Genomic DNA, 72,089 nt, shown 5'->3' with positions numbered 1-72,089 from the left:
GGAAATGGATGATTTGAAAGCTTTTAAAACCAAACAGAAGGCAACTAAAAAGGCGCTGAAATGGGGAAAAAAGTGGAATATGATGACAAAATAGCCAGTAATATAAAGCAGGATACTCGAGATTTATTCTTCAGTTATACAAATGTTAATAAGATGAGAATGGATTTTCGGTAATTGGGAAAAAAAAATTGCTGTCGTGGTAGTAAACACAATGGCAGCTGAACGTTTCATATATCTTCACAGTGGACGAAAGTAGCAGTGTGCCAGAGATCCATGCGTGTCAAGGAGCAGGAGTGAGTGCCATTGCGATTACAAAATTGATGGGAAGCCTTTCACAAAAGAGGAAGGGGATGAATTATATATATATATGTTAGCCAAAATCCCTTGTATTTTCTCTCCATTTAGAAAACAGTCTACACTTTTATTTCTTCTAACAAACTGCATGGCCACGCACCTCCAGACACGGTAAACCACCCGCCATTCGTTTGCCCTCTTTCATTATGCGTATTCACGTGTTCACTATTTTCATCGCAATTCACTAAAGAGAAGGTTATTGAATTGTGTAAGGGAAACAAGTTGGGCAGTTATGGAAACTATGATGATTAAAGAGGAGGAAGTACTAGAGCTTTTAACGAATATAAAAGTCTCGGGGTCCTGCCAGGATATTTCCCAGGATGTAGAGGGAAGTTAGTGTAGAAATAGCAGAGGCTCTGACAGAAAGAACACTTCAAATGTCATTAGAATCGGGGATGATGCCGGAGGATTGGCGCATTGCTCATGTGGTTATATTTTTTGAAAAGGGTTCTAAGAATAAACCTAGCAATTATAGGCCTCACATTTTTACGTCAGTTGTGGGTAAATTAAAGGAAAGTATTCTCAGAGATGGGATTCCTTCCTGCTGTAAGGAATTTCTCAAATTCACACCTCTAAGGCAGAATTTCCTACAAAACTGCGTTCTAAATTCTCATCCTTGCATGCTGAGGCTGTCCCCTCAGGTCTCAGTCTCCCCCGCCATCTCTCTCCCGATTCACCCTGTCGAGAACCTTCAACATTTGATAGTTCTCAATGACGTCATCACTCATTCATCTGAATCCCAGTGAGTACCGGCCCAGGTTCATCAAACACTCCTCAAGCGGTACGCGTTTCAATCCCGGAATCAACTCCCATTGCACCATTTACCATGTCAACACACCCTTTCCTACATAAGGGTCCAAAAACAGCTCATAATGCCGCAGGGTAGGCCTCCGAATAACGCGTTAAAATTAATATATTAGCCCTCTGGAAAGCAACGCGACCGTTGTATTTGCCTTCCTCATCACCGACACCACAAATTAATTAACCTAGAGGAAAACCTGTACACGGACTCTCAAATCCCTTTAGGCCCTAGATAGTTGATTTTTCTCTCCATTTCGAAAATAGTCTGCACTTACATTTATTCGACCGAATTGCAAGTCCATACCCTTCCCGGCACTGTATTCCGTCAGCCATAGATTTGCCCATTTCCGCATTCTGTCTCAGCCCTTTTGTAGCCCCTCTGCTAATTGAACCCGACTCGTAGATGAGCAAAGCTCATTATTATTCTTTGAATTGCATCCCTGCTTTTACATTTTAGTGCTCTCGAAATGACTGTGTGGAGGGGAGCTGTAAATAATGTCTGAACCGCGAGTGTGTAATGGGACAGGGAAGAAGATTCACTCTTTGTCCGTACCAAGGGGAGTGTGATGAGACGCTGTGGAGGGAGATTCACTCTGTGTCTGACCCCGGGAGTGTGTGATGGGACAGTGTGGAGGGAGATTCACCCTGTGTCTGAGGCCGGGAGTGTGTGATGGGATAGTGTGGAGGGAGTTTCGCTCGGTGTCTGACCCCGGGAGTGAGTGATGGGAAGATGTTGATGGAAATTCACTCTTTGTCTGCCGCCGGGATCGTGTGATGGGACGGTGTTGAGGGATATTCACTCTGCGTCTGACCCCGGGAGTTTGTGATGGGACGGTGCGGAGGGAGATTCACTCTGTGTCTGACCCCGGGAGAGTGTGATGGGGCGATGTGGAGGGAGATTCACTCTGCATCTGACCCCGGGAGTGCGTGATGGGACGGTGTGGAGGTAGATTCACTGTGTATTGGAGCCCGCGATTGTGTGATGGGACGGTGTGGAGTGAGATTCACTCTGTGCCCGACCCCGGGAGTGTGTGATGGGACGGTGTGGAGGGAGATTAGCTCTGTGTCTGACCCCAGGATTGAGTGATGGGACTTTGTGACCGGAGATTCACTCTGTGCCTGACCCTGGGAGTGCGTGATGGGACGGTGCGGTGGGAGATTCACTGTGTCTGACCCCGGGAGTGTGTGATGGGATTTTGTGAACGGAGATTCACTCTGTCTGACCCTGGGAGTGCGTGATGGGAAGGTGCGGAGGGAGATTCACTCTGTGTCGGACCCCCCGGAGTCTGTGATGGGATGTTGCGGAGGGAGATTCTCTCTGTGCCTGACCCCCGTGAGGAGTCACGATGTGGAGGGAGCTTCACTGTGTATCTGTCCCCGAAATTATGAAATGTCATCGTGTGGAGTTTACGTATCTTCTGTGTGGCTCACATATTCCTTTTCCTCTATTGAACTTATTTCCAGACGCTTGGAAACAGAGTTAGATTGTCGCTTCGCCCCATCGTCTGTTCCGGAAAATAGAAGCAATGAACAGTGAATCTCTCTCCACACTGTCCATTACATCCGCCAGTAGTCAGACAGAGAAAAGGGAATCGTTCCCAACAGCCTATCACACATTCACGGCTTCGGATGCAAAGCGAAGTTCACTCTGTTCCGTGGTTGTGAAATATCAGTCACTGCGAGGAAGTGTTGTCGAACCAAACGATCGGCCTGTGCACATATAGTAGTATATCCTTTGGAAGGGGGTTGCGTGGTGTAACACCAGACGTCACCTCTCCCACTTCCTTCTCAGAATTCCATATAAACAGAGTGAGGGAGACGTGTAGAGGAGGGAGGGTGTGTAGAAGAAGATGGCGGTGGCGGAAACTGGTCGGGCTGTAGGGGAAGTAGTGGCTGACGGTGACGAGGATGGTCGTCTGGGAAGGAGGGATGACGACGAGGTGGATAGCAGGGGAGGAAGACAAGAAAGGGTGCAAGGACTGCTGTTGTTGACAGAGACTGGCTGGGTGTGGAAGAGCGAGGGGATCATGGAGACGGGCAGGGGTGAAGGGAATGGATAGAATTACTAGACCGGGGAGTGTTGCAGAGAATGGAGGAAATCACGGAGAGATAGAGTATTTTTGTGGAGGGATAGGGTGATGTTAAAAGGTGAGGGTGTAAAGGAGGGAGTACGTGATGCAGACGTGCAGTTTGAGTACGTACACGAGTTGGGAAGTCACGTTGCAGTAGAACAAGACGTTGGAGAGGGGCACATTGATCGGCTCTGTTCGCCCCACTTCTCTTCTGTGACCTCTGACCCGAAAGCCGATATAAGAATCCTTTAGTTGGGTGAACCCTCGCGGGGCAACAGGTTTGATGGTGTACCTGGGAGGGCACTGAAAACCTTTGCCAAGTAACAGGCTCAGTTTTCTAAGAAGACGGTGGTGCGGAAGGCAAATACCAGGTTAGTATACATTTCCAGAGCAAGGATTGAATTTTAAGTTACTGTATCGTCTTACATCGTCTTCCGCCTCTTACATAATCCAGTCAGATGTGGTTACACTGGAGAGGGTTGAAAGGCGGTTCACAGCAATGATGTCAGCGTCTCAGTGGATCTACCCTCAGTCCAACACATTCACGCAAACACGTAGGTGTCACGTTCCCGACCGAAGAGCGGCAGGCATCCGAGTTTCGGCACGGACATTCCCCGGAGTGTGGTTAGCAGTCGCGTTCCCTTCAGGCCTCAGACTGACAAGTGTTTCCTCTAATATACCTTCATGGAACATCTACAGTTAAAGGCCTCGTACTGAGCACTCTTTGTTCAACCGCACGAGATCCATTTCTTGTCTTCCCGCTTGTGTATTTACCATTGACTTCGTTAGTGTCGTCTTGTTTGTTACGAGTCTGAGGATGAGCAATTGTCTTCATCACCATCCCAGCCATCCTAAGCTCTCTCGTTACAGACGGGATTACAACGACAGGAGCTTGAGAAGATTTGGCCTTTCGTTGAAGACCCGCAAATGATCGCTGGGAGCATTCTGACTTGTTACATGGGAGCCTGATGTGGAGGCGGCAACGCACGAGGTCGCCAGATGTGGCAGAAGGATGTGGACTCAACCAGCTCCATCACGGGCACAACCTTCCCTAGCATCGAGGACATCTTCAATATGCGATAGCTCGAGAAGGCGGCATCCATCGCAGAGTTCATTACCCCGGGATAAGCTCCCTGTTCATTACTGCCATCGAGGTACAGGCACCGGAATCTGAAATATCAACGATTCAGGATCGCATTCTTCACCTCCGTCAACATATTTTTGAATGCATGAGTACCACGTCCACATTTTTGCGGCATTTATTATATTTTGCATTTTCCTCATTTCCGACCTTCAGACGAACAAATTTCAGTTTGTACAAGTCCCAGATGATTATAAAAAACGGCGAATTTGGAGAATGAGTTCTGAGAATCAGAATGGGAGCCCTGCGGGAGGCATTTTGAGTTTTTCTTCTCATCGTCGTTCAGAGAGGCTGGATTGCGCAGGCGCGTGACGTTGGGCAGTGAAGCGGGGAATATTTAAAATGACAGAAATACTGATTCGGGTTTAATTTGGAGAAGGAAATTTGAGAATCAGAGCGGGAGAACTGCGGGAGCCGTTTTGTTTTTCTTCTCTTCGGAGTTAAGAGAGGATGTACTGCGCAGGCGTGTGACGTTGGGCAGTGAAGCGGGGAAGATTTAAATGGAACACAGCCTTACATAGCGGGCAGTGCCGTCTTGCGGACAGAGGAGTTACCTGGGAGCAAAGTTAAATGCTGAAGGGATTTGGCTGAACGGGATTAGGCGGAAACGGGCGAGCCAAGGTCGGCTTAGTTTTCACTGTTCCCTATTATTTGAGCAAAGGGGGAATTATGAGTTTGAGGGCAGCTTGCGGTTCTCGCTGTCGGATGTGGGAGGTCCCGGAGTCTCTTAGCCTCCCGGACGTCCATATCTGCGCCCGGTGGGCCGGGCTGCATTTCCTAAGGGACCGTGTTAGGGAACTCGAGCTGCAGCTCGATGACCTCCGTCTGGTCAGGGAGAGTGGGGAGGTGATAGAGAGGAGTTAACGGCCGGTGGTGACACCAGGGCCACGGGAGGCAGACAGGTGGGTCACGGTTTGCAGAGGGAAGGAGAAGAGTCAGGTAATTAAATCAGGACGTACATGGAAAATGGTAGAGCATTGAAGTATGCAGTAGAACAGAGTGATCTCGGGTTAATGGTGCACAGTTCCCTGAAGGGGGAATCTCATGTGGATAGGGTGGTGAAGAAAGATTTTGGTATGCTGGCCTTCATAAATCGGAGCACTGAGCAAAGGGTTTGGAATGTGTTATGGCACGTCAACAATGAATACAGAATTGAGACAGGTTTTCTATAACAAATAAAACATTTATTAAACACTGCTCAAAAACAAACATAAGCAAACCAAGGACTAACTTAACCAGAAGTCAACAACTATTGGGCAGCTCGAACAGATCTTAAAGCATTAATGCAAAAACAATTCTTAGAAGTAATAATGCAAACGTCCAAATGATTCACACGGTGGGATCGGAGAGTTTATCCAAGAAGTAACGAATTCCCCACCGACGTCACAATGTTACTGATGATCCTCGTAGAAATATGTCCTTCCCGAAGGATTCACGGCGAAGGGAATAAAACGGCTTTAATGCCCTGCCCTTTCCTTGGCAAAACTCTGCATCCAACTCTTTCTGCTGATTCAGCAGGAGCTATCTCGGACACAGGTTATGAACTCCTTATACGAAGGTGAAATCAGGTCGAACCTGTTTCACCGCCGACATCCACTTTCCTCGATCGTTCAGCTTCCGGAACTTCGATAGATCTTTACTCTCCGACTGGACTGAACTGGCAGTATTGTAGCAAAACTGCCGGCAATTCTCTTTGAGACTTAAGGCAGAAAGTAAAACTTCACTTTAAAACAAAACTGAGTCATACCATCGAATCCGCAGCAGGACGGATTCACTGACAAATTCAAGCATGAACTGACCTGCGTCACAGGGAGAGGTTCTACTGTTACCCTGTAGACAAAAATACTATCACGAGACCTCTCACTGGCGAAACAATTACATGACTCCACCATCACAATTCTGTTAGATCATCCCATCAGAACAATTACATCATGCTCATGTGACAGGCACAAGATACCCACGGTAAGTAACAGCTGTAATGTTAACATTGTACAAGGCATTGGTGAGGCCAAATTTGGAGTATTGGGTACTGTTCAGGTATCCGAATTATTGGAAAGCGATCAAGAAAATAGAGAGTGCTGAGGAGTTTTACTGGAAATGTTACCTGGGTTTCAACACCTAAGTTACAGGGAAACGTTGAACAGGTTAGGTCTGTATTCTTTGGAGCGTAGAAGGTTGAGAGGGGACTTGATAGAAGTATTTAAAATTATGAGGGGAATAGATAGATTTGACGTGGTAGGCTTTTTTTCCATTGAGAGTAGGGGAGATTCAAAAAAGAGGAAATGAGTTGAGTGTTAGGGGGCAGAATTCTTGAGGTAACACGAGGGGAACTTTACTCAAAGAGTGGTAGCTCTGTGAAACGTGCTTCCAGTAGAAGTGGTAGAGTAAGTTTCGATATTGTTTTTTAAAATATTAATAGGTACATGGACAGGAAAGGAATGCAGGGTTATGAGCTGAGTGCAGGAGTAGGTGGGAGTAGGTGAGAGCAAGAATTCAGCACGGACTAGATGGGCCGAGATTACCTGTTTCAATGCTGTAATTGTTATATGGTTATATGATTGAGGGGAGAGTAGCTGGGAAGAGAAAAGAGAGATGGAGTAGATTTAGATAAATGACCGAGTAGGTAAGGGAGATAGAGGTCGAGAGAGAGTAGAGAATCGGGAGAGAGTGTGAAGTGAAGAAACGGGGAGCGGGGGCAAGAAAGCGAGGGGAAGGAAAACGAGCATGCAATAGAGAAGATAGGAGGGGAGGCGGATGAGAGCGGGAGTTTAGAGGGACGACGGTAAAGAGAAGGCGAGATGGCTCGTAAGACAGAGATCGAAGTATAGAGGAGAATAAGGCAGGGGTTAGGGAAGAGAGGACGGGTTAATGAGAGTCGCAGAGAGAAATGGGGGGAGAAAGATGGAGTTGTTCCTGGATATAAGTCGACCCCGGCGGCTCTTCACAGAGAAACAGCATCATTTCAGCAAAATCAGGGCACAACGGTGCCGACTTCTCACAGATGAAACGGTGCTGATCATTATTGCAACTATGACCATCTCTGGATTTACATTCAGCGCATTCGAACTTTCCAGCGATGATATTGTACACGACGTTAGAGGCCACGTCCCTGCCAAGGAGGGGGAAACAAGTTCAAAAGGGGCAACGCAACTCCAGCAGACAGCCCTGTGTCAGTCCCCGAAACCACTGACGCACACCCTCATCATTGACCTGTGGGAGACCCCAAAATCTCCCACTACCCCACTATCCCAGGCAGCCGTGTGTCAGTCTCCAGAATACTTACACTGCCCCACTGTCTCCCTGTACCCGTGTGTCAGTCCCCAAGTTAATACCATGCCCCATCCTTTGCCCACCGACTAATCCCAGTAACTCAGCTTATCCTCACAGGACCGGAAATGCACCCACAGTGCAACTCTCTTCCCAGGGACCCATATCAGTCTCCAAAATACTCCCACTGGTTCAGTCACCCCACAGGCCGGCTTTCTACCTCAAAGTACTCTCACTTCCCACCATCACACCACAGATCAGTGTCAGACCAAAGTACACACACTGTCTCACTCTCTCCGCACGGCCCCGTGTCGGTCACCAAAATACTCGCACTTCCCACTCACCCCCAACAACCCCGTGCCAGTCCCGGAAATAATCCCACTGCCAACCTTTCAGTTCCAGACCTGTGGCAGAAACGAAACTGCTCCTACTTCCCACTCCCTTCCCACAGACCTCTGTCAATGCCTAAACGAAACCCAACGCCAAATTCTCTATCTACAGATCTCCCACCACAGACATGTTGCAGTCAAACTGACCGCATTGCTCCACTCTCTCAACAAAGGCACCAGAGTCTCCACCCATTAATCTCAATGTAAACTCTCTTGCGGCAGCCCCGTGTCCGTTTCCCAAAAACTTCCCACAAGCACGGTCTCAGTCCCCAAACTAATTCCACAGCGCAGTCAATACTCGGAACTCATGTCAGTCCCCAAACTAATTCCACTGTACAGTCCATTCTCCGAGCCGCTATCAGTCCCCAAACTAATTCCACTGCACAGTCCATTCTCGGAACTCGTGTCAGTCCCCAAACTAACTCCACTGCACAGTCCATTCTCGGAACCCGTGTCAGTCCCCAAACTAATTCCACTGCGTAGTCCATTCTCGCAACCTTGACAGTCCCCAAACTAATTCCACTGGACAGTCCATTCTAGGAACCCGTGTCAGTCCCCAAACTAATTCAACTGCACAGTCCATTTTCGGAACCCGTGTCAGTCCCCAAACTAACTCCACTGCACAGTCCATTCTCGGAACCCGTGTCAGTCCCCAAACTAATTCCACTGCGCAGTCCATTTTCGGAACCCGTGTCAGTCCCCAGACTAATCACCTGTCCCGGGCTCTCAGCAGAAACACGAATGATCCCAAATCTCACCCGTCTTTGCATTTTCCAATCCAGTATGACCTGCCCTGGTCGCTGACAGTGCAGTTAACGAAATGCTGTGATGTAAAATTGTTATAAATAAGAATTAAAATCAAGCTTAATTTAAGGAGTGCCTCTCTAACTCTGACCCCGGGAGTGTGCGATTGGACGCTGCGGACGGAGTTTCACTCTGTGTCTGATCCCGGGAGTGTGTGATGGGACCGTGTGGAGGGAGATTCACTCTGTGTCTGACCCCGGGAGCGTGTGATGAGACGGTGGTGAGGGAGATTCCATCTGCGTTTGACCCCCGTGAATGTGTGATGGGACGCTGTGGAGGGATCTCCACTGTGCATCTGTCCCCGGAATTATGAAATGGCATCTTGGAGAGGGAGCTTCAGTCTGGTGTTTATGTATCCTCTCTGTGGCTCACTTATTCCTCTTCTTCGTTTGAACATATTTCCAGATGCTTGGAACCACAGTTAGAACAATGAAGCTGGGCCCCATCGTCTGTTCTGGAAAATAGAAGCAACGAAAAGTGAATCTCTCTCCACACTGTCCATTTCATCCGCCGGTAGTCAGACAGAGAAAAGATAATCGTTCCCAACGGCCTATCACACATTCCCGGCTTCGGATGTAAAGAGAAGATTACTCCGAACCGTGGTCGTGAGATATCAGTCACTGGGAGGAAGTGTAGTGGAACCAAACGATCGGCCTGTGCACACACAGTAGTACAGGGGCTCAGAACCGAGAGATCGATATCGAATGGAAGCGGGTTGGGTGGTGTAACACCAGACGTCACCTGTCCCACTTTCTCCCCAGAATTCCAGATAAAGAGAGAGTGAGGGAGACGTGTAGAGGAGGAAGAGGGTTATCGAATCCATGGGTGGTTGCAAAGGATCAATCGTGTCAGGGAGACGGCTAGAGGAGTCGGGGAATGGGGAGATAGCGGAGACGGCAAAGAGTGTAGGGTCGGAATGGTGATGTTGGCAGGGTTTGTAGAAGAAGATGGCCGTGGCGGAAACGGGTCGGGATGTAGGAGAAGTCGTGGCTGACGGTGTCGAGGATGGTCGTCTCGGAGGGAGGGTTGACGACGACGTGGTTCGCAGGGGAGGAAGGAAGACAAGTAAGGGTGCAGGGGCTGCTGGTGTTGACAGAGGCTGGCTGGGTGTAGAAGAGCAAAGGGATCATGGAGGGGAAGGGGTGAAGGGAATAGATAGAATTACGAGACCCGGGAGTGGTGCAGAGGATGGAGGGAGTCACGGAGAAAGGGAGAATTTTTGTGGAGGGATAAGGTGATGTTAAACGGTGAGGGTGTAAAGGAGGGAGTACATGATGCAGACGTGCAGGTTGAGTACGTACACGCGTTGGGAAGTCACGTTGCAATTGAACAAGTCGTTGGAGATTGGCACATTGATCGGCTCTGCTCGCCCCCCTATCTTCTGTGTCTCGAAAGCCGATGTAAGAATCATCCTTCAGGTGGGTGAACCCTCGCGGGGCAACAGATCCTGATGGTCTACCTGGGAGGGCACTGAAAACCTTTGCCAATTAACAGTCTGGGTTTTCTAAGAAGACGGTAGTGCGGAAGGCAAATACTAGGTTAGTATTCATTTCCAGAGCAAGGATTTAATTTTAAGTTACGGTATCGTCAGCAGTTTTCCGCCTCTTTCATAATCCAGTCCGATGTGGTTCCACTGGAGAGGGTTGAAAGGAGGTTCACAGCAATGATGTCGGCGTCTCAGTGGATCTATCCTCAGTCCAACACATTCACGCAAACACGGAGGTGTCACGATCCCGACCGAAGAGCGGCAGGCATCCGAGTTTCGGGTCGGACATTCCCCGGAGTGTGGTTAGCTGTCGCGTTCACTTCAAGCCTCAGACTGACAAGTGTTTCCTCTAATATACCTTCATGGAATATCTACAGTTAAAGGCCTCGTACTGAGCACTCTCTGCTCAATTGGAGGAGATCCATTTCTTGTCTTCCCGCTTTTGAATTTACCTTTGATTTCGTTAGTGTCGTCTTGTTTGTTACGAGTCTGAGTATGAGCAGTTGTCTTCATCACCATCCCAGTCATCCTTTGTTCTCTCGTTACAGACGGGATTACAACATCAGCAGTTTGAGATGATTTTGCATTTCGTTGAAGACCAGCAAATGGTCGCTGGGAGCATTCTGACTAGATGCTTGGGCGGAAACGGGCGGGGCAAGATAGGTTTAGTTTTCAATGTTTCCTGTTATTTGAGGAAAGAGCGAATTATGAGTGAGAGGGCATCTTGTTGTTCTCGCTGTCGGATCTGTGCGGTCCTTTAGTCTCCTAGTCTCCCGGACGTGTACAGCTGCGCCAGGGACCGTGTTAGGAAACTGGAGCTGCAGCTCGATGACCTTCGTCTGGTCAGGGAGAGTGAGGAGGTGATAAAGAGGAGGTACAGGCAGGTGGTCACACCCGCGCTACGGGAGGCAGACAAGTGGGTCACGTTTAGGAGAGGGAAGGAGATGGTTTAGGTTCGAGACAGGACCCCACTGTCTCGGCCCCTTGACAATAAGTACACCTCTTTGATAGGGGAGTCGACAGTGAGGGGGTCAGACAGGCGATTCTGTGGACACAATCAGGAGACCCGGATGGTAGTTTGCCCCTCTGGTGCCAGGGTCCGGGATCTTCCTGATCGCGTCCAAGATATCCAGAAGTGTGAGGGTGAGCAGCCAGAGGTCGTGGTACATATTGGTACCAATGACACAGCTGGAAAAGTCGAAGAGGTCCTGAAAGGAGAATATAGGCTGTAAGGATCGGAATTGAGAAGAAGGTCCGCAAAGGTAGTAATATGCGGAGTGTTGCCGGGCCACACGGCAGTGAGAGTAGGAATGGAATGAGGTGGAGGATAAATGCATGACTGAGGGTTTGGAAAATGAGGCTGGGATTCAACTTTCTGGATCATCGGGACCATTTATTGGGTAGATGTGACTTGTGCAAAAAGGATGGGATGCACTTGAATCGTAGGGCGACCAATATCCTGGCGGAGAGATTTGCTAAGGCATCTGTGGAGACTGTAAACTAGAATGGCTTGTGAGGTTGGAATCAAAATGAAGAGACTAGGAGAGAGGAGGCTAGTTTACAATAGCTTGTAGACAGCGTGTGAGTGAGAATAGGCAGGTGATAGAGAGGGGGAGCGCTCAGTCCGAAGATTTAGGGGAGAGGGAAGAAAAATAAGATATTAAAGTTGTTTGTATCATTACGGATAAACAGAGAGTAAGAGGTGGAGAATTTCTTAAATGTATTTGTTTTAATACTAAGAGCATTTTAAGAAAGGTGCACGGGCTTAGAGCATGGATTGATACTCGGAAATATGATGTTTTTGCTATTAGTGAAACATGGTTTCAAGAGGATGTGATAGGCAACTAAATATTCCCGGATTTAGTTGCTTCATGTCTAATCGAATCGTAGTGGCAAGAGGGGGAGGAGTTGTATTGCTTGTCAGAGAAAATATTACAGCGGTGCTTTGGCAGGATAGATCAGAGAGCTCGTCTAGGGAGACTATCTGGGTGGAATTGAGGAATAGGAATGGTGTAGTAACACTTATAGGGATGTATTATATACCACCAAATGGGGAGCGAGAACTGGAGGAACAGATTTGTAAGGAGATAGCAGATATTTGCAGTAAGCACAAGGCTGCCATTGTGGGAGATTTTAAGTTCCCACACATAGACTGGGAAGCCCATTCTGTAAAAGGGCTGCGCGGTTTGGAGTTTGTAAAACGTGTGCAGGATAGTGTTTGGCAGCAATACATAGAGGTACCAACTCGAGAAGGGGCAGTGTTGGATCTCTTGTTCGGGAAAGGGATATGTCAGGTGCCGGTGGCATATGTTGGAGAGCCCTTCGGGTCCAGTGATCACAATGCCGTCAGATTCAAAAGAATAATGGAGAGGGATAAGACTGGACCCAGGTTTGAGTGTTTTGATTGGTGAAGGACTTACTTCGAGGCGAATGGAATTTGAAGGAGTAGATTGGGACGAATCGCTTTCTCGGAATGATGTAATAGAGAAATTGAGTTCATTTGAAGGTGAACATTTGAGGGTACATAATCTTTATGTTCCTCTCGGGTTGAAAGAAAAAGTTACAGATTTGAGAGACACCTGGTACTCACGGGATATTGGAAACTGGTTTGAAAAATAAATAAGAGACAAACCGACAAACAGGGAGATCTATAATAAATATAGGCAGCATGGAGTGAATGAGGTGCTTGAGAATATAAAGAATGTAAAACGGAACTTACGAAAGAAATTAGAAAAGCTAAAAGAAGATATGAGGATTATTTGGGAAGTAAGGTAAAAATAAAGATCGTCAGAGTGGACAGCTATGTGTGCAGCCAAGAGAGATGGAGGGGGGCATCTTGAACAATTTATTTTCTTCGGTATTCACTAAGTAGAAGGAAATTGAATTGTGTAAGGTAAGGGAAACAAGTAGGGAAGTAATGGAAACTATGACGATTTTAAATTAAATAAAAGTGGATAAATCTCCAGTCGTGACAGGATTATCCCTGGAACTCTGAGAGAAGTTAGTGTAGAAATAGAAGGTGTTCTGACTGAAATATTTCAAATGTCGATTGAAACGGGGATAGTACCGGAGGAACAGCGTGTTGCTCATTTGGTTCCATTGTCTTTAAAGGGTTCTTAGAGTAAAGCTTGCAATTACCGGGCTATAAGTTTGACGTCAGTAGTGGGTAAATAGATAGAAAGTATTCTTAGAAATGGTATATATAATTATCTGGGTAGACAGGGTCTGTATATGAACAGCCAACGTGGATTTGTGCATGGAAGGACACGTTTGACAAATCTTATTGAATGTTTTGTAGCGGTTACAAGGAAATTTGACGAGAGTAAAGCAGTGGATGTTGTCTATATGGACAAGTTCCACACGGAAGGTTATTTAGGAAGGTTCGTTCGTCAGGTATTAATATTGAAGGAGTAAAATGGACTCCCCAGTGGCTGGATGGGAGATGCCAGAGAGAGGTGCTGGATAACTGTTTGTCAGGTCGAGGCCGGTGCCCAGTGGTGTGCTTCAGGGATCTGTATTCTGTCCAATGTTTTATGTCATATACATTAATGATCTGGATGATGGGGTGGTAAATTGGAGTAGTAGGAATCCAGGTGATACTAAGTTATGTGACGTTGTGGATAATGAAGTAGGTTTTCAAAGTTTGCAGAGAGTTTTAGGCCAGTTAGAAGAGAGGGTTGAAAGATGGCAGATGGAGTTTAATGCTGATAAGTGTGAGGTGTTACATTTTGGTAGGACTAATTAGAACAGGACATACATGGCAAATGGTAGTGCATTGAGGAATGTAGTAGAACAGAGTGATTTAGGAAGAATGTTGCTTAGTTTCCTGAAGTGCTATCTCATGTGGATAGGGTGGTGACGACCGCATTTGGTCTGCTGGCCTTTAGCAAAGGGTTTGGACTGTGTTATGGCACCTGAACAATGAATATAGCATTGAGACAGGTTTTCTATAACAAATGAAACATTTATTAGACACTGCTCAAGAAAAGCCAAAAAGTAAACCAAGGACTAACTTAACTGGAGGTCCTGGCTGTACGGCAGCTCGAGCAAACGTTAAAGCAATAATGCAAACACAGTTCTTAGAAGTAATAATGCAAACGTCCAAATGATTTACACAGTGAGTTCGGAGAGTTTTTCCAAGAAGTAACAATTTCCTCACCTACGTTCCAACGTTACTAATGATGCCGAAATATGCCCTTCGCGAAGGATTCACGGCGAAGGAAATAAAACGGCTTAAAGTCCCTGAACTTTCGTTGGCAAAACTCTGCATCCAACTCTTTCTGCTGATTCAGCAGGAGCTATCTTGGACACAGGTTACTAACTCCTTATCCGAAGGTTAAATCAGGTCGAACCTGTTTCACCGTCGACAACAACTTTCCTCGATCGTTCAGCTTCCCGAACTTCGCTAGATCTTCACTCTCCGACTGGAGTAAACTGGCAGTATTGTAGCAAAACTGACGGCAACTCTCTTTGAGACTTAAGGCAGAAAGTATATCTTCTCTTTAAAACAAAACTGAGTCATAACATCGAATATGTAGCAGGACGGAGTGACAGACGAATACAAACACAAACTGACCTGCGTCATAGGGAAGGGTTCTACTGTTACCCTGTAGACATAAATACTATCACAAGACCTCTCACTGGCGAAAAAAATACATCACTCTACCATTACAAGTCTATTAGATCATCCCCAGAAGAACAATTACATCATGCTCATGTGACAAGAACAAGATACCCACGGTACGTAACAGCTGTAATGTTAACATTGTACAAGGCATTGGTGAGGCCAAATTTGGAGTATTGTGTACTGTTCAGGTATCCGAATTATTGGAAAGCGGTCAACAAAATACAGAGTGCTGAGGAGTTTTACGAGAAATGTTAACTGGGTTTCAACACCTAAGTTACAGGGAAAGGTTGAACAGGTTAGGTCTGTATTCTTTGGAGAGCAGAAGGTTGAGGGGGGACTTGACAGAGGTATTTAAAATTATGAGGGGTATAGATAGAGTTGACGTGGTAGGCTTTTCCCATTGAGAGTAGGAGAGATTCAAACAAGAGGAAATGAGTTGAGAGTTAGGGGGGAAAAGTTTAGGGATGACACGAGGGGAACTTTACTCAAAGAGTGGTAGCTGTGTGAAACGAGCTTTCATGTAGCAGTGGTAGAGTAAGGTTCGATATTGATATTAAAATATTATTACGTATATGGACAGGAAAGGAATGCAGGGTTATGAGCTGAGTGCAGGTAGGTGGGAATAGGTAAGAGTAAGCATTCAGCACGGACTAGAAGCGCCGAGACGCCCTGTTTCCGTGCTGTAATTGTTACATGGTTATATGATTGAGGGGAGAGTAGCTGGAAAGTGAAAAGAGAGATGGAGTTGATTTAGATAAATGACCGAGTGGGTTAGGGAGATAGAGGTCGCGAGAGAGTAGAGAATCCTGGGAGAAAGTGTGAAGAGAAGAGATGGGAGAGCGGGGGCAAGAAAGCGAGATGAAGGAAAACGAACATGCAATAGAGAAGATAGTTGGGGAGGCGGATAAGAGAGAGAGTTTAGAGGGACGACGGTAAAGAGAAGGCGAGATGGCTAGTAAGACAGAGATAGAAGGAGAGAGGAGAATAGGGCGGGGGTTAGGGAAGAGAGGACCGGTTAGTGAGAGACGCAGAGAGAAATGGGGGAGAAAGAGGGAGTTGCTCCTGAATATAAGTCGACCCCGGCGGCTCTTCACAGAGAAACAGGATCATTTCAGCAAAATCCGGGCACAAGGGTGCCGACTTCTCACAGATGAAACGGTGCTGATCATTATTGCAACTATGACCTTCTCTGGATTTACATTCACCGCATTCGAACTTTCCAGCGCTGATATTGTACACGACGTTAGAGGTCACGTCCCTGTCAAGGAGGGGGAAACAAGGTCAAAAGGGGCAACACAACTCCAGCAGACAGCCCTATGTCAGTCCCCGAAACTACTGACGCACACCCTCATCATTGACCTGTGGAAGACCCCAAAATCTCCCACTACCCCATTATCCCAGGCAGCCCTGTGTCAGTCTCCAGAATACTTCCACTGCCCCACTGTCTCCCTGGACCCATGTGTCTGTCCCCAAGTTAATACCATGCCCCACCCTTTGCCCACCGACTGGTGAGGGACGCCAGAATAATCCCAGTACCCCAGCCTCTCCCCACAGGACCCAAAATGCACCCACAGTGCCACTCTCTTCCCAGGGACCCATATCAGTCTCCAAAATACTCCAACTGGTTCAGTCACCCCACAGGCCGGCTTTCTACCTCAAAGTACTCTCAGTTCCCACCATCACTCCACCGATCAGTGTCAGACCAAAGTACACACACTGTCTCACTCTCTCCGCACGGCCCCGTGTCGGTCACCAAAATACTCCCACTTTCCACTCACCCCCCACAACCCCGGGCCAGTCCCGGACATAATTCCACTGCCCAAACTTCCTGTTCCAGACCTGTGGCAGAAACCAAAACACTCCCATTTCCCATTCCTTTCTCACAGACCTCTGTCAATGCCCAAACTAATCCCAATGCTAAATTCTGTAACTACAGATCTGTCTGTCGCCAAAGTACTCCCACTGCCTCACTCTCTACCTGAACTTGTGTCAGTTCCCAAAAGAGCCCCACTGCTCCACTCGCTCTCCGCCGCCCCGTGTCGGTCTCCAGAATACTTACACTGTACCCCTCTATCCCGACAGCCACGAGCCAGTCCCCAATATAGTCCCTCTGCCCAAACATCTAACTACCGACCTGGGCCAATCACGAAAGCAGTCCCACTTCGCTGTCCCTTCCCACAATCCACGTCAGTCAACAAATGCATTCCACTTCACACACTCCACCAGCAGCCCGCGTCGGTTTCCAAACTAATCTGATTGCCCACTCTTTCCCCACAGATCGGTGTGAATCCCAAATTATCCTAGTGCCACACTCTGTCCTCACAGTGTTCGTCCCCAAAATACGCCACTTACACATTTTCTCTCCGCAGATCTTTCTCTGTCCCCCAAATCCAAACATTAGACCACACCTCACCATTGAAAACTTAGAGTTCCCAAAATCTGCCTGTACCCCGACTCCCACCACAGATATCTTGCAGTCCTCAAACTGACCTCTTTTCCCCATTCGCTCAACATAGACACCAGACTCTCCACATATTAATCTAAATGTAAACTCTCTCGCCACAGCCCCGTATCCGTTTCCCAAAAACTTCCAACCAGCAAGGTCTCAGTCCCCAGACTAATTCCACTGCACAGTCCATTCTCGGAACCCGTGTCAGTCCCCAAACTAATTCCACTGCACAGTCCATTCTCGGAACCCGTGTCAGTCCCCAAACTAATTCCACTGCACAGTCCATTCCCGGAACCCGTGTCAGTCCCCAAACTAATCCCCTGGCCCGGGCTCCTAGCAGAACCTCGAATGACCACAAATCTCACCCGTCTTTGCATTTTCCAATCCAGTATGAATTGCCCTGGACGCCGACAGTGTAGTTAACAAAATGCTGTGAAGTAAAATTGTTATAATTAAGAATTGAAATCGAGCTTAATTTAAGGATTGCTTCTCTAACTCTGACCCCGGGAGTGTGTGATGGGACGGTGCAGAGGGAGTTTCACTCTGTGTCTGACCCGTGTACTGTGTGATGGGACGGTGTGGAGGCAGATTCACTCTGTGTCTGAATCCAGGAATGTGTGATAGGACGGTGTGGAAGCAGATTCTCTCTGTGTCTGACCCCGGGAGTGTGTGATGGGACGGTGTGGTGGGCGATTCACTCTGTGTCTGACCCCGGGAGTGTGTGATGGGACGGTGTGGAAGGAGATTCACTCTGTGTCTGACCCGGGGAGTGTGTGATGGAACGGTGTGGAGGGAGATTCACTCTGTGTCTGAACCCAGGATTGTGTGATGGGACGGTGTGGAGGGAGATTTCCTCCGATGTTGATATCTCTTCCGTCAATTTTACACATACCTCTTCCTCAGTGGAATTTATTTCAAGAAGGATTGATTCAGAGTTACAGCAATGCTGCTTCGCCTCATCATAAGATCTTGTAAACGTGGATATGAAATAACAGCGGTCTTCATTTCGGATCCAGTCCTTGGAACATTCTTGCTCTGGAAATGAGAAATAAGGAACAGTGAATGTCTGTCCATCAGCCCATTGCATCCGCCGGGAATCAAACACAGAATCTGGATCCCTCTACACCGGCCATCACACACATCTGCAGTTATTTACAGAAAGTAGCTACCTCCATAACGTCCCATTGCACACACACGGGGTGAGACACAGAGTGAATGTAACGGTACACTGTCTCATCACATAATCCCGATGTCAAATATAAAGTGAAGCACCCTCCACACTGTCCCATCACACACTGCGGGGAACAGACACAGAGTAAATCTCCCTCCACACCGTCCCATCACACACTCCCGGGGTCCGACATAGAGTGAATCTCTCTCCACACTGTCCCCTCACACACTGCAGTGGTCAGTGTGAGAGAGTAACTTCCTACACACCGTCTCATCTCACGTTGCAGGTGTTGGACACAGAGTGAAATTGCCTTCATACAGTCGCATCACACACTCCCACCAAGAGGTATATAGTGAAGATCCCTTGCAATTTTGATCACAAACACTTAGAGTCAGATACGGAGGGAACCTCCAACCCTGTCATCGCATTGGAGACATAGAAAGAGAAATATTGAAAACCTAAAGTACAATACAGGCTCTTTGGCCAACAAAGCTGTATCGAACATCTCCTTACCTTCCAAACACCTCTATTAACATAGACTTAATTGTTTCAAATTTCCGTGTATACATCCAGGAGTCCCTTAATTGGCCTATCGTTTCCTCCTCCACCACCGTCGCCGGCAGTCTATTCCACGCACTCACCATTCTTTGCGTGAAATAAAAGCTTACCCCGACATCTGCTCTGTACCTAACTGCAATCACAATAAAAATATGCCCTTTCGTGCTAACCGCTTTAGCCCTGGGAAAGAGCCGCTTACTATCCACAAGATCAATGCTTCCCATCATATCTATCAGGTCACCGCTCATCCCCCGCCGCTACAGGGAGAAAAGGACCGGTTCACTCAATATCTTTGTAAATCTCCTTCGCACCCATTCTATGGTTTCTACATCCTTCCTATAGTGAGGTGACCAGAACTGAGCACAAAACTGCAGGTGGAGTCTGAGCAAGGAACAATATAGCTGCAACATTACCTCTCGTTTCTTAAACCCGCGATTGATGAAGGCCAATGAACCGCATGCATTCTTAACCACAGCGTCATCCTGCGTAGCAGTTCTGAATGTCCAATGGACTCGGACCCCAAGCCCTCTCTGATCCTCCATACTGCCACCGCCACTGTCATTAATGCTATATTCTGCTATCATATTTGACGTAACCAAGTGACCCACCTCACACTTATCTGGGTTGAACTCCATCTACCACTTGTCAGACCAGTTTTACATCCTATCAATGTCCCTCTGTACTATCACAGCCCTCAACACTGTCCACAAGGCCCCCTACCTTTGTGTTATCACTAAAGTTACTAACACACCCTATCACGTCCTCATCCAGGTCATTTATAAAAAATCACAAAGAGTATGTTTCCCATAAGCGAACCCTGAGGCACACCGTTGGTTCACGGCCTCCATGGAGAATATAACCCGTCTACAAACAGCCTTTGCCTTCTGTAGGCCAGCGTGTTCGGCATTCACAAAGCAATGTCCGCTTGGATTCCATGCCTACTTACTTTATCAATCAGCCTTTAATGGGGTATCTTATAAAATGCCTTGCTGAAATCCATGTGCACTGCATCTACGGCTCTATATTCATCAATGTCTTTCGTCACACCCTTTGACAAATCCATGCTGATTATTCATAATCACATTATGCCTTTCAGGATATTCTCCATCAACATAAACAGTAAGACTCACTGATCTATAATTTCCTGCTCTATCCCTACTCCCTTTCTTAGACATGGAGCAAAATCCGCAACCCTCCAATCCACAGGATTATACACTCCCTGAGTCAGCTACAGGACTAAGTTCACTCCGCTCTGTCCCATCTCACACTAAAGTGTTAAATTTAGAAGGAAGGTCCCTCTGCACTATCCCATCACACATTCCATGGATCAGACACAGGGTGAAGCTCCCTCTCCACGATCACATCACACACTGCTAGAGACAGGCGCAGAGTAAAGATTCCTCTCTCTGTGCCTGTCCTCGGAGGAGGAGCGGGTGAAAGAGGGGGATGATGACTCACCTCTTCTGCTAGTCATCGATTGACAGAATCGAGCCTCGACTTCATTGTCAGATCTGATCTTCGTTTTCATCTCCGTGAACTGGTGACGGAGATCGCTGTGCCTTCGATTATGATCGGACAGATTAGAGTTGAGCGTAGAGAGATTCTTGAGACAGGATCTCAGGGAGAGATTCAGGTGGGAAATCTCGAATATCTTGGATTCAAGGGTTAAGTTCATCTCGTTATAATCTTCCAAAAGGAGATGGTAGTCTCGGTTGGAGGTGATCTGAGACTGACGAATCAGTGATACTGAAAGAGATGGTTAAGGATGTTTATCGTTTACAGTGTGTCAGAGTCACGCAAACGAGCGGGTCACGGAGACTGCTGTGACAGTGACAAGTTGAACGGCATCACAGAGATGGGTGGCGGCGTCACCGTGAATGTCTGTTTCACACTGAGGGGTATTCAGCGTCAGAATCGTGGTGAAGGTTGAGACCCTGTCTTTGTGAGGGATATGTCAGAGTTGCCGCGAGGGACGTTTCGGTGCCACTGTGATAAGTGTTTTTTTTTTCTTCTGTACTGGCGAGTGGTTTAACTGGTCAAAATGAAGTGGATCTCGATATCATGGTGAGGGAGGGATATGTCAGACTGATGATATCACGGTGTGAGGGGTATCTGTGACATGGTGTGCGGTGTGTCTCTGTCACCGTGAGAGGTATGTCATGGTCACGGCGTGTGTGCGAGAGTGTCACATTGAGGTGTGAGTCGATGTCATTGTGAATTCAGGTGTCTGTATCACGGTGACGGGATTGCCCGTGTCAGGGTGAGGTGTGGGTAATTGCCTCAGTGAGCGGTGCATCGGCGTAATGCCGAGGGGTGTTACTGTCACGGTAATAGATGTTACGGTGGCTTACTAGTCTTTGTCACGGCGCGCAGTGGGGCAGATCGCGTTGAGGAGAGTGAAGAAGTCACGGTGTACGGTACATCAGTGTCACGGAGAGGAGCGTGCCGGTGTCACTGTGAGGTGTGTTCCGGTGTCGCCTTGAGGAGTTTATCAGTGACACAGTCAGGGGCATCTCGATGTTACAGTGAGGGGTACGTTGCGGTCAGTGTGACTGCCACGTGTGTGTCACGGCGATGGTCGTGTCCGTGTCGTGCTCAGATATGTATCTGTTTCTCGTTGAAGGTCGTGGCCGTGCTACGGTGACAGCATTGTTGATGTTATGATGAATGGCGTGTCGGTGTCAGGACGAGTTTTGATTGTGTTTTTATCACGGTTAGGGTTGTGTCCGTGTTATTGTGATGGGACTTAATCGGTATTACGATAAGCAGCGTGTCAGTGTCACTCTGGTGTTTTACAATAACAAATATTCCACTCTCCTTATTTATGGACTGACTCCACCCGGAGCCCATTCCACTCACCATGGATCGAGAGTGCGACCACAATAATGATGAGGGCGGCTGTAAATAGGCAGAGTAGGCAAATCAGACGGTACGGTCTATTTCCGATCTTCAGATTCGACTGTTGTTCATGCGCAGCTGTGGAGAGATCACACGACCATAAAACCAAGATATAGCAGCAGATATTGTCCGCCTCCATTATCCCCGGGAGAAAGAGCTCTTACTTCGCTTGGCTCGTCAGAAAGGTATGCTTTCTCACAGAAACAATAAGTTTCGTATTGTTGAAGATTATTCATTTGATGTGATGAGAAACCACATTGCTTTGAAAGCAAATTTGAAACCACTTTCAAATCGCTTTGAAACCAGTGATGGCAGAGATTCATCAGATCGGACTTAAACAAGCTTTAAGATATCCAGCGAATCTCAGAGTTTATACTCAGAGTAAGATTTATACTTTGTATGACTTTTTTAAGATTCTTCTTCCCATAAGACTTTGCTTTCCGAGCTCGTTTATTTGTTTGCTTGTACTTGAATGTGGGATGAATGTTTTGGATTTTTAGACCTTTTTTGTATTGTAGTGATCATAGAATCCTCTTTTTATTCTATTTTGATGACTTTTTTTTAACTTTGTTTTGATTGATTGGTGAATTTACATTTATGTTTTGTAATATGGCTTTTTCAAAATGTCGTTTCTTCTTCCCATAAGTCTTTGCCTTTGGAACACGTCATCTACTTGTTTTGAATATGGGATTTTTCTTAAAGACATATTACACTTTTTTTAAACTTTAATGTTTATTCTTTTTTATCAATGATTTTTGTCTTATTATATTATGTTTTTTTATCTCTTTTTGATTGATATATCATTTTTTATCAACCCTTCATCTAAACCTGGGTGTTGTATAGTCTCTTCTTACCTTTCCGTGGAGCTGCCATCTTGATATGGGGGTAATATTAGTGTTAGTTTGTGCGCCTGCCGCTTGGCTTTCTTTCGAGGGTTCGGGGGAGGGGGTCGGGGTCTCTTTTCACGCTTTTGCTTTTTATTTTTTTGCTTTTAGTTTATGGGCCGACTTCAAATTATTAATATTGTTGAAGTGTCATGTTCTCCGGTTGCTCCTGAATCATTTCCCCTTCTTCCTGATTTATGGGTTATCTGTCTTTTTAACCTTTTACGATATATACAATTCTTATTGGCATGCTGGATAAGTCTATTAATTTTATCTCCTGGAATACTAATGGTTTAAACCATCCGATAAAACGTAAAAAAAATATTTAAAGTATTCCACAGACTAAATGCTAATATTATTTTCGTACAAGAGACTCATATTAGGAGGGAGGATAATCATCGGTTTTTTCGGTTCTAGAGGATGCAACAATTTCAATCGAATATTACTGCCAAAGTTAGGGGTGTGCCTATTTTTAAAGACCCCTCAATTTCGTCCACACATCAGGAAACTATCTCTATACACAGGGCAGATTTTTGTTGATTACTGGTTCACTGTTTAATCGAAAAGTGGCTTTAGGTAATATTTATGCTCCAAACTTTGATTGCCCTGAATTTTTTAAACGTTTATTTACTTCCCTTCCTAATTTAAATGAACATATGTTGATAATGGCTGGAGTTTTTAATTGTTGTTTAAATCACTTAATGGATAGATCTAAACCTATTCGTACTCTTCCGAATAGATCAGCCTCAGTTATTAATTCCTTTCATGGTTGATTCGGGAATTGCTGAAATATGACATTTTTTGTATCCTAAAGATTTTTCGTTTTTTCACATGTATATCATAGTTATTCTGGAATTGATTATTTTCTTATTGATCATCGTTTATTAACATATGTTATTGATTGTAAATATGATTCTATTGCCATTTCGGATCTTGCTCCTTTGAAGTTGTCTATTAAGGTATCGGATTCCTCCATTAACACTAGGTCTTGGAGACTCAATGCTACTTTGCTTCAAGATCCAGAACTTATCACCTTCACAGAACAGCAAATTGACTTGTTTTTTTCAACAAACTATACCGAAGAGATTGACAGAGGAATATTCTGGGACTCTTTTAAGGCTTTTATTCGCGGACATATTATCTCATATTCCGCTGGTAAATGAAAACAAAGGTATCTTGATAGAGCTATATTTGTGGTTAAAATTAAAGAAGTTGATAAAATTTATTCCGTGACTCCTACCAAAGAACTTTATAAGAAGAGAGTTGAGCTTCAAATGGAACATAGCTTATTATTATCTTCTTCAATTGAGAATCAATTAATTAAGACCAGAGCTCAATTCATAGTGATCGAACTGGTAAATTATTAGCTCACCAATTAAAAGCTATTTCGACTAAGCAATAAATTATTAAAATTCGTAAACAAGATGGTAATTTGACTACTAGTCATAAAGAAATTAATAAAACTTTCCAAGACTTTTATAAATCTTTTTATCAATCAGAATCTGATGGCGATCTGTCCATGATGGATAATTTTTAAAATAACTTGAATATTCCTAAACTGACAGCTGAAGATCAGAGTTTGTTTGATGCTCCTATTTCTGTGGCTGAAATAGGAGAGTCTATTTCATCAATGAATTCAGGGAAAGCTCCAGACCCTGATAGCTATATTGTGGAATATTTTAAAACTTTTTCTTCTTTGCTTTCCCCTTGGTTATGTGAAATTTTCAATGATGCATTTATTAAGAAGAGATTCTCTCAGTCTTTCTATGATGCTACTATTTCCTTAATTCTTAAAAAAGATAAGGACCCTACCCTACGTGCATCCTATCGCCCTATATCGCTAAATGTAGATACAAAGATTCTTACAAAAATTCTAGCTATTAGGGTAGAAAAGATACTGTCACAGATTATTTCAGAAGATCAAACAGGGTTTATTAAGAACCGGTACTCCTTTTTTAATGTTAGAAAATTGATTAGTATAATTTATACCTCTTCACCCAGAACCCCAGAATGTGTCATTTCATTACATGCTGAAAAAGCTTTTGATAGAGTTGAATGGACATACTTATTTAATGCGTTAAAAAAAAATAATTTCAGCTCCAGATTTATAGCATGGATTAAACTAATATATTATAAACCTGTTACTTCTGTTCTTACTAATAATCCTAGATCCTCTTTTTTTCAATTATCTCGCGGCACGAGACAAGGTTATCCTTTAAGTCCTCTATTATTTAATATTGCACTGGAACCTTTAGCCATTGCTATTTGTGAATCACCTAATATTTTTGGTATTACCCGTAATGAGAAGTTATATAAGTTATCACTATATGCTGATGACTTGTGGTTATATATTTCTGATCCTGATAGGTCTATTCCCGCTATTCTATCCTTGTTGGCTCAGTTTGGTAGCTTCTCTGGTTATACATTAAATTTGAATAAGAGTGAATTATTCCCTTTAAATGCGCAAACTTTACTGAATAACAGGGTACCATTTAAAGTTGTTACTGATAACTTCACTTATTTAGGTATAAAAATTACCAAGAAACATGAAGATTTATTCAGATTGAACTTCTTACCTTTGTTATATCAAATTCAACAACTTACTACTAGATTGTCTCCCTTATCCTTCTCATTGGTTGGTCGGATTAATGCTATTAAAATTATGGTTTTACCGAAATTTCTATATTTATTTCAAGCTCTACCAATTTTTATTCCTAAATCTTTTTTGATAACATAGATTCTAAAATTTCCTCATTTGTGTGGCAAAATAAAAATCCCAGGCTAAGTAAAAAACAGTTACAGAAACCTAAAAAAGATGGTGGTATAGCTTTACCTAACTTTAGATTCTACTATTGGGCGAATAACATCCGAAACTTAATTTACTGGAAACATGAGTTGGATTCTCCATTATGCCCAGAGTGGGTAAATTTGGAACGTAATGATGCACGAGGATACTCTTTATTCTCCGTTCTTGGATCTTCCCTTCCCGCTAATTTAGCCAAGTTCAATAAACAAATATCTAACCCTATTGTCAAACACACATTACGAATTTGGTTTCAATTTCGTAAGTTTTTCACTCGGAGAAATTTTGTTCTTGATAGCCCTATCTTATTTAACTTTTATTTTAAACCCTCCTTAATAGATCAAGCCTTTAGAGTATGGAAATGGAAAGGTATAACATGCTTTCGTGATCTTTTTTTGAAGGTAGTCTGATGTCTTTTGACCAACTTTCTGACAAATTTAAGTTACCTAAAACTCATTTTTTTAGATATTTACAAATCAGAAACGTTTTATATAAAGTTTTACCATCCTTTCCCAACTCAACTCCGATGGATTTTTTAGATATAATGTTTACTTTGAACCCTTGTCAGAAGGGTTTAGTGGCTCTTATTTATAATATGATCATGAAGATACAACCAGAAATGTCAGGAAGAATTAAACAAGAGTGGGAAAAAGAGCTTCAATATACTATATCAACAGAAAAATGGGAAAAAAATTACAAATGGTTAACTCTTCTTCTATATGTGCTAAACATTCTTTAATACAATTTAAGGTTGTACACAGAGCCCACATGTCTAAAGATAAGCTTGCTCGATTCTACTTCCATATTAACCCTCAATGTGACAGATGTCAATCAGAAGTTGCTTCATTGACTCACATATTTTGGTCATTTCCAACCTTACATAATTATTGGAAGGATATATTTGCCATCACTTACTCAGTTTGGAATTTTGATTTACAGCCCCATTTTATCACTGCAATTTTTGGTATACCAATTGAGGATGGTAGTCAATTCTCCCCTTCGATTAGACGAATGATCGCATTTGCAACTCTAATGGCTAGGAGGTCTATATTACAAAATAGGAAAGAAGTAAACCCTCCTACCACCTTTCAGTGGTTCTCTCAAACTATTTCTTGTTTGAGCTTAGAAAAAATTAGAAGTATCTTTGATCCATCAATTAAATGTGAAGAAACTTGGGGACAGTTTATTCGACATTTTCATATGAGTTAGTTTGACCTCTTTCAGACCTTTTCTCCTTTTATCCTCGTTTTGGTAGGGAGTTCCGGAGTTCTTGACACTATCATGTATATATATATAAACTATTATTATTGCCCATGTTAGTTCAGGTTTATTGCTTTATTTTAATATTTATTTTTCTTGTATTTTCCCTTCTTTTTGTGATTATCCTTTTTTCATATACAATCAATACAGGCTTGATTGATTATGTTATGACGTTCTCTGTTGATATTTCAATAAGATATTGATATCTTATTACTAACTTAACTTCAAGCCTAGTGTATTTATAACCGGTTCAATGTTATGTTATGTTATATTATTGTTCTCTTGTGTGTATGAAACTGAAAAAAAAATTGAAAAAGAAAGAAAGAACCTCAGAAAGAAGTAATTACTCCATATTTCAGATCCAAAAGGACGTCCTTCAATCCTGAAGACCTGTTCTCATGTCCAAGAATTGCTTATCATGGGAAAGAACATTTCTACATCTAGTCTGTTCGGCCTTTCAACATTCGCAAAGATTCTGTGAAATCCCCCCACCCCCCATTCTCCTGAACTCCAGGGAACACAGCCCAAGAGCTGCCAGATGTTCCTCATCCGGTGGCCCTTTCATTCCTGTAATTATTCTCGTGAATCTTCTCTGAACCCTTTCTGACGTCAGTATAAATAAGGAGCGGAAAGCTGCACACAATACTCTCAGTGTGGTCTCACAAGAGCCTTTTGGTGCCTCAGTATCTCATCCCTGCTCTTACATTTTCTACCTCTAGATGTCAAACTTTCATTCACCTTCTTCAACACCGACCGAACATGGAGGTTAATCTTTAGGGTATTTTGCACAAGTCCTCACAATTCCCTTTACTTCTCTGTCTTTTGAATTATCTTACCATCTAAATATTTGTCTGCTTGTTTATATCATCCAACGAAGTGCACGACCATACACTTTCCAACACTGTGTCTCATTTGCCACTTCTTTGCCTATCCCCCTAAACTTTCTAAGAGTCTATGCAGGCTGTCTGTTTCCTCAGCACTATCCGCTCCTACACGTATCTTTGACTCATCGACGAATATTGCCACAAATCCATGAATGCCATGGTCCGAGTCATTGACAAGCATTGTAAACATCAGCAGGCCCAACACAGACCCCTGTGGAACCACACGGCAGACAGCCAATGGGAGAATAGGAGGGAGGGAATAGAAGGGAAAGAGAGAAAGAGAGAGAGGTTAGAAAATGGATAGAGTGGTTTACGTTATATACTGTACTCCCTGCACACTGTCTATCGCACTGTCCTCCCTCCTCACCATCCCCACAGATATATAACAGACAGGAGAGGTCCCAGTGGAATGCCATAGATGCAGATCACATCACTGGAGTAGAACCAGTAAACCAGTGAAAGCATCCAGAATAAAGTGTCACAGTCACACAGAAGGTGCTGTTCAGGCAGACTAGACGTCGCATTATCGACGGCGAGATAAATTTTCAGGTCAAGAGGGCATCTTATCGGAGTAGTGGTCTGTTCAATTGTGTGAAAACAGCAGGGTGAAACTATGTTTAACGTTGGTGAAACATGCTTTCGTATCTTCCACCGATATGAGGTGATGGCGGGGGTCTTTATTAGTCTGTCTGCTTTAGCGACGCAGCGGGAAGTGCAGAGAGAGGGTCCGTGGAGGTGAGACTGATTCCCCTGATGTGCTGTGCTGTGTTCACGACTCTCAGCAGTTCCTTCCGGTCTCGGACGGAGCTATATCCCTCAAAGCCGAGCTGCATCATAATTGGTTGCCTTCGGTGGTGCGTCGGCAAAGATGGGCGGGGCTCCATAGGAACATGCCAATCTGACTGTGGAGCCAAGAAGCCGACCAAGGGCAGAACCGTAGACATGAAGCATAGGGACTCCAGTCAGGCTATTTGCCTCTCCCATTTGATGGGGTATTTGACTGACTAATTTGATTGCAGATTTTAGGAAGACAAATAAGGGTAAACTCCACAGTGAACTGAAGGGATCCTGGGGAGGATTGTGGAGCAAAGATACACGGGGCTACAAGTACACAGATCCCTAAAGCTGGAGTGACAGGGAGAAAGTGCAGTGAATAAAGCATCTGACACACTGTCTTTGACCAGTCGGGGCACTGAATGAAGGAGTTGGGAGGTCACTTTGCAGAGGAGCATGCGTGGGCCAGGCCGCACTTGTCGGACAGTGTTCAGTTTTGGTCACCCTGCTCTGGGAAGGATTTCATTTCTTGGCCGGAAAGAACTGCAGTCTGCACATCAGTGAATGAGAATGAATCAAGGACAGTGTAAGCCATGATGGAGGAGATGAAGGCTGCCATTTTGTGAAGAGATCTTTTTCTCCATTTTGTGACTTAGTCGCTTGGTTAATCAGTGTTTTAAAGTATGAGTGACGTGACAGGCAATCGGGTGAACTAGGGACCGTTTCCAAATTTGAAGTTATTTGTGAGGTGTTCTTTGGTTGGGTATAAAATGCAAAATAGGGAAAGTTGGTCTGTGACCGTTCTGAGTGATAAAGCTGACTGAGAACAAAGAACCATAAATTAAGGAATGTGATTTGCTGGTCAGAGGACAATCAGTGGATGCTGGCCTGGAGGAGAGCCAGTGGAAATGTGTTTTTTTTTTATTTTCAAACACGTGACCTATTGCCAACGACAGTGTTTAACTAATCTGGTGTGCACACAGTTACTGAAATCAGGTAATTGGCACATCAGACAATGCAGGCACTTTTCAGCAAATACAGAACTCCCTGTGTCTCCCTGATCATTATTAGGGTGGAGTCCTGTAACACTTCGGACAGGAATAAGTGCAGAGGGTCATTACGAAGATGTGGTCTGGACTCGAGGCACTGGATTACGCGGAGGGGTCAGGCAGGTTTGGAAGTCATTCCGTGGAGCGCAGGAATGACCTCACTGAGGTTTACAACACCAGGAGAGGCAGAGACGGAGTGAATGGACGCAATAATTTCCACTAGACCCAGAGAACCGAGGGCCAGAGTCCTCACGCCGAAGCTGAGTGGAGAAAGAGATTTATTTAGGGAGGCGAGTGGCAACCTTTAGTTACCCGGATGGCGGCCCGTTGAAGGAACGGCTTGACAGAGGAAGTTGCCTAATAAGATGCATTAGAAACTTGGGCACGTAGGTGCATGACTAGCGACACCCGCCTGCTTGACGTCTTACTGCGACCTCTGACCTGTCTGTGCAGAGACCGGCCCCTCGCCGGGCCCCGGGGCGATGGGAGGAACCTCAGCCTCGTCGATGGGGGTTTCCTTCTCTGGAACGTTCAGTTCTGAGCCGGTGGAGATCGGGTCTTCTGAGAGACAAAACGGGGGGGGGGGGGGGAGAGAGAGAGAGAGAAGGTAGTGAGGGTGATGAGCCGGGGAGACAGAAACAGGAGAGAGCGAGCGTGAAGGGAATAGACGGACAGGCGATGGGGGATGGGGGATGGAAAATGTGGGAGCAGGGAGAGTGGATGAACAGGGGGATAGATTGAGAGAGGTAGAAGGGAGCGAGAGGGTGAGAGAAAGCAAAGGTTGTTCACAGAGATAAAGAAGGAGACGCGGAAGAGCGAGAGCGCGAGGCGGGTGGCGTGATAAATGGGGGAAGGTGAAGCGTTTCGGCAATGAGAGAATTAAAGAGAATGAAGGGAAGTGTGGGAAAAAAGTCGAAGAGGCGGGAAAGAGACGAGGAACAAACGGGGTTGAGAGATGGGGAGAGAAGCAAACCGAAGTAAGATGCAAGTAGAGAGAGAAGGGCAAAAAGAGGAAGAGAAGGGGTGACAAAGTGGACAGGGAGGATGAAAGAGAGGTAGGGCCGAGAATAGGGGAACAGAGGGAGTGAGAGGACGGTAGTTGGAAAAAAAGGATGTGCAGGTAGGGGGGAAGAAGAGAGGGAGACAGGTATAGAAATATGAGTGCAAGAGAAAGGAGAGAGGGAGAGACAAGGTGGAGAAAAGGGGAATAGAGTGTGGCAAGAAAGGGCAGAGTGAGGCTAAAACATTGTACAGCGTCCCTCCCACTCTCCTCCATCCTCAGCAGTCCTCCCCCGGTGTTTCCTATTCTTCACTCATCCACACAGCGCTTCTTTCTCAATGTCGCCTCCACAACACCCCTCCAACCGGACAACCTCCACCCCGCCCTGCCGATGACATTCTGTCTTCACTGACATCTCCCTCAACGCTCTCTCTTCATCCTATTCCACAGCGATCCCTCCCTGCTTCAACTTCCCTGCCCCGAGTGCAGGCTCCTCACCAACCCTGCAACAGATCTCTCTCCTCATCGCCTCTCCCATCTGCTCAGATGGTAACAGAACAGTGAAAGTAAGTGAGGCTCCATTCACCCGTCCAATCACACACACCCGGGATCAAACACAGAATGGAACTTATCCCCCCGGTTTGTTTCTGCCCCACTCACCGCTGGTAGGAGATAATGGCTCCATTTTTGTTAACTCCACATTCTCTAAAGTCTTGCCCTCGTCCATTTTGTCCAGGACTCTCTGTGTCTCTGAGCTCACGAAGAGGAACGAACCGTTGTCAGAGGAAGCCCGTGTTGAGAAGGCGGTCAGACCGACACCCTCAAACTCCAGATGGACAGCTGATAAAGAGAGGAAGCAGGGGGAGGAAGTGCGGAGCGGAGACAGCATGAGGACATGGGAGAGGGTGTCGAGATTGATTAGAGTTGGGGGGGGGTGGGAGATTGCTGCGAGTGAGGTGAAAGAGGAGAGAGAGGAGTAGATGGGGTTTAGCGGAGAGAGAGGTGAGAGAGAAACCACGACCCCAGGGTAAAACCTGAGCAACCTTAACCGAGGGTGAAGTCAACACCTCCCTAAGAAACTCGTTCCCTCCACAGGGTTTCCTCGCCTTCCTCGTACAGTGGCTCTCTCTCTCTCTCTCTCTCTCTCTCTCTCTCTCTCTCTCTCTCTCTCTCTCTCTCTCTCTCTCTCTCTCTCTCTCTCTCTCTCTCTCTCTCTCTCTCTCTCTCTCTCTCTCTCTCTCTCTCTCTCTCTTCTCTCGTTCGCCTTCTCCAACATCTACAAATTCTCATTCTCCCCTTTCCCTCCCAGCATTCCACTCTCTTTTTCACTCCTCCCCTCCTCCCCTCACATTTTCCTTCCTCCTTCTGCACCCCTCATTTATTTATCCTTAGAGGGCTATGGGTAACAATGGGTAATTTCTAAAGTAAGTACATGTTCGCCACAGATTTGTGGTTAAAGACCTGTATTGTGTTGTAGCTTCTCTATGTTTTCATTTTTTTTCTTTCTTTTTCAGTCATTTTATTAAGTTTCAAATAGGTAAACGTGACAATAATGGTAATGATACAAAGAGATCGGGATTACATTAATAACGGTAAACGTACAGATTCCATGTAACAAGTCTGTTTTAGCCTCCCAATCCCAATAACCAGAAAACTATTAGACTGATCAAGTAGTGTTGTTACTGCAGGAATGGATTTCTCTGGGTTACAGGTATATAGCAGCAGGTCATCTGCATACAGTGAAACTTTATGCGTCAATTTCCCATCAGTAACACCAAATGTATTGGGTGAATCATGAAGAGCGATTTCCAAGGGAACCAGGGTAATATCAAGTAGTAAAGGGCTTAAAAGACAATCCTGTCTAGTACCTCGAAAAAAAATCTAAATAAAAGGATATCTCATTATTGGTAAATACAGAAGCCAAAGGTGTATGATATATCAATTGAATCCAAGATATAAATTTTGGGCTAAAATTAAATTATTAAAGTATATAAATAAATATTCCAATTCAAGTCTGTCAAAAGCCTTCGGGCGTCAGGCGAAATAACACATTTTGGTGTATTATATGAAGTAGCGATTACAATGTTCATTAATCTCTGATATTAAGATTTGAATAAAGACTTGAAATACATCATGTCTGTTCATCGGAGACAATTTGTGGCTCTATCTTCTCTAATTTAATTGCTAATATTTTGGTAAAGATTTTAGAATCCACATTCAAAAAAGATATATGTTTGTATGATGCACATTCAGTGGGATATTTGTCTTGTTTACGAATTAGAGAATTAGATGCTTCCTAAAAGGATTGTGGCAATTTAAGTACAAATAACGCATCTTCAAAAACACTGCATAACCAGGGAGAAAATAAATCTGAAAAAAGATTTTTAAAATTCAGATTTATTTGTATATGTATATTCCGATAAGTTCAGATATATATAAACAGCACTGTTTCCGTGCTGTGGTTGTTATATGGTTATATACCCCTCCGAGTCAGGTGCTTCACTGGAGTTCATCGAAAAAAATGCTTTCTTCATTTCCTCTTAATGCTAAACGTTTTTTGTTTTTTCCTTCCAAAGCGCAATACCTCACACAGTAGTTCATCTGCCATTTCTTTGCTCTGCCTAAGTCCTTCTGTAGCCTGTCTAATTTCTCAAAATGACCTGCCACTCCACTTGTCCTCATTTGGTCTGCAAATTGTGTAGCCTCGTTCAGGGATCTATGAACACGGAGCGCAAGGCCCCTCTGCTCATCGAAACAGTTTGGTCTTTAATAGTGTGCTATATGTTTGTATTTGTCCGGGATGAACTCAACTGTCATTTCTCCAACCATATATGCAAGGGAAGTCAGCAGAGCGGCAATTGCTTTAATTTCTGGGGAAAAAATGAGGAAGATGCAGAACATGTTTATTCCTAAAAATGAAGAAGTACTCAATTCTGAAGAAGTATTCAATTGTGGCCGAAAAGGGAACCCAAGGCTCTTTAAAAACTAAAGAAAGGACAGACTATTATTTATCCAGGGATCAAAGAGAAATAAAGGCACAGACATCGGTGTACGATTAACCTTTGAATTCGTGATCACGTTGCCTGACGACTCCGCCAAAGTCAGGTTATATCTTAAATTTATACAGCGAACTTTGGGCGATGGCCAACAGCCAACTATACTCAGTGAGCGATTTCAGGAAGTACTTGTTGGATATTAGGCAGTTTACGAATGATTCCATGCGGTGCACTAAATTAGGACTGCACATCTGCTGTCAGTTCCTCTATTACCAATCCAGTTTCGCAGAAAAGTTAACATGACCTCATTCATGGTAAGAAATGCGGTTAGCTTTAGTCAGCTCGCACAAGCAAGGCAGCGTCTGAATCTTATCCTGTGGCCTCAGTCTTCAGCTAATCAAGCTCAGCAACAGCATTTAGTTTTTGCACAATAAAACAAAGTAACATCATAAGAACGTAAGGTTCAGGAGAAAAATTAGACCATTTAGCCCATTGAGTCTGCTCTACCATTTCATGTGTGGATGATCCAATTTACTTCTCAGCATCAATCCCCTGCTTTCTGCCAGTCTTCCTTCAAGCCCCGACCTGTCAATCAAGAGCCTCAAAAGGACATCTTAGCCTTGGCCTCCACGGCCGCCTGCGGCAAGGAAATCCACAGATTCACCGCTCGCTGGCTAAATAAGTTTCTCCTCGCCTCTGTTCTAAAAGGTCGCGCCACTCTTCTCAGTCTTTGTCCCCTCGTCTTCGACTCCCCAACCACAGAAGCTTTCCTCTCCACAACCACTCGATCAAGGAATTTAGATAAATAGATTTCAATGGGGTCACCCTTCTTCCTTTTAAAGTTCAGAGAGTGCAGACCTAAAGATATCAGGCAGTTCGCATCTGACGCCCTTCAATCGTGGAATCATTTTTGTCAACCTCGTTTGAACCCTCTCCACTTTGAGCACAATCATTCTAAGATGAGAGTCCCAAAACTGTTCACAATATCCACGCGAGGCCTCACTAGTGCTTTATAGAGTCTCAGCATCACACCGTTCGTTTTACATTCGAGTCGAAATATTGACATGCATTTGCCCTCCTCATCGCAGACTCAACCTGAGAAGGTTACAACATCGGCACAACATTGTGGGCTGAGCGGCCGGGAATGTGCTGCAGATTTCTATGTTCAACCTGCAAATTATCCTTTAGGGAATCCCGCACAAGGACTTTAAAGTCCCCTTGAATCTCTGATTTTTTTTTTTTTTATTTCTCTCCAGTTATTAAATAGTCAACCATTTTACTTTCTCCCAAAGTGCATGACCATGCATGTTTCAACACAGCAGTACATCTGCCATTACTCTGCCCTGTCTAGGCCCTTCTGTAGCCTGTCTACTTCCACAAAACTACCTGACCCCCCCCCCCCCCCCACTTATGCTCATATCGTCTGCAAACTGTGGAGCCACGTTCATGGAGCTACGAACACGGACCGCAAGATCCCTCTACTATATATTTGTTGTTGTCCAGGTTGAACTCCACTGTTCTTTCTCCAACCATATCTGCAAGGGACTTCAGCACTGCTCCAATGGCTTTAATTTCTGGGGAAACATGAGGAAGGTGCAGGACATATGTATTCCAAAAATAAACTGTTCTCAGTTCTCAGGAAATCAACAAATCCGCCCGAGAAGGGAACTCAAAGCTCTTGTAAAATATAAAGAAAGGGCTTACAAGAAAATAGCAATTTGTGGGACTGCAATCATCGGTTCGGCTCCCGGCTTCATCCGGGTGATGGTAGCCCCCGGCCCGAGAAACTTACGACATCTCGTTTGGGTGGATATTATACGATGTTTACAAACAGTAGACAATATGCGAGTAAACGATTCAGCTTTATAATTTGTCCATATTGTTTGCAAAGCAACATAAAAAAGGGGCACATTCTCATTAAACAGTCTAATGTGCAAACGGTGGAGCTCACAGTGTCGATCATCTGTTCCCGTCGGCCTCTCCCGAGCGTAGCCGGCCCTCGGACCAACGCTGTTCAGACCACTCCGTCCAGCGGTCATAGAAACGTGGAAAGCCTACAGCACAATACAGGTGCTTCGGCCCACAATCTGTCCTGACCATCGAAATTACCTTGGGTTACCCATAGCCCTCTATTTTTCTGAGTTCCATGACCTGTCCAGGAGACTATTCAAAGAGCCTATCGTATCGGCCTCCACCACCGACGCCGGCAGCCCATTCCACGCACTCACCGCTGTCTCCGGACAAAAAAAAAACCCTGATAACCCCTCTGTACATACTACCTTAAAATTTGTGCCCTCTCGTACGACACATTCCAGCCTTGGTAAAAGCCTCTGAGTATACACACGATAAAAGCCTTCCATCATCTTTTACACCTTATCAGGTCATCTGTTATTCTCCGTCGCTGCAAGGAAAAATGGCCGAGTTCATTCAACTCATTCTCATAAGGCAAGGTCCCCAATCGAGGCAAGATCCTTATAAATCCCCTCTGCGCCATTTCTATCATGTCCATATCCTTCCTGTAGTAAGGCAAGCAGAACTGAGCACAGAACTCAATGTGGGGTCTGAGCAGGGTCCTATACAGCTGCAACATTTCCTGTCGACTCTTAAACTCAATCTCAAGGTTGATTAATTCCAATGCACCTTATGCTTTCGTAACCACAGAGACAACCTGCACCGCAGCGTTGTGTGTCCTATGGACTGGAACCCAATACCGCTCTGATCTACCATACTGCCAAGAATCTTAACATTAATACTATATTCTGCCATTATATTTAACTTACCAAATTATAATGATTGCAACATATAAGATTATTAAGGGATTGGACAAGATAGAGGCAGGAAATATGTTCCAGATGCCGGGACAGTCCAGTACCGGAGGGCTTGGTTTGAGAATAAGTGGTATGTCATTTAGGGCAGAGTTAAGGAAAAAATTCTTCTCCCAGAGAGTTGTGGGGATTTGGAATGCACTGCCTAGGAAGACAGAGGAGGCCAAGTCTCTGGATGCTTTCAAGAAGGAGCTAAATAGGTATCTTATGGACAAGGGAATCAAGGGATATGTTGACAAGGCAGGAGCGGGGTATTGTTAGTAGATAATCAGCTATGATCTCAAAATGGCGGTGCAGGCTCAAAGAGCCGAATGGTCTACTTCTGCACATATTGCCTATTGTCTATTGTCCATTGCCAAACAGAACAACCTCGCCCTTATCTGGATTTAACTCCATCTTTCACTTCTCAGCCCAGTTTCGCATCCTATGAATGTACACCAGCTGCGACAGACCTCATACACCCCAATCTTTGTATCGTCCTCAGATTTACGAACCCCCACCTCAACAACCTCATCCAGGTCATTTAGAAGAGTAGGGGCCCCAGAACAGATCCTTGAGAAACGCCACTGCTCCCTGGCCTCTATTTAGAACACGACCGGTCTACAACCAGTCTTTCCCTTATGTAGGCAAGCCAGTTCTGGATACACAATTCAGTCTCTCCTTGGGTCCATGCCTCCTTACATGGGATACATTATCAAATGCTCGGTGAAATCAATATACTCTGCATCTTCTTCGTTACCTTCATCAATTTGTTCAGTCACATCCTCAAAAAAAATCCATCATGCTCATTAGACCTGCCTTTGACAAATCCATGCTGACTGTTACTAATTATATTCTGCCTCTGCAAATGTTCATTTATCCTCGATCTCGGGATCTTCTCCATCAACTCACCAACCACTGAAGAAAGACTCATTTGTCTATAATTTCCTGGGCGATCTCGACTGCCTTTCTAGAATAAAGGAGCAACATCCGCAACCCTCCAATCTTCCGGAACGTCTCCTGGCCCCATTGCTGGTACAAATGTCATCGCCATAGGCTCAGCAATCTCCACGCTCGGATCGCACAGTAGCCTAGTCGTCCTTTCCCGCTGACCTATGCAAATTGATGATTTCCAAAAATTCCAGAATGTCGTCTTTATTAATCTGTACATGCTCATGGTTTTCACTGCGTTCTACGTCACCAGAATCATTTTTCCTGGTGAATACAGAAGCAATGTATTCATTATGTGCATCTGCTCTCCTCCGGACCCATGAACACTTTTCCACTGTTACATTTGATTGGTCATATTTCCTCACGCCTTATAAACTTGTTCTTCACTTACTTATAGAAGGCTCTGCGGTTTGCCATAACCCTGTCCTGCAAGGCATTCTTATGTCCAATGCTGGCTCTCCTAATTTCGTTCTTAAGATCCCTCCTGCTAGTTTTATAATCTTCTAGATCTCGGTCATCAACTAGTCATTTAAACATTTCGTAAGGCCTTTGTAGACCACAGTTCCTGTACCCTACAATCCTTGCCCTTTCTCACGGGAACGTAGTATGCAGAACTGCAAGCAAATATTCCCTGAACATTCGCTATTTGGCACGTTTCTTTCCCAAATACCGATTCGCATCTCCCTAGCGCAAGGGGTTTAAATATGGTGGAATTTGCTCGGTGTGTTCAGGATGGTTTCATGACACAATATGTAGATAAGCCTGCAAGAGGAGAGGCTGCACTTCATTTGGCATTTTGAAGTGAACCTGGTCAGGTTTCAGATCTCTCAGTGGGAGAGCGTTTTGGAGATAGCGAACATAATTCTATCTCCTTTGCAATACCATTGGAGAGAGATAGGAACAGACAAGTTAGAAACGCGTTTAATTGATGAAGGTAACGAAGAAGAAGTAGTGTATATTGATTTCACCGACTTATTGATAATGTATCCCATGTAAGGAGAAATGGACTCAAGGGGAGATTGAATTGTGTATCCAGTACTGGCTTGCCTACGTAAGGGAAAGAGTGGTTGCAGACGGGTAATATTCTAAATAGAGGCCAGGGAGCAATGGCTCTGTATGAGTGACAAAATCCCTCGGTCGTTCCCTCCTTCCACATTCCTGCACTCCGTCTCAAATCACCTCATCCAAATCCTATTCTTTCTCTGTCCCTTCTTCGTTTCCAAATTTCCTCAGTCCTCCCGGAATTCCTCCTCCATCTCCATTGCGATCTCCATTCTTCCTCTCCTCCTCACCACTGTCTTGTTCAATCCTGATCTCACAATCTTACCTCCGTTCACTGAACCTCTCTCTCCAATCACTCTCCAACTCTCCGGCCTTCATTTCTTCGTTTCACTCTCTCTGCTCATTTTCCCCCATATCCATCACTCCTTCCTCCCTGTTCTCTCCACATGCACATTCTCTCGCTCCCTTCTTCCAAATCTGTCCATTGTCACCCATCTCTCTATCTCTACCCGGCCAGGAATGCTCCCCTCTTTCTCCCCACTCTCATTACTCTTCCCTCAACGACTCTCATTTCTCAAGACTACCTTCTGCAACACCCTCAATCTCTCTGCGCCCCGCACTTCCTCCCCCTGCTCTCGGTTCCTCTGTTCGTCAGCTCTTCATCCGGCGTTGGTTGGTACCGGTCTAACCCACTTGTTAACACAGGCTTCCTCTGACAACGGATGCTTCCCCGATCTGAGCTCAGAGACGCAGAGAATCCTCGGCAGGATGGACCGGAGCGAGAGTCACATGAATGTGAAGTTGGGAAAAACGGACTCACGGTCTCCTTCCCGAGGTGTGTGTGACAGAGAGACAGGCGACAGCTCTATTCTGCAGCTTATCCCCGATAAGTCTGATCGGACGGGTGGAGGGTGTTTCACATTATGTCTGTCCGGGAGTGTGTGATGAGTGAGTGTGGAGGGCACTTCACTCTGTATCTGACTGTAGGAGTGTGTGACGTGACAGGGTGGCGGGAGTGTCACTCCGTGTCTGACCCCGGGAGTGTGTGACGGGACGGTTTGCAGGGAGAATCTCTCTGTGTCTGACCCCGGGAGTGTGTAATTGGACGGTGTGGAAGGAGATTCACTCTGTGTCTGACCCTGGAAGTGTGTGATTGGACTGTGTGGAGGGTTCTTCAGTCTGTCTTTGACCCTCCTTGTTCTGTCCCCAGCTGAACCTGATGTATCGTACGCTGAACTGAATTTCAAGTCCCGCTCTGCGCCCCGAGTCCGGACAGATAGAGGTCAGTTCCAATGTTGTCGAGAGATCTCAGGGCAAACGTACAGTCACACTACGAATACCTTGTTTGAGCATAAGACGGAGATAACGCGTGGGAAAGACGATGGGTGGGTGGACCTTGTGGGAGGGACGGTGGGGAGGGTGCCGTGAGGTGTCAGCGCCACGGGTGGGGCTGTATAGATGGAGCGCCGTAGGATGGTTTGAGGAGGGTGTGCTGTGGATCTGTGAGGGGAGCAAGCATGGGATGTACCGTGTGGAGGAAGGGGCAGTGAGGAGCGAGTGCTGTGGGAAGGGTGTGCGGAGATGAGCGAGCGCCGAGTCCGAGGACGGACGCAGTGGGAGAAACGCTGAAGAGGAGGAGCGTTATAAATCCATAACTGCTCTCTCACTTTTCTTACCCCCACTCTCTTTCCCCTCTTTCCCATCCTCTCCGCTCCCTCACCTCCTCACACACTCTTCGCGCTCCGTTTCTCCCCTCCTCTCTCCCCGTTTTCCCTACTATCTTCCGCTGTCCCCTTCTCTTCGCCCTCTGTCATTGCCCCCTCCCTCCCGTCCCTCCTCTATCACAGTCACCGTCTCCACCACTCTCGATCTCCCTCGCGTCCTTTACATCTCTCCCTGCTCCCTCTCATCCTTCCCCGTCCGCCCCTCCGGTCTTCCGACCTGGCTTTGTCCCTAAATTCGCCCATGAACTCCTCTGACGCCCTCTCTCCCTGACTATCCACGGGTCATTCCCTTTCTCCTACGCTGCCTCCCCTCGCTCTTCGCTCTCTCAAGTTTTCTTCTTCTCGCTTCCCTATCCCTCTCCCACTTTTCTTCTCCCCTTACACCACACATTCCAGAACTAATATCGCACGCCCACCATGTTCAGTGTGACACGCTGAGCTCCTCCAGCTGATTATTGATCTAGATGTATCTTTCTCTAACACCACCCTGGTAGTGTGTTCCACACATATATCTCTCTATGTGTAAAAAAGAACCTACCTTTGACATCCACCCATCCCCCGCCCCCCCCCCCCGAAACTTCCCTGCAATCACCTTAAAATGCACTCATATTAGCCATTTCTACCCTGGAAAAATGATCTGGCTGTCAGCTCTACCTATACCTCTTATGTTGTACAACTTTATCAAGTCACTTCTCATCCTCTTTCTCTCCAAAAAGAAAAGCTTTCGCTCACTCAATCTATAAGACAAGCTCTCTAATCCAGGCAGCATCCTGGTAAGTCTCCTCTGCAGCTTCTCTAAAGTTTCCAATTTCAATCCATCTCTTCTCAATCCCCCTGTCTTTCACCCTGTCGCACACCTCTCCCAGCCCTCTCACTGTTCCCGAGTCTCTCCCCTGCCCCTCCCACTCTGTTTCCGCCTGTCTCACACCGTTCTCCCTCCCCATCCTTTCTCTTACATCTTCCCGCGCAGCATCCCTGTCGCTACAACCCCCTCTCTGTCCATCGCTCTCCTCTGCTGCTCCCGTGAGCCTCTCGACTCTCTACCACTCTCCCTGACGCTCTGTCTAGAATTCTCACCCATTCTCTCTCCCTCATTTGCCTCTCTCTCTTTTCTCAGTCCTCTCCTCTCTCTTCCTGACACCCTCCCCCATTCTCTACCGCTCTCACTCTCTTGCTTATCTGCTCTCTCTTTCTGTCTCCCAGAGGATCCGAGCTCCACCTACTCAGATCTGAAATTTCGGAATGAGGAACCCCGCATCGATCAGCATGAATATCCTCCCATTGCCTCGGGACACGGCGGGTTGTAAACCACTACACAAACAGGTCAGTGATGTCGTCAGCCTGGAGGGATCACGTGTGATACTCGCAATTGTCCACGGTTCTAATGCATCTGCCTCGACCACTTCATCTGTCTCCCATAGACTGAGCACCATCTGGGTAATAAAACATTGTCACTCGGCACCCCAATTAATCCCTGTCTGTGAGGTATATAAATAATCTGGATGAAATTGTAGATGGGTGTGTTAGAAACATAGAAACATAGAACACATGCATCACAATGCAGGCCCTTCGGCCCAAAAACTGACCGCTCATTTCCCTACCTTAGAACAACCTAGGCTTTACCCATAGCCCTCTATTAGAAAGCCTCTTAATAGACCCTCTCGTTTCCGCTTCCACCACCGCCTCCGGCAGCCCATTCCACGCACTCACCACTCGCTGCGTAAAAAAACCTACCCCTGACATCTCCTCTGTATTTACTTCCAAGCACCTTAAAACCAAGCCCCCTCTTGCTCGCCATTTCAGCCCTGGGGAAAAGCCTCTGACGATCCACATAATCAATGCCTCTCATAACATTATATATCTCTATCAGGTCACCTCTCATCCTCCGTCGCTCCAAAGAGTAAAGACCGAGTTCACTCAACCCTCCTGATCAACGGTTTCGACCCGAAACGTCGTCACTATCTCCTCCCATAGACGCTGTCTATCTTGCTGAGTTCTGCCAGCATTTTGTGTTTTTATTCACTCAACCTATTCTCATCAGGCATTTTGTCCAGTCCAGGAAACATTCTTCTAAATGTCCTCTGAACCCTTTCTATGGTTTCGACGTTTTTCCAAGGCGAGCAGAACTGAGAATAGTACTCCAAGTAGGGTATGGACAGGATTGTATAGAACTACAAAATTACCACTCGACTCTTAAATGTACATAAATACTCTGCATGAAATTGCAGATGGGTGGGTTAGTCGCTTTGCTGTTGATACGGCCAGAAGTGGCGCTGTGGAGATCGGAGAAGACCGGCGAAGTATTAAGTGTGACGCAGATCAGTTACAGATATGGTTTGGAGACCGGGAGATGGATGGAGTTGAACAGGGACAAGCCTAAAATGTTGCACCTTGCTAACTCTAATGAAAGCAATGACACACTATCAAAGTCAAGGCCCTAAACAGTGCTGCAACATAGAAACATAGAGAACCGGCCGTTCGGAGCACAATGCTGTGTCGAATGTGTCCTTACTTTAGATGGGCGGAGGATCTTCGGGTCCATGTTCATAGCTCTCTGAACGCGGCTACAAAGTTTGATGGGATGGCTAAGAAGCCCGATGGCATTCTTGCCTTTATTATTCGGGACATTGAGTACAAATGTCAGGGAGTGACGTTGCAACTTTATAAAAATCACCATCTAGGATGAATCAGCCGTATTGGATACAGTTCCGGTCACCTTATTATCGAAATCATGTCACTGCGTTGGGTAGCCTCGGAGAGTTTTAACAGGACTCTGCCGGGATTCGATGACATGTGTTACAACGAGAGGTCGGACACCTGGGTCGCTTCCTCTGGAGCGGAGGAGGCTCAGGGGAGATCTGACTGATCTCTGGAATCCGTCAGACAACTGTCAGCCTTTGCCAAGTCAAGGAAGTTGAAATTTGTTGAGGAAACAAAAGGCACTCGTGAGAACACACTTACGGTATTGTGTTCAGTTCTGGGCTTCTTATATATTCTGACATCGGAGAGGGTTCAGAGAAGATTCATGAGAATGATTCCAGGAATGAGAGGTTTGCTGTATGAGGAACATCCGGCAGCTCTTGGTCTGTATTCCCTGGGGTTCATTAGAACAAGCGAAGATCTCACTGAAAATTACGAATACTGTAAGGCTTGAACAGACTAGATATGGAAACTTTCCTTCCGCTTGTAAGGAATTCTAGGACAAGAGGTCAAATCTTCAGGATTGAAGGACGTCCTTTTAGAACTGAAGTGCGGACAAATTACATCAGTCAGAGGGAGGTACATTTGTGGAATTTGTTGCCACGAGAAGCTGTGGAACCAAAGTCATCGAGTCCATTTAAGGCAGAGAAAGATAGGTTATTGATTAGCCAGCGTTTCAGAGGGTCTGGGCAAAAGGCAATGGAGTGGGGATGACATAATGAATTAGATCAGCCCATGATTGAATAGCGGAGCGGTGTCGATGGCCCGTTCGCGCTACTTCGGCTACTATATCTTATGAAACAAAGAGAACCTACTGCGCAATGCAAGCCTCTTAAAATACCTTGTATTATCCGGCTTCATCACATTTGCCGGCCGCCAATTCCACGCACTGACCACTCTCTGAGTAAAAAACATACCCGTAACATCTCGTCTGTACTTACTCCCCAGCATCTGAAACCTGTGTGCTCTTGTGGCAACCATTTCAGCCCTGGGCCAAAAGCCTCTGATTATCCACACGATCAATGCCCCTCATCATCTTGTACACCTCTATCAGGTCACCTCTCATCATCCGTTGTTCCAAGGAGAAAAGGCCGAGTTCACTCAGCCTATTCTCAGAAGGCATTCTCTCCAATCCAGGAAACATCCGCAAACATACTAACCCATCCCTCCACTTCCTCATTCAGGTCATTTATAAAAATCACGAAGAATAAGGGTCACAGAACAGATCCCTGAGTTATTCCACTGAGGACCTCCATGTACAATGATCCGTCTACAACCACTTTTTGTATGCAAGCGAGTTCTGGATCCACTAGGCAATATCCCATTGGATCCCATGCATCATTATTAGCCTTGCATGGGGTACCTTATCAAAAGCCTTGCTGAAATCCAAATACACTACAGCTACTGTTCTTCCTTCACCAAAGTGTTTGGCCACATCCTCACAGAAATTTAATCAGGAACGTATGGCCCGACCTCCCCTTGACAAAGCCATGCAATCTACTCCTAAATATTTTATGCCTCTCCAAACGTTTATAAGTCTTGACTCTCAAGATCTTTTCCATCAACTTACCAACCACTGAGGTAAGACTCACTGGTCTATTATTTCCTGCGCTATCTCTGCTCACTTTGTGTAATAATGGAAAAACATTCGCAACCCTCAAATCATCCGGAACCTCTCCCGTCCCTATTAATGATGTAGAGATAATCGCCAGAGGCTCAGCAATCTCCTCCTCGCCTCATTTACATTTCGTCCGTTCCAAGCGACTTATCTAACGTGAAGTTCTCCATAAGCTCCAGCACATTCACATTCTGAATATCCACATCGTCATGCTTTTCAGTCTGCAGCAAGTATCACTACAGTCACTAAGTTACTGAAGTGAAGAATTCATTATGTAGCCCCTGTGGATTTATAAAATATATATTATGGTCTAACGGTTGTATGGTCTCTCCGCAGCGGCGCAAGAACAGGAGTCGAAAGTGAAGATCCGAAATAGACGGTACCGTCTGACCTGCCTACTCTGCCTAATTACGTCCGCCCTCATGGTGGTAGTGGTGGGTCTCTCGATTCATGGTGAGTGGAACGGGCTCCGAGTGGAGTACGACCATAAATAAAGAGAGTGGAATGAATTGTTATTCTAAAATACAACAGTGAAACCAACACCCCCCCTTACGGTAACACCTATTAAAAACAGCTCACCATAGGGAAGTGGGATAAGGTCCTGAATTGTGAGTTTGGGGAAATAGGCAGAAGGCTGAAGCACAGGACCTTAAGGGTGGTATTCTCTGGATTGCTGCCTCTGTTATGTGATAGTGATGGTAAGAACTGGAGGAGATGGCCGTTGAATGTGTGGCTGAGCGGTTGGTGCAGGGGGCAAGCTTTTAGATTTTTGGATCATTGCGATCTCTTTTGGGGAAGTTGGGAACTGTACAGAATAGATGGGTTGCACCTGATCTCGAGAGGAAGCAATATCCTTGCTGGTAGGTTTGCTAGCATGATCCGGGAGGATTTAACCGAAATTGCAAGGGGGATGGGACCCGGAGCGATAGAGCAGTGAAAGAAGTGCATGGAGTAAAGCCAGATGTAACATATAGAAAGGCTTTGAGGAAAGAGAAAAAGAATAAAGGGTGTAAAGGTAAGAAGAAAGAAGGGCGAAAGTGCGTGTACTTCAATACAAGAAGCATCAAGAACAAAGGTGATGAATTGAGAGCTTGGATACATACATGGAATTATGATGTAGTGGTTACTACGGAGACTTGGCTGGCACCAGGGCAGGAATGGATTCTCAATATTTCTGGAAGTGGAGGAGGGGTGGCATGACTGGTCAGCTGCAGAAAGGGTGGGTAATGTAGCACCGTTCTCTTTTGAGTCAGTATGGGTGGAATTCAGGAACAGGAAGGGAGAAGCTACTCTATTGGGAGTATTCTATATGTCCTCTCGTAGCGGTAGAGATGGCGAGGAGCAGATTTTGGAAAGGTGAAAATTTAAGCGGGTTGTTATGAAGGATGACTTTAACTTCCCTAACTTTGATTGGGAATTGATTAGTTCCAACGGTTTAGATAAGTGTGTCCAGAACGGATACTTGTCACAGTGTGTTGACAGGCCGACTGGGTTAATGCCCAAATAGATCTAGTAATAGAAAACGAACTGGGTCAGGTCAGGTCAGGTCACAGATCTCTCAATGGGGGAACATCTGGGGGACAGTAACCACCGCTGACTGGCCCTTAGAATTATCCTGGAAAAGGATCAGAGAGGACTGTAAATATTTTAATTGGGGAAGGGAAAATATGAAGCTATCAGGTTAGAATTTGCGGGTGTGAATTGGAATGATAATTTGCAGGGAAATGAACTATGGACATAGAACCGCAGAACATTTCTGCACGGAAACTGGTCTTTTGCCCCTTATTGGCTGTGCCTAAACATTTTTCTGGCCAGTCACACGGACCTGCACTTGTACCATATACCTCAATATCCCTCTCATCCATGTACCTGTCCAGGATTTTCTTAAATGTTAAAAGTAAACTTTTTCCCCTTCATCCTTAACCAATGTCCTCTGTTTTTTTCTTTTCCTTCCCTGGCCTCAGTGGAAAAAGCCCACTTGCATTCACTCTATCTATACCCATTATAATTGAATATATCAAATCTCCCCTCATTCTTCTACGCTCGAGGGAATAAACTTATAATCTATACCCAATAACCATTAAGCAATTACAGCAAGGAAACAGGGCAGCTCGGTCAGTCTAGTCCGTGCCGAACGCTTACTCTCACCTGGATCCACCGACCTGCACTCAGACCATAACCCTCCATTTCTTTGCTGTCCATATTCCTCTGTAATTTTACTTTCAATGACAATATCGAATCCGCCTCTACCACTTCTACTGAAAGCTTGTTACACACAGCTACTACTCTCTGAGTAAAGAAGTTCCTGCTGGTGTTTCCCTTAAACTTTTACCCCTTAAATCTCAGCTCATATCCTCTTGTTTGAATCTTCCCTACTCTCAATGGAAAAAGCCTATCCACATCAACTCTATGTATCCTCCTCTTAATTTTAAATACCTCTATCAAGGACCCCCTCGAACTTCTACTCTCCAAAGAATAAAGGCCTGACCTGGTCAACCATTCTCTGTGAGTTAGGTGCTGAAAGCCAGGTAACATTCTAGTAAATTTTCTCTGTACTCTGTCTATTTTGTTGACATATTTCCTATAATTCGGTGACTAGAACTGTACACAATACTCCAAATATGGCATTACAATGGCTTGTACATTTTTAACCATACATCCCAGCTCCGATACGCAATGTTCTGATTTATAAAGGACAGCATGCCAACAGTTTTCTTTACCACTCTATACACTTGAGATTCCATCTTCACGGAACTATGCACCATTATTCCTAGAACACTCTGTTCTAATTCATTCTTCAATGGCCTACCATTTACCATGGATGTCCTATTTTGATTAGTCCTACCAAAATGTAGCAGCTCACACATCAGCATTAAACTTCATCTGCCATCGCTCAGCCCACTCTTCTATCTAGACTAAACCTCTCTGAACGCATTGAAAACCTTCTTCATTGTCCACAACGCCACCTATCTTCGTATCATCTGCAGACTTACTAATCCAATTTACTACTCCATCATCCAGATTATTTATGTATATGACAAATAAAATTGTACCCAGTACAGATCCCTGAGGCACACCACTGGACACCGGCCTCCAACCTGACAACCATGTATCGATTACTACTCTCTGGCATCGCCCATCCAGCCACTGTTGAATCCATTTTACGACTTCAATGTTAATACCTAACGATTGAACCTTCCTAACTAACCTTCCATGTCGAACTTTGTCAAATCTATTCAACCTTTCTCTGTAACTCAGTTTCTCAAGTCCCGGCAACATCCATGTAAACCTTCTCAGCATTCTTACCTTATTAATATCTTTCCTGTAATTCGGTGACCAAAACGTCACGCAATTCTCCAAATTCTTCCTCACCAATGCCTTATACAACTTCATCATAACGTTCCAATTCTCATACTCAATACTTTGATATATAAAGTCCAATGTACCAAGAGATCTCGTTACTACCTTATCTACCCGTGACGGCACTTTTAGGGAATTATGCATCTGTATTCCCAGATCCCTCCGTTCTACTGCATTCTTCAGTGCTCTACCATTTACCTTGCACGTTCTAGCTTGGTTTGTCCTTCCAAAGTGCAATACTTCACTCTTGTCTGTATTAAACTCCATCTGCCATTCTTCAGCCTATTTTACCAGCTGGTACAAATACCTCTGCAAGCTTTGAAAATATTCCTCACTGTCCACTACACCTCTAATCTTTGTATCATCAGCACATTTGCTGATCCAATTTACTACATTACATTCCAGATCATTGATATAGATGACCCAAATAAAAAATGAACCCAGCACGGATCCCTGTGGCAGTCAACTAGCCACAGGGATCAGTGTGGCTGATCCTGTGTCCTGTGACAACGAGTCACACGACATATAGTCGATGTTTAGGGATCTCTTGCAGGATGTTAGGGATAAATTTGTCTCGGTGAGGAAGATAAAGAATGGTAGGATGAAGCAACCATGGGCAATAAGTGAGGTGGAAAATCTAGAGAGGTGCAAGAAGTCGGCATACATGCTGTTTATGAAGCAAGGAACAGATGGGACTATTGAGGAATATAAGATAGCAAGAAAGGAGCTTAAGAGGGCGCTCAGGAAAGGCAGAAGCGGACAGGAGAATGCCTTGCCGAGTCGGGTAAAGCATTCCTCCGTTATGTGAAGAATAAAAAGAAGACAGGAGTGAAGGAAGGATCGATTAGAGATAAAGGTGGGATAAAGTTGTGCCTGCAGAATGCGGAAGAGAACGAGGTCTTCAATGAACACTTATCTTCGGTATTCACCAATGAGAGAGTACTTGATGACGGTGAGGACAATATGATGGACACCGATGTTCTGGAGCATGTTGGCTGTAGTGGAGATGAGGTGTTGGAGTTGTTAAAATTCATTAGAACGGGTAAGTAAAGGGGACTGACGGAATATTCCCCAGGCTGCTCCACGAATGAGGGTAAAGATTGCTGAGCCTCTGGTTAGGATCGTTATGTCCTCGTTATCCACTGGAATGGTATAGCAGAATTGAGGGGAGGAGAAAGCTGTCCGCTTGTTCAAAAAAGCTAGTGGGGATAGTCCGGGTAATTATTGACCAGTGAGCCTTACGTCCGTGGTGGGAGAGCTGTTGTAAAACATTCTTATACAGATGATCTCTGGTCATTTAGAGAATAATGGTCTGATCAGGGACCGTCAGCATGGCTTTATGAAAGGCAGATCGTGTTTCACAAGCCTGATAGACTTATTTGAGGTGTTGATCAAGCTTACAGATGAGGATTGAGGATCGATATGATATACATGGCGGTTAGTAAGGCGTTTGAAAATGTTCCACACAGTAGGCTAATTCATACGATCAGAAGGCATGGGATACAGGGATATTTGGCCAGGTGAATGCGGTATTTATTTTTTTCAGTAGAAAACAGAGGGTTGTGGTGTGGGAAGTACATTCGGATTGGATGGTTGTGACCGGTGCTGTCCCTCATGGATCTGTTCTCGGAACTCTACTTTTCGTGATTTTGATTATCGACCTGCATGTGAGGTTAGAAGGGTTGGTTGGCAAGTTTGCAGTCGACACAATGTTTGGTGATGTTGTTGATAATGTAGAGAATTGTGGAAAATTGCTGAGAGACATTGATTGGATGCAGAATTTGGCTGAGAAGTAGCGGTTGGTGTTCAACCCGAACAAGAGTGAAGTGATACACTTTGTAAGGACAATCTCCAAGGCAGTGTAAATAGTAAATGGCAGCACACATGGTAGTGTGGAGGAGCAGACGGATCTGGGTGTACATGTCCACAGATCCCTAAAATTTGCCTCACAGTTAGATAGGGTACTTAAGAAAGCTTATGGGGTATTAGCAATCAAAAGTCGAGGGATAGAGTTTATGAGTTGTGAGAACTTAGAACATAGCACATTACAGGCCCTGCAGTCCACAATGTTTTACCGACCTTCAAACAACCCATAGAACCCCCCCCCCACAACTCTGCACCTTAAATTCCTCCATACACCTGTCTAGTAGTCTCTTAAACTTCTCTCTTGGATCTGCCTCTACCACTGACTCAGGCAGTGCATTCCACCCACCAAACACTCTCTGAGTGAAAAACCTTCCTCTAATATCCCCCTTGAACTTCCCTCCCCTTAACTTCGACAATTCTCTACGCTATCTACAACACCGCCAACCATTGTGTCGTCTGCAAACTTCCAGGTCGTTAAAGAAATCACGGAAATTAAAGGTCCCAGAACAGATCCTTGTGGGACACCACTAGTCAAAACCCTCCATTCTGAATGTATTCCCTCCATCCCGACCCTCTGCCTTCTGCAGGTAAGTCAATTCTGAATCCACCCGGCCAATCCTCCATGGATCCCATGCCTTCTGACTATCTGAATAGGCCTACCGTGTGGAAGCTTGTCAAATGCCTTACTAAAATACATGTATATCACATCCACTGCACGACTCTTATCTATTTACCTGGTCACCAACTCAAAGAATTCTATCAGGCTTGTTAAGCACGTACTGCCCTTCACAAAGCCCTGCTGACAGTCCCTGAACAGAACTTGATTCTCTAAATGCCCATAGATCCTATTTCTAAGAATCTTTTCCAACAGCTTTCCCACCACAGACGTAAGTCTCACTTTCTATAATTAATATAATTATAGCTGCCCACACAATCTATTCCTCTTAATATATTGTACACCTCAATCATATCTCTTCTCATCCTCCTTCTCTCGAAAGTGTAAAGCCCTAGCTCACTTAATCTCAGATCGTAATCCATACTCTCTAAACCATGCAGCATCATGGTAAATCTCCTCTGTACCCTTTCCAGTGCTTCCACATCCTTTCTATAGTGAGGTGACCAGAACTGGACACGGTACTCCAAGTGTGGCCTAAGCAGTGTTTTATATCTCTACTACCCTATCCCTATTCCTACTAACTTTTTTTTGAATAAGGGGACATTCGCCTCCCTCCAATCCCCTGTTACCATTCCTGGTACCATTACGAGGACAGACAGATCCCAGCCAGAGGGTCGGCAATCTCTTCACTCGCCTCGTGGAGCAGCCTGGGGAATATTCGTTCAGATCCTGTGGATTTATCCGTCCTTATGCATGTTAACAACTCCAAAACCTCCTCTCCCTTAATATAAATATGCTCTGAAACCTCAACATCACTCATATTGTCCTCTCCCTCATCAAATTCTCTCTCATTGGTTAAAATCGGTGTTCATTGTGGACTTCGTTCACTTCCACAGCCTCCAGAAACATCTTCCCACTTTACGTCTAATCGCTCCTATCCTGAATTCTGTCACTTTTGTTCTTCACATAATTTAAGATAGCCTTGGGGTTTTCTTTTACCCTACTCGCCAAGGCCTTCTCATGCCCCCTCCCTGCCCTTCTCAGCCCCTTCTAAGCTCCTAAACCTTATGAATGATGACTTCTTCTACATGACTAGATTTTCGACCTCACCTGTCACCAACGGATCCTTCACCCTGCCATTTTTCGTCTTCTGCAGAGGGACAAATTTATCCCTAACTTCCTGCAAGAGATCCTTAAACATCGACCACATGTTCATAGTAAATTTCCCTGCAAAAATATCATCACACCCGATAGGTCCAGACTCATAGCCTCATAATTTGCCCTTCCCCAAATAAAAATTTTCCAGTCCCCTGGCACCCGGGAGGCAACAAACCATGCGGGTTTCATTCTCACGTCCACAAAATCTCCTGTCTGTTCCCCTGACTATCGAGTCTCCAATGACGACAGCTCTCCTCTTCTCCATCTCACCCTTCTGCACCGCAGGGTCAGACTCAGCACCAGAGGCCCTGCCACAGTGGCTCACACCTGGTCGGTCTTCCTCACCAACAGCATCCAGGACGGTAAACTTATTATTCAGGGGAATGGGTACAGGGGTGTTCTTCACCAACTGTCTACCCTCCTTCGATTTCCTCCCTCTGACTGTCACCCAATGACCTACTACCTGCAGCCAAGGTGTGACTACCAACCTGTAGCTCTCATCTATGACTGACTAATAAGTCGTGTGTCATCCAGCTCCTTCTCCAGATTGTTGACAAGGTCTTCCAGATAGACCAACCGCATGCACTTCTGGCAGATGTGACTGCGAGAGAGAAGAGATTCCCCCAAGACTGGCACATCTCACAGGAGAGGCACATCACCTCGTCAGAAGGCATTGCAAAGACTAACTGGGGACATCTCGTCCACCGCCTCTTCTCGCCTATGTCGCTAGTCAAAGCCTCAAATCTCCACACCGTCACTGGCCCACTGACTCACTGGCCACTTTCCACAGGAAAGTGAGGTAATGATGTCGCTCTTTAAAACTCAAGTTAGGCCACACTTGGAGTACTGTGTCCGGTTCTGATCGCCTCACTATAGGAAAGATGTGGAAGCATTGGAGAGTGTACAGAGGAGATGTACCAGTATGCTGCCTGGTTTAGAGAGTGTGCATTATGTTCAGATATTAAGGGATCTAGGGCTTTACTCTTTGGAGAGAAGGAGGATAAGAGGAGACAGGATAGGGGTATTCAAGATATTATGAGGAATAGGTAGAGTGGACAGATAGCTCCTCTTCCCCAAGGGAGCACTGCTCAATACAACAGGACCTGGTTTTAAGGTAAGGGGCAGGAAGAAGAAGGGGGATATTAGAGGAAGTTCTTTTAAAAAAAATATTCAGAGAGTGGTTCCTGCATGGAATGCATTGCCTGAGTCAGTAGTGGAGGCAGATTCATCAGTTAAATTTAAGGGGCTGCTGGACAGGTATGTGGGGAGTTATATGGGAGGCAGGTTTAACGGGTCGTCCTAACATTTTGGCCGATATGCCTTTACTGTGCTGTGCAATTCTATGCTCTATCTTCTATAACACGGACACTCCACTGACCGTGATAAAATCACGGCCTTGACCGTAAAACAATCAAGACTCATGCTGACTCCGTCACACCATTCACCATCACATTGACAATCTTCTTACCGTATTACGGTCACGACCTTCAAAGAGACATAGATACACTCCTAACCGCGACACCAACAGGACTATCGCTGGGAGACGCACATGGCTGTCATACTGACCGCATGGTACCCTTCAGTAACAACGACATGTCCCTGACGGTGTTACTGATAAACTCCTCACGGCAGCACCGAAACACTCCTCACCGTGACACTGACACGTTCTTCACCGTGACGCTGAGGTTGCGTACACCGTGACATCTTCACGCTCCTCAATGTGAACCGCTTCACACCGCACCGTGAAAAAGACTCAGACGTCACTGCAACACCCTTTACCGAGACAGTATCGCTCCTCAACATAACGCCGATGCGCAGATTACTGAGACAATTACCCACACCTCACCCTAACACAGGCAAACCCCTTACCGTGATGCACACACCTAAACTCACAATGTCATCGACCTGGTTCTCTCCGTGACACCGACACACACCTCAGTGTGAACCTCTCACACACACTGTGGCCATGACATGTCTCTCACCGTGACACAGACATACCCCTCTCTGTGAACCCAGCTCACCACACATCTTGACACAGATACTCCACCCACCGTGACACCACAAGCCCCCTCACCTTGACATTTTCCTTGTCTTGACATCGAGATACACTTCATTGTGATCCAGCACACCTCTCGCCGGGGCACAGAATCTCCTCTCACAATGACACCGACACGTTCATCACAGCAACTCGGACATGCCCCGCACGATACTGACGCAGACACCCATGAAAACAACAAAACCTTCACCGGGACATTGATCTACCCCCTTGCGTGACATAGACACGACCGTCAATGTGGCGCCGACGCCTCTCACTGTGCCATCAGCACACCCTTCACCGTGACACTCTTCACCGTGACACTGACACAAAACTCTCTGTGACCCGTTCGGTAGCGGAACGCTGACTCACGTATCACTGTAAACGCTAAACATCCCTCACCATCTCTCTCAGTGTCACAGATTCGTCAGTCTTACGAAACATGTCACCGAAACTCTAATCTGTCCGATCTTAAACGAATGAACAGCGATCTCCGTCTGCAGTTCAATGAGATGGAAACGAAGTACAGATCTGCCAAAGAAACCAAGACTCAAATCTGTGAATTGCTGACAAGCAGAAGAGGTGAGGCATCATCCCCCTCTTTCACCCGCTCCTCATCACAGGGCAGGCATGGAGAGAGGAAGCGGTACTCTGTGCTTGACATCGGGAGAGTGTGAAGAGATGGTATGGAGGGTGAATTGCACTGTGTTTGACCCGGCGAGCATGATGGGACTGCATGATGGAAGTTTCCCTCTGTCACTGAACCCAGAGAGTGTGATGGGACGCTGTGGAGGTGGATTCACTCTGTGTCTGCCCATGGGATTGTGAGACGTAACATTGCTCCTTCACTCTATGTCTCACTCCAGATGTGCCTGACGGGACAGTATGGATCCAACTTCACTCTGTGTCTGACAACGGGATTGTCTGATGGGACACTGCCCAGAGAGATACAACCCATGTCTGACCCTTGAAGTGTGTTATGGCACCGTGGAGAGAGTTTTTCTCTCTGAATCTGGGGGTGTATGATGGGATCGCAGAGAGAGAGCGTTTGTGTTTGATTCCAGGAGTGGTGATGGGACGGTGCAGAAGGAGGGTTTATTCTATGTGTCACCGGATTGTGTGATTGGATATTGTGGAGGAAGTCTGACCCCGTGAGTGTGCCATTGGAGGGTGTGGGCTGAGCTTCGCTTTGTGTGAAAACACAGGTGGGTGTGATTGAACGCTTCAGAGAGAGCCTCACTCTGTGACCCGACAGGAATTGAGTGATGGGACGTAAGGATGGAGATTCACACTGTGCTATACTCGGGAGTGTGAGATGGGGCCGTGTGGAGGCAGCTTCACTCTGTGTCTGAAGTTGGCTGTGTGGTGCGTTGAGAACCAGACGATGGATAATCATTCTCACACCGATATTCGTCGTGTGCGCTGAGGGAGTTTCCGTTTGTGCCTGACCGCTGGAGAGTGTGATGGGGCCGTGGAGAGAGAGAGATTCACACGGTGTCTGATCAAGCTGTGTGTGATTAGACTTTAGAGAGGATCTAAATTCTGTTCTATGATCCAGAGAGTGTGTGATGGGCAGTGTTGAGGGAGCTTTACTCTGCGTCTGACCCCTTGAGAGTGTGAGAGGTAGTGTACAAGGAGGAACACTCAGAATCTGTCCTGGGAAGCATGTTAGAGGACGGTGTGCAAGAAACTTCACATCATTTCTGGCTGCTGGAATGAGGGTCTGTGTTAGACTCCGAGAGTGTTTGATGGGACAATGTAGACGGAAGCTTCACTCCACGTCCGACCCCGGGCATTATAAAAGACAGTGTGCACGGAGCTTCACTCCGCGTCTGACCCCGGGCGATTATAAAAGTCAGTGTGCACGGAGCTTCACTCCACGGCTGACCCCGGGCGTTTATAAAAGGAAGTGTGCACGGAGCTTGACTCCACGACTGACCCCGGGCGATTATAAAAGTCAGTGTGCACGGAGCTTCACTGCACGGCTGACCCCGGGCGTTTATAAAAGGAATTGTGCACGGAGCTTCAATCCACGTCTGACTCCGGGCGTTTATAAAAGGCAGTGTGTACGGAGCTTCACTCCAGGTCTGACACCGGGCGTTTATAAAAGGCAGTGAGCACGGTGCTTCACTCCACGTCTGACCCTAGGTGTTTCTAAAAGGCAGAGTGCACGGAGCTTCACTCCACGTCTGACCCCGAGCGTTTATAAAAGGCAGTGCGCAGGGAGCTTCAATCCACGTCTGACCCCGGGCGTTTATAAAAGGCAGTGTGCACGGAGCTTCACTCCACGTCTGACCCCAGGTGTTTCTAAAAGGCAGTGTGCACGGAGCTTCACTCCACGTCTGATCCCGTGCGTTTATAAAAGGCAGTGTGCACGGAGCTTCACTCCACGTCTGACCCCAGGTGTTTCTAAAAGGTAGTGTGCACGGAGCTTCACTCCACGGGTGACCGCGGGCGTTTATAAAAGGAAGTGTGCACGGAGCTTCACTCCACGACTGACCCCGGGCGATTATAAAAGTCAGTGTGCACGGAGCTTCACTGCACGGCTGACCCCGGGCGTTTATAAAAGGAATTGTGCACGGAGCTTCACTCCACGTCTGACTCCGGGCGTTTATAAAAGGCAGTGTGCACGGTGCTTCACTCCACGTCTGATCCTAGGTGTTTCTAAAAGGCAGTGTGCATGGAGCTTCACTCCACCTCTGACCCCGGGCGTTTATAAAAGGCAGTGCGCAGGGAGCTTCATCGACGTCTGACCCCGGGCGTTTATAAAAGACAGTGTGCACGGAGCTTCACTCCACGTCTGACCCCGGGCGTTTATAACCGGCAGTGTGCACGGAGCTTCACTCCACGTCTGATCCCGTGCGTTTATAAAAGGCAGTGTGCACGCAGCTTCACCCCACGTCTGACCCCAGGTGCTTCTAAAAGGCAGTGTGCACGGAGCTTCACTCCACGGCTGACCCCGGGCGCTTATAAAAGGAAGTGTGCACGGAGCTTGACTCCACGACTGACCCCGGGCGATTATAAAAGTCAGTGTGCACGGACCTTCACTGCACGGCTGACCCCGGGCGTTTATAAAAGGAATTGTGCACGGAGCTTGACTCCACGTCTGACTCCGGGCGTTTATAAAAGGCAGTGTGCACGGTGCTTCACTCCACGTCTGACCCTAGGTGTTTCTAAAAGGCAGAGTGCACGGAGCTTCACTCCACGTCTGACCCCGGGCGTTTATAAAAGGCAGTGCGCAGGGAGCTTCATCCACGTCTGACCCCGGGCGTTTATAAAAGACAGTGTGCACGGATCTTCACTCCACGTCTGACCCCGGGCGTTTATAAAAGACAGTGTGCACGGAGCTTCACTCCACGTCTGACTCTGGGCGTTTATAAAAGGCAGTGTGTACGGAGCTTCACTCCACGTCTGACCCCGGGCGTTTATAAAAGGCAGGGTGCACCGTGCTTCACTCCACGTATGACCCCAGATGTTTCTAAAAGGCAGTGTGCACGGAGCTTCACTCCACGTCTGACCCCGGGCGTTTATAAAAGGCAGTGTGCACAGAGCTTCACTCCTCGTCTGTCCCCGGGGGTTTATAAAAGGTAGTGTGCAGGGAGCTTCACTCCACGTCTGACCCCTGGCGTTTATAAAAGGCGGTGTGCACGGAAGCTTCACTCCTAGTCTGACCCCGGGCGTTTATAAAAGGTAGTGTGCATGGAGCTTCACTCCACGTCTGACGCCTGGAGTGTCTGTTGGGTCCGTGGAGAGGGAGATTCAATCTGCGTCTATCGTGTTAGTGTGTGATCGGACGTTGCAGGGATCTGAAATCTGTGTCTCACCTCGTGTATGTATGATGGGACTCTGTGTTTGACACATTGTGCGTGTGATGAGCAGCTATGGCGGGAAGGGGGGATGGGTGACAGACTTTTGGTTTGGGGTCATGTGTGTGTCTGGCACAGGGAACGGTGACGCGTGCCTGGAGAGGAGACATGATAGAGGTATGCAAGATATCAAGTGGAATAGATAGAGTGGACAGCCAGCGCCTCTTCCCCAGGGTACCACTGCTTAACACGAGGGAACATGGCTTTAAGATAAGGGGAAGATTTTTCACTCAGAGAGCGGTTGGTGTGGGAATGCACTGCCTGAGTCAGTGTTGGAGGCAGATACACCAGATAAGCTTAATAGACAATTAAACAAGTATATGGATGAATTTAAGATGGGGGGTTATATTGGATGTAAGGTTTGAGGGTCGGCATAACATTGTGGTACTGTACTATTCTATGTTCTATATTTATGAGTCGCGAGGTAATGATGCAGCTCTAAATAAGTCTGGTTAGGCCACTCTTGAAGTACCGTGTCCAGTTCTGGTCGCCTCAGTATAGGAAGGATGCGGAAGCATTGTGAAGGGTATACAGGAGATTTACAGGATGCTGCCTGGTTCAGAGAGTATGGATTATGATCAGAGATTAAGGGAGCTAGGGCTTTACAAAGAGGGAAGTAGGATGAGAGGAGACATGTTAGAGGTGCACAAGATATTAAGAGGAATGTATAGAGTGGATAGCCGGCGCCTCTTCCCCAGGGCACCACTTCCCACCAAAGTAAGGGGTGGAAATTTCAAGGGGAATATTAGAGAAATATTTTCTTTTTTTCTCAGAGAGTGGTTGATGCGCGGAATGCACTGCCTGAGTCAGTGGTGGAGACAGATATACTAGTGACATTTAAGAGACTACTAGACAGGTATATGGAGATAATTAAGGTAGAGGGATATATGGGAGGAAATGATTAAGTGTTGGCACAGCATTGTGGGCCACACGGCCTGTGTTGTGCTGTGTTATTCTATGTTCTATGTTCGAATCACACTGTTTCTTGACCCCCGGAGTGTTTGATGGATGGTGTGGATGGAAATTCACTGTGTCTGATCCTAGTTAATTTACGATGGGACTTTGCATAGGGTTATTCACTCTGTGCCTGACCTCAGGTGTGCGGGATGCGACAGCGGGCAGGGAATTTCACTCTGTCTGTCACGCCGGGTGTGTGTGATGGGGAATTGTGAAGGGAGATTCACTCTGTGTCTCACTGTTCCCTGACCCTGATTTTTAGAGCAAACGTGTTCCAAGGACTGGGTCACAAATAAAGACCGGTGTTATTACGTATCCACGATTGACACATCTTTCCAAAAAGCGATGCAAGAATGTTCAAACCGTCATTCAAGGCTGCTGGCAATCAATATAAGTGATGGAACGGTACGTCTCACAGCACGAGAATATCCCACAGTAAAACAGGAATCATCACCCACACCCTGGGGTCAGACAGAATGAATCTCCCTCCACACCCACCCATCACCCACTCCCGGGGTCAGACACAGAGTGAATCTCTCTCCACACCGTCCCATCACACACTCCCGGGGTCAGACACAGAGTGACTCTCTATCAACACCTCCCAACACACACTTCCGTGGTCAGAAACAGAGTGAATCTCCCTCCACACCGTCCCATGACACACCCGCGGGATTAGAAACAGAGTAAAGTTTCCTCCATACCGTCCCATCTCACACTTTCGGTGTCAGACACAGAATGAATCTCCCCCCACACGGTCCCATCATACCCCCCGGAGTCAGACACAGAGTGAATCTCCCTCCACACCGTCCCATCACACACTCCCGGGATCCGACACCTAGTGTATCTCCTTCCAGCCAGACCCATTCCAGATTGCTGTTTTAATCAGCTGAGAGAAGCTCCGTACATATTCTTCGATTCTAGGCATTAATCAAGTAAATTTTACTTCACAGAGCTTTGTATTCCTCAATCTTCTGGACAGCAAACTTGCTTACTGGATTGGAAAATGTGAAAACGGGTGAGATTATCACTAATTTGTGGGCTGAAGTTTGGTTATTGACATAGTCCTGACGGGATAAAATGGATTTAGTTTACGGACTGAAGTAGGTTTGACGTTAAAGAGAGGGGCATTATGATTTGTTCGCAGACTGTACGTGGGTATGGGGAAGTCTGATACAATGAGAATATTTTGGGGCCGACACGTGTATGTCGGGGAAGGACAGGGCAGTGGGAATATATCGGAAACTGCCAGCGGGCAGTGGTAAGAGAACGGTGACAGAGATTACTTTGGTACTGACGCATATGGGTGAGGACAGCGCGGTGCGCTGGGATTATTTTGAAGATATTCGCCGGGCTGTGAGGACAGGGAGCAACAGTGGGAATAGGTTGGTGAGAGACATGGCTCTGAGGGGCGAGAGTAGGAACACTGGATTAGTTTGGAGACCAATACAGTGCGATGGAACACACTTGGTTAACGGAATTAGTTTGCGAACTGACGCAAGGATGTGGGAGAGAGGACGCCAGTGGTATAAGTGTGGAGGCGGAACAGAGGCTATGGGGAGAGCGCGGTGTAGTGGGATATATCAGGAGACAGCCACGAAACTCTGGGTAGAGGAAGGGGCAACGAGATGAACATGGAAACACACAGGGCTGAGGGAAGAGTGTGGAACAGTGGGATTCATTTCGGGACAGACATAGGTCTGTGGGGAGTCGGTGGGACAGTGGGGTTTGTTCAGTGACTGAGACAGATCAGAGGGGGGAGGGAGGAACAGTGGGATTCATTTCGGACAGACATAGGTCTGTGGGGAGACGGTGGGACAGTGGGGTTTGTTCAGTGACTGAGACAGATCAGAGTGAAGAGTGTGGAACATTGGGATTCATTTCGGACAGACATATGTCTGTGGGGAGACGGTGGTACAGTGGGGTTTGTTCGGGGACTGAAACAGATCAGAGGGGAGAGTGTGGAACATTGGGATTCATTTCGGGACAGACATAGGTCTGTGGGGAGACGGTGGGACAGTGGGGTTTGTTCGGGGACTGAGACAGATCAGAGGGGGGAGGGTGGGCCTGTTCGATTCGTATGGGGACTGAAAGGGGACTGTGGTGAGAAAGCGGTTCGGTGGGATTAGTTTGGGGTATATGGTGTTGTGGGGAGACATTGGGTCAGTACGATTAGTTTGGGGACTGACACAGGATTGTGGGGAGACATTGGGTCAGTACGATTAGTTTGGGGACTGACACAGGATTGTGGGGAGACATTGGGACCGTGGTATTTTTCTGGTTACCGGTACGGGGCCGTGGGGTTGAGTGCAATGAGTTTGAGAACTCTTACAGGCAATTAGGAGAGAGCGAATTCATGGGATTATCTTGGGGACGGACTCCGCTCATGTCCTCTACTGAAGCTGTTTTGTCTCTGTTGAAATTGTTTAACCCTCCTGGATAGGACTGTGGGCCGGAGTCTCCTGTACAAGCCCTCTGGAGCGGCCGTCTGCAGACAGTGCGTAAGGAGTATCATGTGTGATGGTGATTGGCCGTTCATCTGCGAATAGTCGGCACCCTTGTTCCCAGATATTCCTGAAAAGATCCAAGGTCTCTGTCAACAGCCAGTAAAGGAGACATGAATCAAGTGACTACCCCCATTTTCTCCTCCTTCTTTCCCCTTCACTCTCACTCCTAAATCCTTTCAAATTCCCTCCCAGCATTCTCTGCCCCTCCCTCTTACTCCATCTCCTCTTGTTGCAACCATGTTCTCCCCACCAGACACCGACAATTCCCACTCGCCGTCTATCCCCTTCTCTCTCGCCACTTCCACGTCCAGCTCTTCCCCGCTCCCTCTACATTTCTCTACCCCCTCACCTCCCCTTATTTCCTCGAACTTTCTCCGCCCGCTCTTTCTCTTCTCCCACTGCACACCTCTTATATCTCTCTCCCCTTCACTCACCCAGACACTCACTCTCCCCTCCCCGTTCTCTCTGAACCCTCCGTCTCCCTGATCTCTCTCTCCCTCTCTCTTTCTGCTTTCCATTCACTCTCACCTCAATTCCTGTCCCGTCTGGTGCTCGATAACCCAACCCTGGGTGAAAGTCTGTCCGCATTCCCTCTGTCTGTTCCCCTCATGTACCACGGCAACGTGACCTCCCGACTCTTGTACTCAGTGTGAATGGTGAAGACCAGCGGGCCAGTTGTCCTGTCCACTCGTTTCGGATGTTTTCCTCAGGAATCGCTATTTCATTTATTATCTGAAATTTATAACGCCTGGAATTTGTTCTTTTGAACTATCAGTAAGGCGGAAAGATGTACAATTAATGTAAACTGCAAATATTATTAAACACCGCAAATATGCCGAGTTTTTGCTGATGCTTTGAAAGATGTGATGGCGAATGGGAAGAAGCTGTTGTTGAATCGATGTGTGTGAGTGTTCTGTCTCCCGGAGCTGTCACATTCTCCTTCTATAATACCACGTCCAATCCCGTTATCATTCCCGGGAACCGTCTCCAATGTCTCACATCCCCTGTGAGATAAGCGATCGACACCTGCTCACAGAACTCCAAATGTGGCTTCACCAGTGACGTATTGAGCCTGAGACTGACGTCCTTGCTTTTACGTCCCAGTCCTCTCGAAATGAATGCTGTCATCTCATTTGCCTTCCTCACCGCCGGCTCAAGCTGCAGGTTAAACTTCTGGGAAAGCCGCACGAAGTCTCCCAAATCCCTCTGCACCGCAGATTGTTTTTAACCCTGACACACTGTGCCGGTCATGTTTGACCCGTTTTGACATGCGACAGCAGTAAAAACGCCCAAATGCCATTCTCAGCCGAAATTTGTTGACTTTTCCTAAAGTGACCCAAAATGCTCAAATATGGAAATACTTAAAAATCTTAAACTTTTTAAGGTGCTACAAATTTTAGTTCATTGAAGCTACTCCGGGTCAGATTAGATCCATATCTTTTGAAATGGATTTTTGATTTCTGAAATATTAATTAAGGATTAATCACCCAATTATTAATGTCAGATAGGAAGTTTATACATTCTAAGTAGATCTGTGGTTCAGAATTCTGTGTAGACACCTGTTATGAGAGGATAATTGGGCCGGGTTGAAATTGTCCCGGACTATTCTGTTAAGGAATAGAAAATAAGCAGTTTGCCTGCGTTAAAAAAATAAATCATCTCCATCTAGAAAATAGTCGATGTTTTTATTTATCTTATTTTCAAATTGCAGGACCAAACGATTCCCGGCACTGTATTCTATCTGCACCATCTGTTCTCAATCTCCGATTCTGCCTGAGTCCTTCACCAGCCCCTTGTTTTCTCAACACAACCTGTGGCTCGATAACGGTGCTGCCGACTGTGGTTTCCCGATGGGGGTGTATATCATCCCGTTGCAGAGGGACGGACACCCGCCCGGGATGTGGAGACGCTGATTAAAACTGGTAGCAGGTGCGCGCTGAATAATCCACATCCCGTCACGCGCATTCACAGTATCCGTGACCGAATTCCAGACGACTGGGATGGCGGAGTTCTGGGAATTGCTGACAGGGGAGAGCGGAGGACGAAGGGGGTTTAGATCAGGTATTGTCCTGGGTAGTGTGTGATGTGGCTGTGCGGGTTTTGAGCTGGGGAGTTGCAGTTGAACTGAACAATATCTGAACGGTGAATGTGTGAAGGAAAGGGGAACAGGGGATTCACTCTATGTCTGTACCAGACACAAATTTTTCTATTTTTCACACAAAAAATGTTCTATTTCTCTAAGTGCCATGTACCTATCCAAAAGTCCCTTAAAAGGCCAATTCCACACACTCACCACTCTCTGAGTGAAACACTTACACCTGACATCTCCTCTGTACCGACACCCCAGCACTTTCAACCTGTGTCCTCAAGGGGCAACCATTTCAGCCCCGGGACAAAAGCCTCTGACTATCCACACGATCAATGCCTCTCATCCTCTTGTCGTTACACGATGCCTCTCTGTCAGGTCATATTGGGAGGAATCTAGACCGAATGTTCAGTTCGCTGGAAGCTTGGTGACGGTCCGGAGATTCAAAGGGGTTAAACATCCAGTCCCAGTACAGCGCCCTCCTGTGGCTATGCAGCTCAATAACAGGCACACCAGGTTGTATGCCTCTAGGCGGGTTAGACGGGTGAAAATGACCAAGTCGATGTATGCCTCGCAAGTCAGGACGACACATGAACATCCATGAGTACAGCCAAACGTGACAGCGTTACTCCCGAAACATGGTGCAAAACACGATATCAGCATTTAAACACGGCAGAAGGCACAAAAATATGTATAAAACAGAAAAAAATACCAACGCAGTATGAGGCCTTCGGTCAAATGAATAACACTGATATCTGCCTTCGTCCACAACAAAGCCTGTCTTCAGCCAAGCGAACACTGGGGGGCAGCACAGACTCATGCCCGGAGGTCACGCCACACCACCCTGCCGTGCTCAGCTCCTTCACTTCCTCTGCCAGCGAGAATCTCTCTCAGTTTACACATCAACTTGAGTTGAAATAATATCTCAGCAAGAATTTTTGCCATGAAACATAGGTGGGGTGGGCATTAAACTAGAGATACAGGGGGATGAAAACCGTAAAGCCATCACAGATAGAAGAAAACTTGTTGGAACAGATGTCGTTAAGGCCTCCGACGAAGTCAGGAAGAAAAATGTTGAGCCAGCTGGGACTCACGTTCTGAGCTGCCTACGTTTCAATGCAGAAAGTTTTGTACGAAAGGCAGATGAGCTCAGGGCGGGAGTCAAATTCTGGAAGTTTGGCATTGTAGCCAATAGTGAGACTTTGTTGCAGGAGGGGCAGGACCGTTAGCTTAATATTCTGGGATTCGGCTGTTTTAGTCGAGCTAATGAGCAAACCATGCAAACATAAGGGGCAGCTTTGCAGTCAGGGAAAATGTCACGGCGGTGCTCAGTCAGGACAGACTCGGGAACACGTCTAGGTGAGGATTTTTGGACGGAACTGAGGAATAAGAAAGGTACGAACTCGATCATGGGGCCATATTATCAATCACCTAATAGTGCCGGGGATTCAGAGGAACAAATCTGTAGAGAAACATAAGTTTGTAATATTTTAACAGATATTCACTGTGAGCCCCATTCCCTGAAAGGACCAGTGGAGTAGTTTCTCAAATGGTTTCAAGAAAGTTTCCTTAATCAGTATGTGGATATTTCCAACCAGCGAGTGCAGTACTGGATCTCTTCCTGCGGAATGGAACAAGGCAGGGGACAAAAGTTTGTGCAGGCGACCACTTTGCATCCTGTAGCAGTCCGAGTCTTAAAGGGATGATATTGCCATTAGATTCAAGGTGATTATGGAAAGGGGTATTTATGACCTCGGGTTTAGTTCTAAATTTAATGAAGGCTTTCTTGGCGGCAGGAGTGATCTGGCAAGTGTGGATTCGGCCAGGTTGTTTTCTGGCAAAGATGTAGCTGCGAAGTTGGAGCCCAGGCGCTGTTTCATGAGAATACTGGGAGGTGTTGGATCACAAACAACAGTGCTGGAAATGGATTTCCTACGGTTGAGTACTGAGTGCTCAGCCCGAGCGCTTGAATTACAAACTTTCCAGGAAGGATTGTGAGAGGCAGAAACTGTCAGTCCGAGTCTTAAAGTGAACGTGACAGGGAAGCACACTCCAAATGAGGCCTCAGCAGAGCCTTAAAATTAAATCCTTGCCCGGGAGATGAATGTGAACCTTTTATGAGCTTCCTCACCACCGAGTCCTTGAACAGTCCAGCCTGGTGGTGGCAAAGGTTTCCAGTGGCCCAGCAGGTAGGCGTTCGGAACCCGGGGACCGGCGTGTGCTCAGTCATCTGAGTGATGATTCTCCAATCGGCCTTCGGGTCAGAGGTCACAGAAGAGAAGGGGCGAGCAGAGCCGAATCTGGTGCCCCTCTCGAACGTCTTTTTCAACTGCAACGTGAATTTCCAACTCCTGTACTCACTACACCCTTCTGTGACTCTGTCATTTCCTCCCTCTCCGACATCAGAACAGATTAATATTACCCCATCCATCCGCTAAAACCTACCCCGACTCCCTGACTCCCCCCTACTGTGCACCACTACCCCTTTCACTTGTTCCTACTTATCCTATTATTCCTCTCCTCCGTTTCTGTCAGTATCTCCCTCTCCCCCACTCTCCGTTGGTCCCACCAGGTCAGATCCACTGAGATGCTGACACCCGGCAACACAGAAACCTCAAATCAGACCATGAGATATCGGAGCAGAATTAGGCCATCGAGTCTGCTGCGCCATTTCATCATGTCTGATCCAGGTCCCCTTCAGCCACAATCTCCTGCCTTTTCACCATATTCCTTCATGTCCTGAGTAATCAAGAATCTGTCAACCTCTGACTTCAATATATCTAAATTCAAACTCCTCAGCCGCCTGTGCTACCCATTCCACAGACTTACCATACTGTGAGGAAATAAATTCCTCCTTTGATGGGATCTTAAGTTTCATTCGCTATGGACTATGCCTTTAAGGAGAGTGAGAGAGAGAGAGAGAGAGAGAGAGAGAGAGAGCGAGAGAGAGAGAGAGAGACGGAGTAGTCTTCTACTGCTGCCCGAGTTGCAATGGAGAGAGAGGAGGAGTTACATGATGGACAGCTGTTGTTCAGCGTGTGTGAGGTCGACTGTCTTTCTGGCAGACAAACAGAAGAGACTCACAGAGACCGGTGACGAAGGAGTCACTGGATGAACTCTTCGAGTGCACGCGAGGGTGGTTTGAGGATCGATCAAGTGAGATTGATCAGAGGCCGTCACAGTGAGTGCAAGGGTCACGCTGTGCAAACTACCGGTGTGTTTAACCCTGGCCTGGGTGAGTAGATTTTCCACTGAAGTCGGTACCCTTAGGGGAGTCACCTTTGACTAACTTGAAGAATTCAGAGGAGAACGACAAGACCGACGACCCCTGTTTATTCAGATTACAAATACCTCTCTCTCACCTCAGTTCTGTGGATTGAACTGAACTTTCTCACAGACCATCGTCAGACTGTACCTCTTGCCAGCCGAACTTGAATGAGTTTCGGAACTTTATTTTATTCGCCTATATCAGCATAACTCTGCTAACGTTCGATTTACCTGGTTTAAGATGCTATATTATGTGGTTTCTAATTGAATAATGTTTGTTAACAGCAAAGGCAGACTCCAGGTCTGTTCTATTGCTGCTGATGGTTTTATCACACACATTTACATGTACCTAACACTCCCAATCTCCGTTCAGAAAGGACGGACCGCCATTCCGATGTGGGTCCGCTGGTATTGACTGTCCCGCCACGGGGAACCTTCTCTCCACATCTACTTTATCGATGCCTTTAAACATTCAATCATTTCCAAAAACAACATCCGTCCCCCTCATTCTTCTGAGATCCAGCCATCAAAGGCATTATATGTTTGACTATTTTGCCTTAACTCTGTGTTAATGTTCAATTTAATGGGCATCGCAAACCCGCTGACACCCCTACACGCACCATGCAGTATCACAGGGCAAGAAAATTTTCGAGCAGTTCACAAGATGGCTGCCTCCAGCATAAAGTTACAAGAATACTGGTGAAAATTTCAGGGAGCATTGGTTCTGAAATTACCTCTGAATGAAACAACCTTCAGATATCTAACTATCCAAACCACTGAATCTGTTCGCATCCTCAGAGTAGTGTGTGAGGACATATTTGCCAAAACCAGTAAACATTCACATACTGGCCTGCACGCTCCTCGCTCATCAATGAGCGTTACAAATAAGTTTGCACCTCCATATTGTCGGACACATCACTAAATCTGTTCACATCCCCGGACTGGTGTGTGAGGGCATATTTGCCGACACCGCCCTAAATCTGCGTAATCCCAAAAATCAGTGCTCTCTCCATTCACGCTGATTCTCCAACATGCATAATAGATTATCTCAGAGTGAATCGTTTCAAATCGATTAGAAAATGACTGCTTCGACCTTAAAATCCGCACGAATCTCAAAATGCATCTGCAATTCCAGATAGTTTGACACACACAGATCTGGGTGTAAACTGTTCACCGCCATATTAGACAACAGACGCCTAAATCTGCGCACATTCCGAAGTCCGTATTCAACCATAAATCTGTGCGCATGACCGGGTAAGAGCTCGCCCTAAATCCATATGCACCCCAATCCTGACGACAAACCCACATGCACGTTGGATTATCCGAAACCACGAGTCAGGTCAAACAGTTCACAAAATAGCTTCGATTTCAAAAATCTAAAACAAACTTCCGAATTCGATTATTAAAGTATATATAAGTGAAACAACATTGTAATTCGTCAAGCCCCCAATACACCGACACACCCAAATCCGTGTGTACCCAAACTCGCTGCGCACATGTCAAAATCTCTGAGAACCCCCAAATCCGAGTCCGCCCCTATATGTACAATTGTTTATCCTAGACACAGAAACATTTCAAACATTTCACAAGATAGCTCAATCTACTTTAAAAAATACCAAGAACAAGGCTCAACGTTAAAGTGCATTATTTATCCGAGTATCTGTAAAAATAAGCAATTTGAATTTTGGCATTATACCCAATTCCACCGACAACCAAAATCCACGTGCACTCCCAAATCCGTATGCACACCCAAATGGGTGCGCACTCCGAACCTGTCAACACCTCCCACTTACAGATTAGGTTATCCGAGAGGAGAAATCATTTCAAATAGTTCAGAAAGTAGCAACTTCCAACTTAAAAATCATAGCAAGAGCAGAGTAGAAAACTGGAAGTGTATTTATTAATGAGGTATCTATCAATTAAACAACCGTGAGATTTGTCAGGACCCCAAATCCGGGAGCATCGAAGACCGTGTACATCACCAAACCTGCTGATACTCACGTGTTCACATTTGATTTTCCCAAAGGAAGGATCGCTTTGGAGTGACAGCGTTCACCTTAAAGAAATCGCGAGGACCAAATCCATACTGACGACCTATGCACCCATATTGGTTTGTGCAATTTAGTGCAATCAGAAAGCACCATCAGATTTTGAATCCACACACCACTGTGCACAAGTACTCGCCGAAACTCACCTAAAAAGACCAAATCTGCATGAAACCCCAAATCCCCAAATCCTGCAGCCCCACATCTGCGCACATCCACAAATACCACAGGCATATTAGAAGACCAGAATCATTGTTAACAGAAAATGGCTGTCTGGTAAAAACCACCTCGCCACCAAATCGATATGCACTCACAAAAACGTGGAGATTCTACCCTAAGTTTGCTATCCCTAAAAGGTGCGCACCCTTACTCCCCTAAATCAGTTTGCAACTCTTTATTAGAGAACACTTCTAAATCCAGGTACAACCCCAGATCCACATGCACCACAATACCGTGTGCAACCCATATTCATCGACAAGAAATAAAATTGCGCAATCGTAAGTTCAGTGCACACCCTAAACCCGCGGACTCCGCCACTTGTACATCAGATTTTCCCGGAGAAACAATCAATAAAATACAATGGAAAAAGTGGCAGCCTCGGTATTAATAATCCGGACGCAATTTTTGATCCGTCAACTCAAAAATCTATCTGTGTCCCACGACTGAAAAAGGCAACCCAAATCAGCGAACATCACCATGTTCATGTGCATCGTCAAATTGGTGCGCATCACCAAATCCATGTGCATCGTCAAATTGGTGCTCATCACCAAATCCATGTGCATCGTCAAATTGGTGCTCATCACCAAATCCATGTGTATCGTCAAAATGGTGCGCATCACCAGATCCATGTGCATCGTCAAATTGGTGCTCATCACCAAATCCATGTGCATCGTCAAATTGGTGCGCATCACCAAATCCATGTGCATCGTCAAATTGGTGCGCATCACCAGATCCATGTGCATCGTCAAATTGGTGCGCATCACCAAATCCATGTGCATCGTCAAATTGGGGTGCATCACCAAATCCATGTGCATCGTCAAATTGGGGTGCATCACCAAATCCATGTGCATCGTCAAATTGGTGCGCATCACCAAATCCATGTGCATCGTCAAATTGGTGCGCATCACCAAATCCATGTGCATCGTCAAATTGGTGCGCATCACCAAATCCATGTGCATCGTCAAACTGGTGCGCATCACCAAATCCATGTGCATCGTCAAATTGGTGCGCATCACCAAATCCATGTGCATCGTCAAATTGGTGCGCATCACCAAATCCATGTGCATCGTCAAACTGGTGCGCATCACCAAATCCATGTGCATCGTCAAATTGGTGCGCATCACCAAATCCATGTGCATCGTCAAATTGGTGCGCATCACCGTGCGCAGCCCAAACACGCTGAAACCTTCACATTCATTTGTGGGGCTCGTTGTAGACAGATTTTGTCTGTTTTTTTTTCTTTTGAGATAATCTAATTAGTGCGCGTGCGTCCACGGTTTTGCAGTTGTGGGTATTTTTCACGTATTTGCGGTGCCTGCGGTTTGAAAGTGTGCCGAATCTCAAAGTTGTTTCATTTCGATCACGTGAATAATGAATTTAATTTGAAATTTGACGTGAATTATTTTAAATGATACTTCCTCTGGGATAATCTAATGTGCAAGTGGTTTTCTTCACATGAATTTTAGGGTGCGTTCCTAGTTGATGGAGCCCGTATTTGAGGTGTACATGGATTTGGGACAGTGTACATGTAATCACGGATTTGGGGTGAGATAAAGATTTAGGCTTGTTGGCGCATTTGAAGTTGCACATTAACTTTGGGCTGTGTGCGGATTTTAATGTCGAGGAATGAATTCTTGAAAGTATTCTAAACTTCATGTCAGGATGTCAGCGACTTTGGGGTGCGCACTGAATTGGGTCGTGCAGATATTGGGCATTTTCGGAGAATAAGGGGTGCACACTGCTATGGTGTGAACTTGGATTTGGGAATACGCACGGATTTAAAATTGAATCCACAAATATATGTGGTGAGCGCTGAATTTGGGTGTGCGTTGATTTAGGGTTTGGCAGCAAATACGCACAAGGATTTGGGGATACGCGCCAATTTAGGGGTCTGTAGTCAATTACGGGGACGTAATTAGATGATGTGATGTTCGTATATTCCGGGGGCTGTTTGTTTACCAATCAATAGTTGCAATCATATTTTCGGGTGGGGCGAATTTTAATTGTTGGAACAGCCATATTCTGAACTGTTGGACAGGAATTCTTCTTTAGAGTTATCTATTATATATGTGGTGTGTCAGTGTGTTTGGAGTGCGCACTGATTTGGTGATATGCACACGTTTTGTGGATTCACGGCGGGCTGTTTTGATTTATCGAAGCAAAGCCTCTGCTAAAGTAAATTCCGATAATCCGGAGCGCTGGGCAACTCTACAGACTATTGGTCTAATTCTTCATCAATACTGTAACATATTTAAAACTTAAAGGTACTGCGCTGCGCCTTTAGAAATTAGTGCAATTTAAGAGAAGGCGAAAAAAACAACCGCCGGTGAGATTTCAGGAAGAAACTTAGACATCACTCGAAATTTAGTCTCAAACATGGCCGTGCACACACTTAGATTTGGGTGTGTTGGCGGGTCAAGATTTGCACACGAATGTGTTGAGTGCGGATTATTGACGTCGACGATGCCATTTTCTCAACTGTTTCGAATGCATCTTGCTCGGAAAAATCTCATGGGCATGTGGGGTTGTCAGCGGGTTTAGGGTTAGAGCTGCATTGGGTATTGGGTATTGCGTGTCAGCTAAAATGGGTTGCACAGGGTCTTGGGGTGCACATGGATGCACACGGCTTTTGGGGTTTGTTCTTGTTATGGGGATGCGCTCGTATTTGGGGATAACATATTTGGGGGTTTGTCGGCGAATATGGAGTCGCCACATTTTTGTGTGTGTATCTGGGAGTTCATAAGGATTCGGGTTGATCGGCAGATTTGGTGATGTGCTCCCGACCTTTGGGATGCGTGGAGCAGTTAATGACAAGGCAGCCATTTTGTGTTTGAAATAATTCTTCGTCTGAGTCGCCGAATGTGCGTCCTTACTCGGGGAAGTACGCAGATTTTCTGACTCACACGCATTTTCGAGATACGTGCATACTGCTGCTGGGTATGAGGGTGCACATGCATTTGACCACCGTTGACCGTGATGATAATGTTGTTGTCTCTGGAGACTTAACACTGACCAGCGTGATAATGTAACAGCGTGTCCCGGTCATTCACAGGAATGCATTCCTAAGACAACCATATTTTAACTTTCTCTCCTGTGTATAGCATTCAACTGGAGATTTACCCAACTCCTGAATGCGATTAGATGAATCAAAGGTATATGCAGACTTGTATGCTGTACATTACGGCCCAATATAACTGAGCACCTAACAAAACGCGGTGGGGGGGATTGATTAGACTAAATGCTGGAGAAACATCTCAGGCCAAGCAGCATCTATGGAAAAGAACACAGTCGACGTTTCGGGCTGATGCCCTTCAGCAGGACTGGAGGGCAAAAAGAGTAGAGGAGTAGATTGGAAAGGTGATGTGAAGGGAAAGAAAAACGCCAGACGACAGGTAAAACTTGGAGGTGGATGGATGAAGCAAAGTGCTTGGAATTAGATTGCTGAAAGAGACAGAAGGCTATGGAGGAAAGAAAAAAATGAAGCTAGGGGAGCTGGACCATAGGGAGGCTATGGCGGGCAAGGAGATATTAAGAGAGAGAGAGACAAAGGGGTAGAAAATGGTGAAGGAGAGGTTTGAGAATGAAATGTTCATGCCATCAGGTTGGTAGCTAACCAAACGGATTATAAGCTGTTGTTCCTCGCA

The 72,089-nt window shown here is 46.0% G+C and overlaps 1 protein-coding gene across 2 annotated transcripts; it reads right to left on the bottom strand.

The window, feature by feature from the left end:
- Positions 1-14,347: 14,347 nt before the first annotated feature.
- LOC132390561 (oxidized low-density lipoprotein receptor 1-like) lies at positions 14,348-31,473 on the bottom strand. 2 transcript variants are annotated; one of them, XM_059963171.1, is made up of 7 exons: positions 31,332-31,473; positions 30,113-30,232; positions 21,979-22,095; positions 20,578-20,865; positions 18,283-18,425; positions 17,756-17,820; positions 14,348-16,199 (listed from the first exon to the last, which is right to left on the bottom strand). In XM_059963171.1, the coding sequence occupies exons 1-7, from the start codon at positions 31,396-31,398 to the stop codon at positions 15,938-15,940; spliced, it is 1,062 nt and encodes a 353-aa protein (XP_059819154.1). In that variant the 5' UTR covers positions 31,399-31,473; the 3' UTR covers positions 14,348-15,937. The 2 variants fall into 2 exon arrangements, with proteins under 2 accessions (XP_059819154.1, XP_059819155.1); XM_059963172.1 differs by having other exon boundaries at positions 30,113-30,229.
- Positions 31,474-72,089: the final 40,616 nt, after the last annotated feature.

This window comes from Hypanus sabinus, unplaced genomic scaffold (assembly GCF_030144855.1).
Source record: "Hypanus sabinus isolate sHypSab1 unplaced genomic scaffold, sHypSab1.hap1 scaffold_951, whole genome shotgun sequence".
NCBI classification, from domain to species: domain Eukaryota; kingdom Metazoa; phylum Chordata; class Chondrichthyes; order Myliobatiformes; family Dasyatidae; genus Hypanus; species Hypanus sabinus.
The sequence above is the reverse complement of the archived record's forward strand: the minus strand, read 5'-3'. Positions and strand labels throughout refer to the sequence as shown.

Bases quoted from the DNA above. Each gene is read 5' to 3' on its own strand.
- LOC132390561 (XM_059963171.1), bottom strand. From the start codon at position 31,398: ATGGACGAGGGCAAGACTTTAGAGAATGTGGAGTTAACAAAAATGGAG. The intron at 30,233-31,331 runs GTGAGTGGGGCA...TTTGTCTCTCAG, and splicing joins GCCATTATCTCCTACCAGCG to AAGACCCGATCTCCACCGGC. The intron at 16,200-17,755 runs GTGAGATTTGTG...CCTCCTTGACAG, and splicing joins ATTGGAAAATGCAAAGACGG to GGACGTGACCTCTAACGTCG.